This window comes from Halichoerus grypus, chromosome 8 (assembly GCF_964656455.1).
Source record: "Halichoerus grypus chromosome 8, mHalGry1.hap1.1, whole genome shotgun sequence".
NCBI lineage: Eukaryota > Metazoa > Chordata > Mammalia > Carnivora > Phocidae > Halichoerus > Halichoerus grypus.
In genome coordinates, this window is record NC_135719.1 from 121053821 (window position 1) to 121114768 (window position 60948).

Genomic DNA, 60948 nt, shown 5'->3' on the forward strand with positions numbered 1-60948 from the left:
TCGAGCCCTTATTATGCACGGACATTTTGTGTAGATGATCTCACTTAACTCTTGTTACAACCAGGAACCATAAAAATTGATTGTGAGGGGCGCCTGGGTGGCTTAGTCCATGAAGTGTCTGCCTTCGGCTCAGGTCATGATCCCAGAGTCCTGGGATTGAGTCCCACATCGGGCTCCCTGCTCAGTAGGGAGCCTGCTTCTCCTTCTGCCCCCACCCCCACTCATGCTCTCTCTCTCTCAAATAAATAAAATCTTTAAAAAAAATTGATTGTGATATTATTTAACACCAACGGCATAGGGCTGAGAAATCTTATTCTCTAGAATCATAAGCTATGAGAAACGTTGCTACTTGAAATTTTTTTCCATAAAAGGTCCTGAAGGTTCTGAGCAATGCAGGTCACTATAATGCATGGCAACTTTGATTCCCAGCCTAGGTGCAGAGCTTCTGATAGAGGGTTTCTGGATGTGACATTCCACAGTTAGCTTAATTTTATAGTGAGGAAACAAAGTCCTGAATACACTCCCCAGCCTGGATGGTCATCAGACTTAAAGTTCTAACAGAGCCTAAGCCAGTGTTTCTAAGGGGCTGTGGCCAAGGTCATACAACCCCTCTTATTTTGAATAACTATTACTTTCTTACCAGTAACACCCTCGTTCTTCCTGCCTCAGACAAAGATTTCTGAAAAACCCAACCACCAAACTGTCCTTACTTCATGATGACACTCAATCCAGAACTGCTCCTGCTTACCCCCTTGTTCGTTCCCTGAATCATTCAGCAAAAGTCCCAACCCTTATGAAAACCCCTGCCTACTGTCTTTGGTTGAGATGCCCATGGCTTGCCATGGTCCCACGTGCTTCCTTAGCATCCACTCTTTTCACGTATAGAGATGGTCCAGTGGACTTTATTTATTGGGTCCAGCTCTGTGAAGTAGGGGCATTATTATCCCCATAATTAAGGATGAAACCTGAGGTCAAGGAATGTGTCCAAATCACATGGCTTTTAAATGGCAGAACCTGGTTCTGAAGCCAGGCTACCTAAAAATGGCAGCCACCGTTACTGAGCCTTTCCACGGACAAAGCACGTGCTCGAGGCCGCTATGTCTGCGACACATGGGAGGGCCTAGAGCTATCCCTCTGTTGAGGTCAATACCTCAAGAGAAGTACATTCAGCAGCTCTATCAGTCATTGCTTCCGGAGTATGAGAGAGTTTGGCCAACAGACAGGTTTCCACAAAGGTGACTGGGGAAGGATTGGCCGGGACGAGTTAGAAGAGTGATCTGAAAACTGAAGTGTAAACGAGAGTCACCTGCAGCAGATGTTAAAACGCAGATTTCCAAACAGATTTCCAAATTTATTTGATTAAATAAACTTCTCAGACACATTAGCTACAAACATGTCAAAATTTCTTTTCAAACTTGCTGCAAGGGTGAAGGCTTTCCAAAAAAAACAAACAAAACAAAACAAAAAAAAAACAAATTCAAAGACTTCGTTCTCCGCAGGGACATTTTAAAAGGGAATCGTGAGAGTGTTTCAATCTCTGCTGTTCAATCCGATTGAGCACTCGCCATGGGTTGGTCTGGTAGAGGTGGGCTATAAGGGTAAAACACACACCAGATTTTGAAGACTTAACATGGTAAAAATGTAAAATATCACATTAATATTTTTTAAACTGATTGCATATTGAAATGATAATAGTTTGGATTTCTTGAGTTAAATAAAATATGTTATGAAAATTAATTTCACCTCTTTTATTTTACTTTTTTTTTTTTTAATTTTACTTTTTAAAAGACATGGCCACTAGCATTTATTTCTATCGGATGTGCGGGTTTAGATAGTCATTGTTGGACTGCGGACAAAAAGAGGGAGGAAGAGTGTCAGGTTAAAGACTATCAGAACCTCCTAGCACTGGTTAAAGCCCTGTAGGCTTCTCCCGCGCCTGTTGTAGGCTGGGTGAAGTTCCCAGAAAAGGTTCTTAAGCCAGTTAAAATCTGTCCGAAATTACTCCAGTATTTTCTCAGGAATGCAGTTTTTCTGGGAAGGAACAGAAAATTCATACCAGACTGCACCATTCCATACCAGCTTGGGTTGGGGACAGTTTCCTTCTCAGAGACCATGGGTCTGAGGAGGATCCAGAAATCACGTTGTCAACCAGAACCTTCGATGAGTCTGATTTCAGAGCTGCTGACCCTGAAGGTGTTTATATAGGCTTGGCAACCCCACAAGAAGGAAGGGGAAATGGCCTCTGAGAACAGCCGTCGGCTTCCCAGAATGTCACCTGATGGGGAAGCAGGGAACAGGATTGAGCGTGTGGCCAGGCCTCCAGTCTCTCCCTGAGGTGAGGTAACTCCCACTACACTTACCCTTTTGAATCTACCTCCTTGTGTTCACATGTTGAGTCCCGTGGCTCAAGGGACTTAGTCACCTTGCCTTTAAAAGAACTGAAAAATGATGGACTTTTCCCCACATTTTTAAGTTGGCAGCTAAAACTTTTCATCACCGATTGCCATAGTTATAAAGGATGTGATTTCTAGCACATTTTCAGTAGCGACCTTCCAAAACAAAGCTATTACCTCACTCTTAAGCAAACCCATTGAGATCTGCATACCATTGCAATTTGATACCTATTCTGGTCATTTTATTTTTTTTAATTTTTTTTAAGATTTTATTTATTTTTTGACAGAAAGAGGGACAGTGAGAGGGGGAACACAAGCAGGGGGAGTGGGAGAGGGAGAAGCAGGCTTCCCGCCGAGCAGGGAGCCCGATGTGGGGCTCGATCCCAGGGCCCTGGCATCATGACCTGAGCTGAAGGCAGACGCTTAACGACTGAGCCACCCAGGTGCCCCCCTATTCTGGTCATTTTAAAACATGGAAACCAGTTCTGCTCCTCCCCCTCCTCCTTCTTCTTTTTAAAGATTTATTTATTTATTTGAGAGAGAGAGAGAGAGAGAGTGTGTGTGCACATGCTGGTGTGCGGGGAAGGGCAGAGGAAAGAGTCTTACACTGACTCCAGGCTGAGCACTGAGCCAAATGCCGGGCTTGATCTTATGACCCTGAGATCACGACCTGAGCCTAAACCAAATGTACCACCCAGGCGCCCCCAGTTCTTCTTCGAAGACAGAAATTTGTATCATTCCTTTTCTTTTTAAGACCCTTTCCATTCCACCACCCCTGCAGATTTTTACCCTAATATGTTTTTATACCTGAAAGTATTTTTAAGCATTTTGTTATTTCTATGCATCAAAATTAGGTATATAAATGGAAATTTTCAGGGCACCTGGGTGGCTCAGTCGGTTAAGTGTCCGCCTTCGGCTCAGGTCATGATCTCAGGCTCCTGGGATCGAGTCCCACATCAGGGTCCCTGCTCAGTGGGGAGTCTGCTTCTCCCTCTCTCTGCTCATGCTCTCTCTCTCTCTCTGTCTCTCTCAAATAAATAAATAAAATCTTTAAATGGAAATTTTGAAATGTTCAATTGCCTGTGATCAAAACAACATAAACGTAGAGGCTGCTTTTAGGCAACAGGCTTGAGGGATAGAAACCGGAGCAAGGCCAAAGGGCCCATAGTGACCACGGAAGCTGATGTATACAGGTTCATTAAGCCATAGGCCCTAAAGGGCCAGTGGGCTCCTTCCAACCAAGCACAATTCCTGAGATTACAAAAAAAAAAAAAAAAAAGGAAACTTCTGTCCATCCCTGTACTCCCTCACTCTGTCCTGTAACTATAGCTCCTCACCACCACCTCGTGGCAGAGTCTCTCTTTTGCTGTCCTGTCTCTGGCTCCCTTGCAGTGTATTCAATAAACTTTTATTTCTTTTGTTCTGCGTTGGGGGAATTCTTTCACCTCCTACACCCCACAATAAATATATTACAATTTCTGATAGTTATTCCATTTTGAAAGTAATTTGACTGGAAAGACATCTCTGAATGGGGTGGATTAGGCTATTTTTTCCCCCATATAGCCTTGAATAAATAATATTCATTGCAAGAAGGAGGCATTTATATACATAAGTGCTGAGAAATATTGTTTATACAAATAAGTAGATGGGAATGGATGGAGTTTTGTTAATGTCACTCAATTTGTAAAATTCCTTGTGAGTTATAGGTCAAAAATGATTTTATGACTGATTAAAATTATACTTTTTTTAGATTTATTTATTTGAGAGAGAGAGAACATGAGTGGAGAGGGGCAGAGGGAGAGAGAGAGGATCCCAAGCAGACCCCTTGCTGAGCACAGAGCCCGATGTGGGGCTTGATCTCATGCCCTGAGATCATGACCTGAGCCAAAACCAAGAGTCAGACACTTAACGGATTGTGCTTCCCAGGCACCCCAAAGTTACACTTAATAAGGTGTTGGCTGGCAACTTGGTTATAACCTCTTCCAATTTAGTTAAAAGCAAAAGATTGGAAAGGAGGGTTGTTAGGGACTGAACGTCTGTATCCTCCCCCCTTCATATGTAGAGATCCTAATCCCCAGTGAGATGGTGTTTGGAGGTGGGCCTTTGGAGATGATCAGGTAATGGGATTAGTGCCCTTATAAAGGACACCCAGAGAGCACCCTCACTCTTTCATCCATGTGAGGATACAGCAAGAAGATGGCTGGCTCATCTATGAACCGGGAAGTGGGCTCTCATCTCATCCAGGAATCTCCTGGAGGCTTGATCTTAGATTTAGTCCCAGAACTGTCAGAAATAAATGTTTTTTATAAGCCACCCAGTTTACGGTATTCTGTTATAGCATCTCAGACTGGCTAAGACAAGTATCTAGCATTACAGGTGGGTTCCTTAACATGGAATTTAATGCCCAGATATCCCTTGGAAAGTCTTGGTGTGTCCCGGGGGTTCACATACACTGGGTGGCCCTGGGCAGGCAAGCTGGATGGAGCAGCTGCTGCAGCTTCAAACTCCAAGTAAAGATAACCTTGACCACCCACTGGGAGGTGAAAGCCGCTGCCTCTCAGGGTGCACTTCCTGACGCATCACCCTCAGGGCTGCCTGCCCCTGGCCTCGCCTTCCCTCTTGTGTGACAGATTGTTTTCTGAAACTCCTCTCTCTCTCTCTTTTTTAAGCAGGCTCCACACCCAGCATGAAGCCCAACATGGAGCTTGAACTCACGACCCTGAGATCAAGACCTGAGCTGAAATCAAGAGTCCGGACACTGAACCGACTGAGCCACCCAGGCACCCCTGAAACATCTCTGGTCCTTACGTTGTCCTTGCATGCTTACCCAGTATTTACTTTTCATCACGGCAGTGTCACTTACAACCTTTGAGATAACTGGCTTGGGTCCCCATGCTCGCTTTGCTGTGTGACCCCCGGAAGTGACTTCCTCTAGGTCTCCATCTCAGTCACCTCTAATGAAAACTCGGTTTGTTTTCAGGTTTAAGTGATTGAATGCACACACGGACTGGGCAGCCATGTCAGGAACAGTAAGCACTCAATACATGTAAGCTGTTAGTATTATTATTGGCATTGCCCTAAATTTGGCCTCTTTCAAACCTTCCTGGGATAGGCAATACTCGTAAAATGCTTTGAGACTCAAAAGAGAAATCACCGAGCAGAATCTCAAGCCCTGCTGTTAGCATCATATTACTGTGCTCCTCGTTAGCCCCATTTTCCTGGAGGAGGTTGGGTCGAGGAGGCAGTGTGCTGCGTGAGGGCTGTGGGGAGCACAGCACGGCCCCCGAGCCAGATCTCCATTCCGCTCTCAGCCTCTGTTTTCCAAGGCTCCACTCTGCCCACCTCTCCATTCCATACTGAAATTGGCCTTGGCCCAGTGGAAAGAGCAAATGGGCTTTGAGTTTAGACAAACTTGGGTTTGAATCCCGCACTGTCATAGTTATGGAACTTGGAAAATAGACCTCTAAAAAGAATGTATCTCCTCTTCCATAAAATGGGGTTAGCAATACCCATACTCGGTGTTGAGAAGTCAAATGAGCTAAGTCTACAAAACCCCTTGCACGGGACCTGGCACAGAGGAGGCCTCCGACTATTCTTGAATGTTACAGGGTACAGTGGGTAATGATTAGCGTAACTTCCGACATCAGACATAGTGAGAAAAATAAGCATGACTCAGGCAAATAAGGTGGTTTCACACATCTTTGCCAAAGCAGAGCCTAGCACAGGAAGACAGATAAGCCGGTTCAGCCTGCCCTAGTAGAAGGGGGTTGGGTGGTTGTAAGTTGGACCTAAGGCAGACTGGGCCATTTTGAAGCTGAGCAGCTCATTTGTTCAACATTTAGGCGGCCAGCCTAGTTGACGATGACCCTGTTACACTTCATCCTCGTCTATGAGGTGAGCTCTCTATGTTTGTACCATGTGACCTGATCTCCTCTGATGGGACAAGAAGAGACACCTTGCCTAAACCGGACTAATCAGATTTTCCTGTCCAGGGAACTTGGATTGGGACTAAGAGATTCCACTCTCATTCTGGGATCTGCTTTGGAGGGAGAAGATATGAAAACCGGGGGACATGGTGTGGCCAACTTCTGCCATATGGACCGAGAGGCAGGGCAAACCAGCCTGCAGGGAGCGAGCAAGTGAAATTAGAGAGAGAGAGGAGAGGGAGAGGAAGACTATATTTCTACATTCTTGACAGTTCCCACTTCCTGTTTCCAGACTCCTTCTCAGGCCTGGATCCATTCTTGCCCTTGGATTTCCTTAGACACTTCTGAGTGCTTGCTTAATGATAAATACATCTTGTGTTCCCTGCACTGGATGATGTTGTGTGTGAAGCTATTTTGCGCTGTAGTTACAGAAGCCAGCTTAAGCAAAAAGAAGAAATTAGTGGAAGGTCCCAGGGCTCTCATGAGGTTGAGGAGGTTTGAACAACTCAGTTTCAGGAGGAGGCAGCATTAGGGACATTCTGAGTACTTCGGCCACAGACTGGGAAGCAGACTTCCTTCTGGCATGCATGCCATTAAGATGCCTCCATGTTGGGTCTCTCAGTTCCAAACTCAAAATTCCTGAAGTAGAGAGAATCTCATTGACCCATGATGAGCAATTACTCATGGCTGTGGGGTAGCTCCAGGCAGCGGAGGGTCTAACCAGGAGGGCAGGACATACCGCTCCTCAAGAACAAGGAGTGGGCATCGGTCAGCCCCCCTGTAGTGTCGCGTATGGGCTGGTTTGTGTGGCTGCCTATCATGCACGGGGAATTGTCTTCTTGCTGAGAAGGAGACAAGGTTTATAAAATAAGGTCTCTGACATCAAGAAGTTTATAGTCTGCCCACAAATAATCCTACTCCGAGGCAGCCTGTGGCAACTGCTAGCGGAGATGTAAAGCATGAACGTTACAGGAATTTAAAGAAAGGCAAGTTGCCGGGCACCTGGGTGGCTCAGTCGTTAAGCATCTGCCTTCGGCTCAGGTCATGATCCCAGAGTCCTGGGATCGAGCCCCGCATCAGGCTCCCTGCTCAGTGGGAAGCCTGCTTCTCCCTCTCCCACTCCCCCTGCTTGTGTTCCTGCTCTCACTATCTCTCTGTCAAATAAATAAATAAAATCTTAAAAAAAAAAAAAGTTGCCTTGCAGGTGTGGGGACTACAGCCCAGATTCTAGGCAAGGTCAAGGTTGACAAATGACTTATTGAACAAAACACTAAAAATGCACTCAACATGCCTTATAATCATAACCAGAAGGAACATGTACTTAAAATCAAATGTTAAATGCAATAGAGTATGAATGTGTTTTTTGGTGCACTAATCCAGAGTGTGTGAGCCACGTTGTCATACAAATAGGCACCAAGTGAAGCGTAGATACACACTGATCGTGTCCTGCCCAAAAGTAAGGTAAGTTACTCATATTCCTGGAACCCTTGGTCCTGCCCAGATTGTAAGCCTCTGGTCAGCCAATCTCCCCTCAACTCTCATCCCCATAGTGTTCGTGCTTGGGATCTCCTGGACCCTTCCTTCACTGGTCACTGGAAGCCTCCTTCCAAGGCGAATACAGTTTTAAAATATTTATTTTTATTGGTATATAACTGACATTCAACATTATACTAGTTTCAGGTGTATTATGTAATGATTCAATATTTGTAGATATTGCTAAATGATCACAATTCGTCTGCTCACCACACATAGTTACAATTTCTTTCCTTGTGATGAAAACTTTTAAAATCTGCTCTCCTAGCAACTTTCAAATATGCAATACTGTGTTTTTAACTGTAGTCATCATGCGGTACATGACATCTGCAGAACTGACTTATTTTATGGCAAATACATTCTTTTTTTAAAAGATTTTATTTATTTGAGAGAGAGAGAGAGAGACAGTGGGGGGAGGAGCAGAGGGAGAAGAACAAGCAGACTCTCTGCTGCTGAGCAGGGAGCCCGATTAGGGGTTCCATCCCAGGACCCTGGGATCATGACCTGAGCCAAAGACAGACGCTCAACGACTGAGCCACCCAGGCGCCCCATGGCGAATACATTCTTAATCTGTCCTCAGAATACTCTCTCCCCATCTTGGCCTCTAACAAAAACCTGGGTGACTTCATCTATTTTCACTGTCCAGCTGCCACATCTCTGGGGATCCCTTTCAACTGGATCTTCAAAACTGTTCTGGAGGTGCCGGGCTGGCTCAGTCAGAAGGGCTTGCAACTCTTGATCTCAGGATCATGAGTTCGAGCTCCACGTTGAGTGTAGAGATAACTAAACAAAATAATAAAATAAACTTAAAAAAAAAAACCCCAAAACACCAAAACCTGCTCTGGCCTGCACTGTCTCCCATGCTTCAGACCCTATGCACCCACTGCCTGCTGGAATCTCCTCCCAGAGATTCCAGGACGTGGCTGTCCCACGTACTTCCTACTCAGAGAACCTGAGGGAATTCATGGGCATTACCCCCTCATCCTGTGTTCTCTGTGCACTCATACGACAGCTTGGAGGTGAAATTTGATTCTTGCTCCCCCTTACCCACCCTGCCACATCTATCACCAACGTGTTATAACTTACCTTCTCAGCATTTCTCTAATTTGTCCCCTGCCTTTACCATTGCCCTATCAATCCCATGATTCACTGAATTAAGGCACAACTGTCGTTGCTTTGCCATCTCTCTTCATGACCTATTGCTATGTGACAAATTACCCCACAACTTAACAGTTGGAAACAAGTATGTATTGTGTCCCACGGTTTCTGAGGGTTAGGAATCTGGGAGTGGCTTAGCTGGGTGGTTCTGGCTCAGCATCGCTTAGGGGGCTACATCCTGCTGTTGGCGAGGGCTGTGGTTATCTCAAGACTCAATGGGGCTGGAGAATCTGCTTCAAGCCTACTCACGTGATTGTTGGCTGGTCTCCCTTCCTTGCCGGCTGTTGGCTGGAGGCTTCAGTCAGCCTCTCCTTAGGTTACCTGGGTGTCACCGCACTGCAGCTGGCTCCTCTCTGAGGTAATGGTGTGTTTGTGTGTGTGACAGAGAGAGAGGAAGAGAGAGAGAGGGAGAGAGATATTACTCAATATGGAATCCACAGTCTTTTTAAACCTAATTTCCAATGTTTTCACTTCTGCTGTATTCTACTGGTCGCATAGACCAAACCTCGTGTACATGTAGGAGAGTGTGAAAACCAAAATGTGAGGATCCTTGGGGGTCATCTTGGGAGTTGGCTACCACAACATCAATTTATCCCTTTCTTTGATAAAAACATCCCTTGATTGTCCTTTGGGAAACCACCCGTACCCCACTATTAAGTTACGGTATAAATGGGGCTGCCCCTTCTCCATTTCTGGTATGTGTCCCCATTTGCAGAATGGGTCTTGATTAGCTAAGGCCCATATCAATATATTTTGCTATGGATTGAATGTTTGTGTCCCTCTAAGAGTCATATGTTGAAACCCTAATTTCCAATGTGATGGTATTTGGAGGTGGTACCTTTGGAAGGTAATTAGGGTTAGATTAGGTCATGAGGATGGGGCCCTCATGATGAGATTAACATCTTTATAGAAAGAGGAGAAGAAACGTGATTTCTCTCTTTTCATGTTTGCCCCAAGGAAGGCCATATGAGGGCACAGCCAGGAAGAGGGCCCTTTCAAGAATCTGACCATACTGGCACCTTGGTCCTGGACTTCCAGCTTCCAGAACTGTGGGAAGCAAATGTTTATTGTTTAAGCGCCCCAGTCTATGGTATTCTGTTATAGCAGTCTGAATAGACTAAGACACAGTTTTTCTGGCCATAGCGATAGTTCTTGAATGAGCAGATAACCCAGTTGAAAGCCAATGAGACATTAGGAAATGTTTGCTAGAGCTTCTGGGAAGGATCAAAGAAGCTTCAATGGAAGCTCCTGGAAGTGATGTTCTCTCTTCCTCTTGATTTGGTGGCATGAGGTTCTGAGGCTAGGGCTGCTAACATCTTGCTAACACAAGCTGAGCCAGTCTGGGAATGAAGCTGACTCTCTGGGGAAGTAGAGCCAAATATGGATGCTGGAGATGCTCCTTGAGCTCTAGATCAAGCCAAGCTTACAGCTGGGCCTGTCTGTAAATTTCTCACTTATATTAACCAATAAGTAAACTCATTTTCCTAAGATGGTTATACTAGAAATTCTGTTCCTTGCCATATAGAGTCCCAACTGATTTTGGCCTCTTACAAACTTACCCCTCTAAAACATAAATCTGATCATGTTATCTCCTGGCATAAAATCTTACAACATCTACTCAGTGTTCACTGGATAGTCTGAGCTCATTAACATGGTGGTTGAGGCTTACCATAGTCCTCTCTATCTCCACATCCAGCCTCTTCTTTCCATGCTTCTGTTTTGAGCAACACTCAACTATTTATACCATATGCCCTACTGTTCTGAAGAGAGTCCCTGGCTGGGAGCATATGAACCTTAATCATGAATTAGGGTGGTAGAAAACATAAGCGAGAACTAGAGTCAGCCTAATCAAATTAGTCTGGAAGTCCCAGACCTAGATCCACAAGCTACACTTGTTCTGTGATAACCCTGGAGATCCTGGGCTTCTGGTTTTCCATCAGGCTCCCCATTTCTTCAGCTCTGAATTCCTCACAGTGTCTTACTGTGCCTTCAGCCAGATCTCTACAGAGCTCAATAGGACAACATAATTGCACCCTCAGGATATCTTATTCCACTTCTCCTTAACCCAAGCGATGACCATTTGAATTAAGTACTTGATATCCAAGCTCTTAAAATGGGACACTGTTTATAGGAATAAACACACAGCAGAACTTCTCATTCCCTTCCACCGCTCTTTATCCAAAGCATCCAGTTTTCTTCTGAGCTAAACTTGGCCACTAGTGGGTACTCTGATTTATCAGACAGATGTCAAGTGTTCTGCACTGGATTGGTCCTGTGTGTCTTGACCCTAATTATTGTATTAGAGAAGGAATAATTTCCAGTATTGGAGATGATCTTTTTTTTTTCTTTCAAGATTTTATTTAAATTCAAGTTAGTTAACAGTATTGGAGCTGATCTTGCGGTGGGGGGCTCTCTTCGGGGGATCTCACATGTGTGTCCCACCACAATGACTCTGTTATAAGTTGGTATAAGGAGTTAATACCTTTGAGGCTTCCCCCTCGATGTTAAAGAGCTCAGTAATTGGAAAGATGGAAAGAGCTCAGTAATTGTTTGTTCCCAGTTCCTGACAGCTTGGAGGATGGAGTAGGTATAGAAGTCAGCAAGCACTGGTAGGCTCTTGTCCAGTTCTCTTTCATAAACCCCTTGAATAGTTTGGTCTTTGGAATGCTGCAGTCTGTTATCTTTTACCTACAGAGGACTTGGGGGCATGAGAAAGAAGCTTTCATGTTCTTCATGGAAGAAGAACATGGGTTCTCCCTGTTACAGCAGCCTAACCTCCACAACGATTTCTGTCTTTTCTTTTTTTTAAAAAAAGATTTTATTTATTTATTTAACAGAGAGAGAGAGAGAGAGAGAGAGAGAGAGAGCACAAGCAGGGGGAGCAGGAGAGGGAGAAGCAGGCTCCCCGCTAAGAAAGGAGCCTGATGCAGGACTCGATCCCATGACCCTGGGATCATGACCTGAGCCAAAGGCAGACACTTAACCATCTGAGCCACCCAGGTGCCCGATTTCTGTCTTTTCTGAATGGAGAGCCAGGGCAGCCTGTCTCAGTACAGCTGCAATGTGCTGAGCGGACCAGGCACTGGGTCAAATACATTCCACGCACTGCCTCACTTACTCCTTATAACAACCCTATGAAGTAAGTACTATTATTGACTGATTTCTGACATGGGGAAGTGAGGCTTAGAAAGATCCGCGACACGCTGAAGATCATAGCGTCACTCCCTAACGAAGATCGTCCGAGTGCCTGTGATGTGCCAGGCCCTACTTCAGCCTCTGGAGCTGGATGGATGTTGGGGCTGAAATTCCAGCACACACGACTCCAGGTCCTTCAGCCTTAGCTGATGGGCTCAGCTGCTTCCCCTGTATGTTCAACCCACTGTCCTTTGTGATACCAACTGGATGCTTCTGTCCTTGTCCTAATGCTTATGCTGAAACCATTTACACATTCTAGCTCACACATTTCTAACACAGAGACAAGGATGCAGCTAAAGTTACTTACCTGTGATGTGAAATGTTGTCTCCTGATTTAATAAATGCTATAAGGTTTTGGATTTCCCTTTTGGATAAACTTTGGAATGAAAATCCTTTGGAACCACTGAGGTGGAAGAGACATGCTGGGCTTCACTGCTTCCAGCTGTGTGACTTTGAGTTTTGGTGTCAACTTTTTTTTTTTTAAGGAGGGTATGAATTGATTTTAGAGAGTTGTATGAGGGCTGACTTGGCTACTAAATCCAAAGCCCTGAACGCTATGCCTGGCACACAGTGAGGGGAAGATGAATGCAGCTTTTATTGAGGAGGATGAGAACTGCTTGGAGGCCACTGGATTTTGCAATCAGGTGGATGATGAACAGTGAGAGCAGTTTCAATGGAGAGGTGGGGGCGGAGAGGAGGAAGTCTGCTGCAGATGAACGAGAGCTTGAGAAAGTGGCATCTCAATGTGTAAAGACTACCTGCTCTGTTAAGAAATATGTTGGCTTAAAACTGTGGAAGGAGCCGTGATGTCCTTCGACAGATGAATGGATAAAGAAGATGTGGCTGATATATACCATATTACTCAGCCATCAGAAAGGATGAATACTTACTGTTCACATTGACGTGGATGGAACTGGAGGGGACTATGCTAAGTGAAATAAGTCAATTGGAGAAAGACAATTATCATATGATTTCACTCATATGTGGAATATAAGAAATAGTGCAGAAGACCGTAAGGGAAGGGAGGGAAAACTGGATGGGAAGAAATCAGAGAGGGAGACAAACCATGAGAGACTCTTAACTACAGGAAACAAACTGAGAGTTGCTGAAGGGGAGATGGGTGAGGGGATAGGGAAACTGGGGGATGGGCATTAAGGAGGGCACATGATGTGATGAGCACTGGGTGTTACACGCAACTGATGAATTGTTGAACACTACATCTGAAACTAATGGTGTACTGTGTGTTGGCTAACTGAATTTTAAAAAAAGAACTATGTTGGCTTAGGAAAGGCAAGATGGGGCAGTTTGACAAGTGACAGAGGCTAAGAGAAGAATTTCTTTAAAAAAAGTTTTAGGGCACCTGGGTGGTTCAGTTGGTTAAGCATCTGCCTTTGACTCAGGTCATGATCCTAAGGTCCTTGGATGGAGTCCCGCATCAGGCTCCCTGCTTGGCGGGGAGTCTGCTTCTCTCTTTCCATCTGCCCCTCCCCCCTGCTTGCTCTCTCTCTCTCTCTCTCTCTCAAATAAATAAATAAAATCTTTTAAAAAAAGTTTTAAAGGGGGAAGCAAAGCAGGTTGGACAGTTAAGGATCAAAGAGGTAGTGGAGAGGATGGAACTTTAGAAAAAAAGGAGAGAGAGAAAAATAATCAATGGAGCAAGGTCTGGAATCTGGTGCACAAAGAACCAAAGGCTTGAACAGAAATTGCACCCCTTGTTTCTCTGGGACAGATGAGAAGAAGATGGGTGAAGATAGAGGTAATCTGAAGATGGAGGGGTGAGAGATGGAAGCAGTGGCAGCCTGATAACTTCGATTCTTTTTTCTTTATTCCCAGACAATAGAAGATAATGTCTATTTTCTGTATGACGTAGGAAGCACTGTGGTAGTTAGCCTTCAATGACCCCTGTCATCCCCTCCTCCTGGTTCTCATGGCCTGTGTAGCTCCCTCCCACACTGTCCACACCGTACCCGGGTTGGCCTCTGTGACCAATAGCATACAACAGAAGCTCTGTGCTCTGGGTTGAATTGTGTCTTCTGCAGAAAGGTGTGTTGAAGTTCTAACCCCCAGTGCCTCAGGATGTGACCTTAGTTGGAAATAGGGTCTTTATAGACGTAATTAAGGTAAAATGAGATTGTTAGGGCAGGCTGTAATCCAATACGATTGGTGTCCTTATCAAAAAGGGGAAACTCAGGCAGAAACTCAAACAAACACGTGCAGAGGGACAATGATGAAGACACACAGGAGGAGACAGCCATGTGACTGGAGTGGTGCATCTGCAAGCCAAAAACACCAAGGATGGCTGACAAACACCAGACACTAGGAAGAGGCAAAAAGGATCCTCCCCTAGAGCTGTTGGAGGAAGCACAGCTCTGCTGATACCTTGATTTGGGACTTCTAGCCTCCGGAACTGTGACACAATACATTTCTATTGTTGTAACCCACCCAGTTTTTGGTATTTTGTGATGGCAGCCCTAGCAAACTAATACACTATGGTATGTCATTTCCAAGAGCAGTTTATAAAAAGACTGTAACTTCTTCTTTGGTGCACTCTCTCAGATCACTCCCTCTTGGGATAGTCAGCTGCCATGTCATGAGGATATTCAGGCAGCTTATGGAGAGACCCACACGGGAAAGAACCAAAGTCTCCAGTCAACAGCCAGCAAGGGCCTGAGGTGTGTCAAGAGTTGTGGGAGTGAACTTGGAAGTAGATCCCCCCAGTTGAGGCCTCAGATGAGACCACAGCTCCAGCTGACAGCTTGACTGCAGTTTCATGAGACTCTAAGCTGAACCACCCAGGCAAGCCATTCCTGAATTCCCAAATCACAGAAACTATGAGATAATAAATGCTGTTCTTTCAAGTTGTTAACTTTAGGGGTATTTTGTCACACAGTAACAGATAACTAATACACCTGCTAACAATGAAGGAGACATTGTTCCTTAACAAGAGGAGAGAGAGCAGGGAATGGCTGCTGAGATCATGAGAAAGGGAGCAGCAAACCAACAATACAGTTCTGATTAGTGGATGCAAATTATAGTTCAGAACCACTTGATGAGGGTGCCAGTTAGATATTCAGATTCCTGAGCATCACATTTCTGAATCAGGCTTTTCTCTGGGAAAATGGCACTGGGGATCTACTCTTGGAAAAGTGCCCAAATGATTCTTTTTAAAGAACCATTGAGTTAGGAGTCCCTAGGTGGCTCAGTCAGTTAAACACCGGCCTTCAGTTCAGGTCATGATCCCAGGGTCCTGGGATTGAGCCCTGCATCAGGCTCCCTGCTCAGTGGGGAGTCTGCTTCTTCCTCTCCCTGCCCCCCACCTCATGCTCTCACTCTCTCTCTCCCAAATGAATAAATAAAATCTAAAAAAAAAACAAAAAAAACCCAAACCATTGAGTTAGAGGATAATTGAGAGCAGAGGTAAAAGTGGGACAGAACTAGAATTTAAACTGGGTGTTAATTCATAGCACAACTGGCATCAATAAGCACTATGCTATGGACATATAAAGAATTTCTAAGTTTTGTCAATAATTCAGTAAATTCTGAGTTAGTGGGAATTACTTTGTATCCCTAAGAAAATATTCTCAGGAGCCCTTATGCTAATCTTCCCTTCTCTTTGTTTCTAAAGATACTGCCCTATTTCTCCTTCAGCTCAATCCCTGTGCAGAGAAGCTCTGCCATTTCCGATTTCTACCTCACTCCAACCTTCTCTAGCCTTGGTGGTCAGGACTTTTCAAAGTCAGGAGAAGTGCTTCTGGGATTTCTGGGGCCACCCTAATATACAGAAAGGCATCCCATGAAGGTCATGCTTTTGTGAAAAGGGCCTTGACAGGAAAATCAGGAAGTGGGATGTTCTGGGCAGAATAGATGGTTAAATTCTGTAAGCCTCAGCTTCTTCATTTAAAAAATGCTATACACCTACATGGAAGGGTTGTGTAAGGATTGACTGAGCTGATGTGTACAGTGTCCTTAGACAATGCCTGGCACACAATAGTGGCTCAGGAAACAGGAGCTGTCAATATTAAGAAGTATGGTAAGGGGGATGTGTTTAGGTGCTCTGAACTTAAGTTTATCTGCTTCCCCATGACTGTCCCAATCAGGGCTCCAGCCATAACCTGAGTGAGATATGGGTATTTGGAGGAGGGAAGATGGAGCTAGATGATAGATGGATTTTATGGGGAACAAAAAAGTGAGTTCCTAGATCTAGGTCAGCATTCCTCTCAGACTCCTGGTTGAGTATTAGAATGACCTGCAGTCCTTACTAACAAACTAGGGTTCCAGCCCAGACAATTAAATCAGAATTTCAGCCAGTAGGGACCCAAGCAGCAGAACATTACAAACACTTCCCAGATGATTTTAGTTTATGGCTGGTGTTGAGAAACACTGATGTAGGCACTAAAATTAAAGTAGTGGGTTCACAGGTCTTTTAATTATTATGCACTAAATTAAACAACGATAAAAAAATCACAATGTAGCAATAGAAAGAAGTCAAATAGGGCTGTAGGGGTAAATCTGTCAAAAAATGGAACATTTTAAAAAACCATAAATTTCCAAGAGAAATTAAGGATACCCTTTCAAAAAATCTTTAGAATTATTAGCTAGAAGCAAGGAAGTAGCACTTTTTCTTTGTGTTGGAAGATTTGGATAGGAATTTTTAAGCATCTGGTGGTATTTAGGGCATTTTCAGAAAAACAGAGTTACTGATTGGGTTCTTTCCCTGGTCATGTGCTTGCATCATGTTAAGTGGAAAAACAGACACAAATTTGAATATACACTTTTGATCATAAATATATTAAAGAGACATGGAAAATGCCCATGATTATGTTTTATGAATAAAAACCTCTCATGAAACCAAATTCTATATATGAGGATGATTCATATTTTCAAAATGCAATTGTGCTTTTTAGAAGCACACTACAGAGAAATTATTTAAAAAGCCAAATAGGTATCCTTTCAGGGTTGGGAATAAGAATATACTTTAAACATCTTTTTAAAAAAATCTATGTTTTTTGAAAATGGTGATGTATTATTTTTGAATTGGAAAATAAAACATGTATTAAACACTCAGGAAAGAAAACAGAAGAAGGAAAAACAGCGAACCATGACCCGAGGTTCATTTGGTGAGCTGGGATCACGAGTGTTCTCTTCTTTCAGTTATTTTCCCTGTTGTACATTTTTGTGACAGTGAGCATATAGATATTTTTATAATTGGGACACGATGAACTCTTTAAAAATAAAGCTCAAACCCTCTATCCTTGTTTACAGTTTTATCTGCCAAAGGGAGTTGGGTGGAGCTTTCACAAAACAGTTTAAAATTTAGGAATCAGTTAGCTCAGGCGTTGGCAAATGTTTTCTGTAAAGAGCCAGATAGTCAATATTTTAGGTATTGTGGTCCATACGGTCTCTATCGCAACTACGCAGCCCTGCTTCTGTGGCAGGACAACAGATACAGGCAGTAAGTAAAAGAACAGGAGTGGCTGTGCTCAAAAAAAAATTTATGGATGGATACTGACCTTTGAATTTCATCTAATTTTCATGTGTCACGAAATCTTCTTTTGATCACCTTCCCCCAGCCCCAACCATTAAAAATGTAAAACCATCCTCAGGCCATACAAAAACAAGTGGCAGGCTGGATTAGGCCCACAGGCCATAATTTGCTGATCCCTGTGTTCAGTGAAATCAGGAACGTGACGAATGAAACCTCCCACGGTTATGCTGAAAGACCCCAACAGAGATGGCCAATAAACTGTGTTAACTTTTTAATTTCATTTTATTGTTTATTTTATTTTATTTTAAGGAAAAAGCCATTGGTTTTTTTTTTTAAGATTTTATTTATTTGTCAGAGAGAGAGAGAGAGAGAGAGAGACAGCACAAGCAGGGGGAGCGGCAGGCGGAGGGAGAAGTAGGCTCCTCACTGAGCAAGGAGCCTGAGCAGGGAGTCTGCTTGGGATTCTCCCCCACTGCCTCTGCCCACCCCCCTGGATACTCTCTCTCTCTCTCTCAAATAAATAAATAAATCTTTAAAGAAAAAAAAAAAAGAAAATGATGACCCCTGTACCCCCTGTGCCCAACCAATGAGAAAACACACTTTTCTCCAAAGACCTTTGGACTTTCCTTCAAAACAATCCCTCCAACTTCCTCCTTCTCCATAACATGTTCTTCTTGTTGGACTTGCCTATGGTTTTTCTGCAGCTTATATATCTTGAGTTACAATTCTCTACTATTCCTGAATAAACTCATTTTGCTGGTGAAATAATGGTTTTATTTTTAAGATTAATAGGCTTTATAAAAAAAAAAAATTACTCCTGAAGAAAATCACAATGCTGTGTGCTGAAGACTGCCACTTTTTTCATGATGTACACAGCACCTTCAGTCTTGTCTTTCACTCCCAGAAAACCTTCTTTAGATTACTTTCTGTTATTGCCGCAAAAATAACATTTAGTGAGTGAAATCGCAAGTGATTGCTTCTATCATAGTCAATAGAAAGTGTAGAAAATAATTGGAAGACCGTTTTTTAAAAAATTATGCAGAAAGCAAACAAATGTAGCTAAATTAAGTACTGGTTTGGGACAGTTTGTACATTATGAGATGCCAGTGTTTATTAGGCTAGTGGCTAAAGGTGTTTTCCTTTAACAAACGCTTATTTTCTTTTAAATCCACCTTCATTCCCCACACCATAGATGACTAAATTCACAATTTTGCTATATACCTACTGAGGCTCTTCTTAAAATAAACAAATATATAGGGGCGCCTGGGTGGCTCAGTCCATTGAGCATCTGCCTTTGGCTCAGGTCATGATCCCAGAGTCCTGGGATGGAGCCCCGTGACAGGCTCCCTGCTCAGCGAGGGTGAGGTGGTGGTGGTGGTGGTGTCTGCTTCTCCCTCCTCCATGCTGTCTCTCAAAATCTTTTTTAAAAAATTAAAAAATAAACAAATGTATGAATGGACGAGCTCATTCCATACAAATTATCCAAATTCTAACCTAGAGTTTCTAAGGGCTGGAAGGTCAGAGTAAGGGTCTGTAGCTCTGCTGCTTCTTGAACTACCTTATCTCTGTGTAACTCTAGTTGCAAACAGCAACCCTTGATGCTGGGCACCTCTGAAAATTGGGGTGCCTTGGGTTCCACCTAAAAGCGTTAAAGAAAAGTAACATTTTCACAATCATTCTCTTTATGCCTGGATTGCTAAGCCTGACACCCTTGCTGGGAAAATGTGGAGCTAAGGAGGTGGAAGGCTGTTTCACCTTCATTTTGAAACACAGACTTTGTTTTTGATGAATGCTCTACTTTTACGTGTTACATTACAGAAACCTGAACAGGGAGGGTTAACCAAATACTATTTGGCCTTTCAAAGTAGCTTGAAACCTCTTCCAACCAGATCAGCCCTAGTGCAGAAATCTGCATTCTGGCTTCAATTCACGATGGCCTGCTAGCTGCAGTCCCAGTTTGAGTATTTCATCATGCAAGAACCTTCCATGTAAAAAATACTGCAGTTCCTTATCCTTCTTAGTATAAACCGCACGTCCATGGTATGATAGTATGGTTAAAATATTCACTTGTGCATTAAGGAGCGTCCTCCAAAACCATAAACAGCAAGACGCAAGGGGTCATAGATGGCCAAATATTTTTGCAAAGCCTGAGTTTCTTTTACCCAGTACTTTTCAGGGTATCTAAAAAAATACTTAAGATAAAAAAGAAGTGTCATTTGCTCTAGCGTATCTTCACGGGAGAAACAATGACGAACAGCACTTCGCGGCCTAGTTGGAGCACATACTCTCAACCGCGGCCCTTCCAGCGTCGGGCCCCTGACGGCCACAACCACGCCAATTCCCGCCCCTCGGCTCCGCCCATCGCGGGTGTAGGTCGCTTGGGCGGTTACGGTAAAGAGGTCCCAGCCCCGCGTAAACTTCCGGCTCTGCGGAAATTTCCGTCCCTGGATCCAGCAGGGAGGTCCCAGGGGCGGTACCGGAAGTGACGCAAGGGCGCGCCCTCCATTTTGTGAAACGCAGGAGCAGCTAAGTGCGTCAGTTGTGGAGAGGCGTAGACGAGTTTAGTCCTGGTCTGCGGGGAGGTAGACGGCTCCGTCGCAGACTACGGACCTCTCTGGTCTCCGCTGCCAAAGATCCTGTCCGGTAGGTGAGTGGCTCACTTTGAGGGAAAGGCTTCTCGGATCGAGGCTTCTTCATGGCCGCTCAGATCGTGAGTGGCCAGGGCTGCTCTCTTTGCGGAGGACGGCGTCCAATGAGCGCAGTATATTCGAGGTGGGCGCTGGGGCACGTCTCCTTTTGGGTATTGTTTGAGGGGAACTGATGGTGGAAGGGCGGTCGTGGTTATGGTCGTTTTTACACGGGCTCGTGTGCCCCTCCCTGCCTCCTTACCTCTTCACTACCCGGACCCCCCCGAGTATTGGGCCGAGACCTTTGCTCGGGGTGTGGTTAGGGCTTTCTGCGGGCGGGTACAATGACTCCGGAACTGTGGAGTCCCGGGGAGGGGGAGGGAGAAGGGCGTTTGGCACGCGCGGCTCACCCCACTGCTGTCTCCGCCGCCGCCATTTTGTGGCTGCCAGCGTCCGCCCGCCGCCGTCTGGGCAGGCGCGGCGGTGGCGTCGCGAGATCCCGGCTTCCACCCGCTGTGACGCTCCTGGGAGGCGGCGACGTGCGCGCGGCCCGTCGCCATTGGGCTGGCCTTGCGGAGGGCGGGGTCGGCTCCGCCCGCACTTCTCGGCCTTTCCTAACTGCGGCAGATGGGAGGGGGCCAGAAGAGCCGGGGAGAGAGTGCGGCTGCGCAGTTCCAGAGGCGGCAGTGGGCGTTGCGGTTGCTGCGGTCTGGGCCCAGGGAAGGATCGTGTTGGGAGCCGAGTTTTAATTTTGTCTGCAAGGGACCTGGCCTAATAAGAGGCAACTCTTGGCAATCTTGTTTATAACATCACCGGGTAAACATTTTATTTTATGCCGTTTATGTTTTTGATCCCTTGACCAGGCATTCTTCTGACATTCACTGGTATTGTCTTAATTGAATTATTTTGTGACAGGAAATACTAGCCGGACACCATGAGTGGTTGTCGAGTATTCATCGGGAGGCTAAATCCAGCGGCCAGGGAAAAAGACGTGGAGAGATTCTTCAAGGGGTATGGACGAATAAGAGATATTGATCTGAAAAGAGGTTTTGGTTTTGTGGTAAGTACTTACAACTGGTTGTTTAGAGCTACTGTTAAGTCGGTAAAGATTTTGATAAGCAGTGGTTTTGATTTTACTGAGTTGAGGGTATTTTTAAGGGATAAAAGAACCTCACGGTTAGTTGGAGGGAAACCACTCCTGCTCACTTTTCCATTGAGCTTATGTGTATGGCACTGTCATTAAGATACTCATGCTGTCACACGGTTTTAGTGATTTTTAGTATGGCGTAGAATACACTTTAAAGACATGATAAGCACTGGCTTTTTTTTTTTTTTTTTCATGTTTACATTTTAGGAATTTGAGGATCCCAGGGATGCAGATGATGCTGTATATGAACTCGATGGAAAAGAACTGTGCAGTGAAAGGTGAGAACGTTAGTTTTGTAACTAGTTAGCACTGTAAGATAGACTAGGTCAGCTGGGATATTTCAGAGTAAATGTTGGGTAGCTTGTGTGGATAACAAAGCCTTTTTTTCCCCTTCCTGTAGGGTTACTATTGAACATGCTAGGGCTCGGTCTCGAGGTGGACGAGGTAGAGGACGCTATTCTGACCGTTTTAGTAGTCGCAGACCTCGAAATGATAGACGGTATGTGATGGATCGTGAATGGCTGCTTTGAACAATCATTACTGCAGGAGGAGCTTTTAATGCTTAAGAACCATTAGCAATAAGTGATTTTGGTACTTAACATATAATCATTTCTATTATTTCTATGTTAGTCCATTGTTGCTGATGAGTGTGTGTAATAAGTCTTATAAAATAATTCAGAAACTCGATGGGAGTCATTTGAATGACTTGTTCTGATTGTTTGAATTTGCCCACAGTCGAACACAGTAGGTACACACTGCTGCATTTCTTCCATTGTGAGTACTCATTTTCTTCCTCAGAAATGCTCCACCTGTAAGAACAGAAAATCGGCTTATAGTTGAGAATTTATCTTCAAGAGTCAGCTGGCAGGTTTGTTGAAATACAGTTTTGAGCTATTTTAATGTGGCTTTTTAAAAATTAATGGGTTAGTTAATGTTTTATTATGTTTTATTAAAAGTAATTTTATCTTTAATTAAATTAATGGAATTAATTGTAATTTTAAAATTTTAATTAAACGTAATTGGGGGATGTTTGAAATTTTAATATTAGTGATCAAATGTTTAATGTTTTGAGGATATTTTTCTTGTTTTTTAAAATCAATTTTAACCAAATATTAAACCCTTTATTTGCCAGCCTATCTGTGTCGTTGGCCTTATGACGAGGAGTGCCTGTGGGTTATCCTAATCGTTGTCTTGGTCACTCTTGGTTGGGCCTGGTTGACTTTGCCAGTCAGCTCCTACAGTGATCAATTGGCCACCTCTAGATCTGTGTTTGCCGGTCTAGACGTAATCGGTGCACTTACTTGAAGTGCCAGGTTGCAGCGATCCCAGAGCGTTGATAACGTGATCTGATCCCTAAGTTGAGAGCTGTCTTCCTGTAACGCTTCCGAATAAGAGGTCCTGGTCGAAAAGAGTTGAAAGATACGAAATTAGGTGGTCGTTGGAATCCTGATCGCAGTAAAGTGGTCCTTGGTAACTGCACAAGAGTAGAACATGTCTGCATCCGCCAGTAGTCTGCTAATAGGGAGGGCTGTGCGATTAAAGGCTTCCATCGATTGGGTAGTGTCCTTCAAGTGGGTGGCGAAGAGCCAGTCGGGCATATGTCATGAAGGTTTCTCCGACCGATTAATGGTTTGCTGCTTGACTAGCCTAGGGAAATAATAATAAAGGTAAAGTAAACTTTTTTAATGACATATGGGGCACAAAATAACTGGTGTCTTGTAAATGTTCTGTTTTTTTTTTTTAATATAAAATTCCTACTTTAGTCTTTACTTTAAAAATATGTACTGTTTCTTTTTGTTTTGTTTTTTTTGTTTTGTTTTGTTTTTTTCCTTTTGTATTGAGCTCAGTATAAACTAATACTACTTTAATGTTAAAATGTGAATTTCCTCTAGCATTTTGCTTAAAAGCAATAATGCTTTTTGCTTATTTCGTGCCCTGGCATAGATAATTTTTGAATTCTGATAGAATACAAGTGTGGTAAATGCCATGTTTGTACTTTATCTAACATCTTCTCTTCCAGTAGTCTTGTTTTTTATACCATGTGGTTGTTTGTGTGTCAAGTTGCCTTTTCTTTGCTTGACACAATTGTCTTGTGTTAAGGATCTCAAAGATTTCATGAGACAAGCTGGGGAAGTAACCTTTGCGGATGCACATCGACCTAAATTAAATGAAGGGTGAGTGTGTATTGAAGGTCATAACAGCCTTTTAAAACCTACTGAAAGTTTTACTGTGAATGTTTCCTGAAAACTTAGAATTTGGATATGTTGGAGTGCAGTGGTTCTCCATTGAGGATGAATTTGTTCTGTAGGGGGGCATTGGACCACATTTTTGGTGGTTGTGATGGGTCGAGGGTGCTCCCAGCATCTTGTGGGTGGGTAGAGGCCAGGGATACTGCTAAACATGGCCACCAAGCATAGGAAAAGCCCTCCACTACAAAGAACTGTGTAGCTTAAAATGTCAGTGGTTTGGAGGTCGAGAAACCTTGTAATGCTGTTCTCAAGCTCTAAGATTCTTAATATAGCAGTAGCAAAAGTATCTAGGAAAGGTAATCTAGATACTCTGGATTGCTATACGTAGTTTGAGACCAGACTACCGGATGTATATAACTTTACAAATGGCTTTTTTTCATCGTAGGGTGGTTGAGTTTGCCTCTTATGGTGATTTAAAGAATGCTATTGAAAAACTTTCCGGAAAGGAAATAAATGGGAGAAAAATCAAATTAATCGAAGGCAGCAAAAGGCACAGGTATCTCTCTTAACATTTAAGACAAAGTTTTAGTTGGTGGGTTTGTAGGGCCTGCCACTTACGTTGTATTTTTTTGTTTTTTGTTTTCCTTTCTAGTAGGTCACGAAGCAGGTCTCGTTCCAGGACCAGGAGTTCCTCTAGGTCTCGTAGCCGGTCTCGTTCCCGGAGTCGCAAGTCTTACAGCAGGTCCAGGAGCAGGAGCCGGAGCCGGAGCAAATCCCGTTCTGTTAGTAGGTCTCCTGTGCCTGAGAAGAGCCAGAAACGTGGTTCTTCAAGTAGATCTAAGTCTCCAGCATCTGTGGATCGCCAGAGGTCCAGGTCCCGATCCCGGTCAAGGTCCAGATCAGTTGACAGTGGCAATTAAACTGTAAATAACTTGCCCTGGGGGCCTTTTTTAAAAAAACAAATTCCCAAACCATACTTGCTAAAAATTCTGGTAAGTATGTGCTTTTCTGTGGGGGGTGGGGTTTGGAGGGGGGGTTTGGGTTGGGCTGGATATCTTTGTAGATGTGGACCACCAAGGGGTTGTTGAAAACTAATTGTATTAAATGTCTTTTGATAAGCCTTCCGCTCACATTTTTGTGACTGTCTGAAGTGTATAGTTTGTGTATATTGAGAGAGCTCTTTTATAACTAAAGCAAATTTAATTTTTTTGTACTAGAAAAGATTTGAACATTTTAGTTCTTGGTTATTCAAATATGTTAATTCAGAATTAGTTTAATGCCTCAATTAAACTAATTAATAGCTTTGGACATTTAAAAGAGCTCTAAATTTGCTTGTACATAAAGGCTTGCGTTTTCCTTGTTAGGGTCAAGGGTGTCCTCCCACCCACCCTTTAACAGCTGCCTGACAAAGACACGGTAAAGCAGCTGTTGTTATTGATAATAAAAGATTATAAAACTGCTTTTGTCTGTTTGTCTGAAGGATGTATGCTATTACTTTTTCTTCCCCATCTGTGTTCACGTTTAAAATGCTGTGTAGAGAATCCTGGAGTTTGGTGGTGGATTTTTAAAGGTTTTTTTTGTTTTGTTTTGTGTTTTAATTTAAATCTTATCCTTGCCATTTCTGGGCTAGTCAAAACAAGGGCAGAGAAGTTGCATACTGTCCAAAACAATGACGGTTAAGTTCCCTGTGTGATCCTCTCCCATGCTCTTTCCCTTTAATCATTTTAAAGAAATTGGTATCAATCACGCTATTACAGGTTTCCATAGCCAAGAGAAGAAGTAATTGGGGAAGCAAATTGTAAAAATGTTTTATGCTTATTTTAAAGGTAATATAATTTTGACAGATTACCATATAAAGTTTAAGTCCATGCACAAGAATGTTTTAAGGGGTTTCACATGTTTTTTCTTTCAATGACGAGCTGTGGATATGGCAGTATGTTAAAAGGAAAATCGTTTAATAGAGAAGAAAACTGCTTAAGGTTCTACATCCATCTTTGTTTTGAGCCCTATACCTGTAGATAATGAGCTTTATTGTCTCCTAGTAATCTCAGAGACTTAGATTTTCTTAGTCCTCTATAGGAGTAATCAGTTGGATAAATGTTTGGTTATGGTGAATGGCATGTGGTAGCCAGGTAACATTACAAATATCTTCCCTTTATGTCCACTGAATCCTAACAGCTACTTCGTACATAATAACCACTTTGCAGGAGGGAATTCAGGGCCAGAGAAGAGTCAAGTAAATGGTGGACTGGTACTGGAATTGAGGAAGTCTAGTTCCCCAGAACCTGAAAAGAGTATTTTCTTTTCGTGGATACTCATCTGCCCTAGCCTTGCAGGGGATTTTGAGGAAAGAAGTACCAGAAGGATTGCTTTTGGCTTCCCAAAGTATGGGGATTGGGTAGTAGGAATCTATTTGGGGGTAGGTGTGAAAAGTTGTTTGTATACATTTGTCATACCCAAAACTATAGAAACTCATGCCACAAAATGGGGAAGCTGATCCTTCTACCATGAATGAGGCGGATTCTAGGGAGGGTTTGAGTGTTGTGCTTATTAATTTACTCGGGTGGAGGCTTAATTAATGTAAAGCAGCGGAACCTAGGTTTTTATTAGGTTGGAAGGCTGGAAATGAGTCAATTGCTACCAAATGGAAAGAGGCAATTTTTTTCCCTTAGGCTTTTATATGTAACTGGGTAGTATGATGGATGTACTTTTTGATGTTTTATCAGTTGACTTTATTCTATTTTTAGTTTTTCACCTTTCTTTACCCCTGAAGTGTCAGTGGCTTACCCATTTACTATTACAAATATTTGTTACAGAGTGAAACATTAAAATAAGGCCCTTTGAGCAAATGGCAGAGATGACTGGGAGTTGGCTTGAACCAACAAATTAACCTTAATTCCCAGATCCAGGATCTGAGAAATAGGAGTCTGAGTATAATCCTAAGCAAAGTTTTAGGGCCAGCTTTTGTGTGACATAGTGTAACTTGTTTTCCTTATATATTTCTTTTACCTAGTTCTCTGTTGAAGGATAATTTGGGAGTATACTAGATCTCAGATCTACCCCTACCTTCCTGAGAAAACTAATTCTGTTGGTTCTGCTTAACCAAGTTTCCTGGCCGGTGATGACTGCTAGTTGGTAGAACAATTTGAACAGATTCGTAAATAAGGGTATAATATGTAAAAATAGTTGGGTAGACCTTTTCACAGATCTTTTTTTAAGAGTGTTAGTGACCCAGATTGGTAATTTTTTTTTTTTAAAGTAGGCTCCACACCCACCCTGGAGCCCAGTGCGGGGCTTAAACTGAACCCACAGATCAAAGACCTGAGCTGAGATCAAAAGTTGGATGGACGCTTAACCGACTGAGCCACCCAGGCGCCCCCTTCTCCCCCCAATTGGTGATTTTTGCTCTGGTATCAGGAGTATTGGTGGTCCTGAACATTGGGCAACTGATGCCCTAAAATTGTCCTTAGGGTTTCGGTTGAACTTAATCATACTAAACGGTACAAAAATCACAAGTAAGTAAGTAGCCACAGTCTGTTATTTGCAAGTATTGTTTATTCTACCTAATGCTTATTTGCTTGCATATGAGCAATATATATGTTTCATTGGAGAAAATTCAAAATTTTAGAATTAGACTTTAGAGAAATCACTCATTTTGCAGTAGCTTGTAGTACTCTGACTTTTGAAGGGGATCATACGAAAACCACTGACAGTTAATTGATGGGATAGATTAATGAATAATTCTGTGGATGTTCGGGTTTCCTTGTTTCCTGGCTTTTCCCTTCTCCCTCTGCGGTCTCCAGAAATGTCCATTTCACAAATTACGGCTGAGTTTTTGAGTTAGTCTTGTTTAATTGCTTTTGCATTTTCTGTCTGCTTTTGTACATTCAGTGTCATGTTGGCGTTCTCAGGAGCTTTAACCCCAGAAACGTCAGAAGGGAATTTTAAGGTTAGTAAAGGACTTTGGAAGTTTAAAATCTGGCAGCGCTCTGAGCATTTATTTCCTCTTCTCTGTCACAAAGGCTGGAATAGGATTTGGATAGTTGATTTTAGGGTAAAAGCCCCTATTTATTGGCTAGTTCAGAAGCTGAGTGCCTCTTATATTCCTGTGGAACACTGTTCTGGAAATTCAGGGACAAAAAGCAGTTTTGGTTTCTGTTTTTCATAGGGCTGTCCTTGAACAAGTCTTTATTTTTTAAACAAATATCAACCTCTGAGCTGGGGATAGGTGAGGCTCTTCAGGTAGACTGTCCTCCCTTCAGGCAAGGTTTGTCAGTTCTGATAGTTCCTGCTGGCATTGCTAGAGAAAGTCGACACACGGCGCTGGTGTCATCTTCTGCTCTCCTCCAGTTGATTGCACTGAATTGCCCTCTGACCAGAATCCACGCCACTGGGGGAAGGTGAGGCTGTGCAAGGGGAGCACTTCTCCCCTTTGTGGGTGCCATTTCCTAGAGTTCCTGGAATGGTTTCTTCAGTTTCAGCAGCTGTGTAGGTCATTTTTGTTTTATCTGGAAAGTTGAAAAGAGTCAAGGGTGGAGGAGAGCAACTGTAGTTAATACAAAGCTTGTTCCGTCAAAGACAGCACATCCTAGGTGTTAAGTTGTATTCTGTGGGGTTTTGTGGGTTTTTTCCCCATCTCTTTACCACCTAGCTTCCCGTGACTTAAACTCTGGGGGAAAGATTGGTTTTCCCTTCAACATCCCTACTGGTAATCCTACAAATAAGTCTAGGATTTATTGACTCTTCGTCACTTCCTCTCCAGCTTCTTGGTACAGGCAATGGCGTGGGAGAGGTACGTGTTCCACAGGGTTGACTTGGAAAGGGCAGGGACGAAAGAGCTTTTAGGGGGTCTTCTAAGTGGAGTTCCCATGCCCCCCTCTTGTATTTGGACACCGATTTTCCTGCCTGTATGGAGGTGAGTGGTGATCATAGGACTCAGGGTTCACCTATCTAAGATAGATTGTCCCCATTTTTGTAGAAGGGTACAGGGTTCAGAAACACAAGAACGAGTCTTCACTCTGAGCACAGCTGCTTCAGCCCTTACAGTGCATTAGCTCCAAAGAAGGTCTTCTGAGGTGCATTGTAGCCCTGCAAACTTGGGAATCTGGTTGGTTGGTTTAGAAGCTTCCACCTCACACTACTTTTGCAAAACAGTGGAGACTAAAGACTTAATGGGCAACAAATTTGAGTTGCTCTCAGGTAAGCATCAGACTAGATTATTTTCCACAACTCTACTGTGTTTTTGTTTTTTAAAGATTTTGTCAGCACGCACAAGCAGGGGGAGCAGCAGACCGAGGAAGAAGCAGGTTCCCCGCTGAGCAAGGAGCCCGATGTGGGACTTGATCCCAGGACCCTGGGATCATGACCTGAGCCGAAGGCAGATGCTTAACCAACTGAGCCACCCAGGCATCCCTTAAGATTCATTTTAGAGCATGTGCTTGCAAGCGGGGAGAGAATCTCAAGCGGATTCAACTGAGCACGGAGCCTGAGGCGGGCATGACCCTGAGATCATGACTTGAGCCAAAGTCAAGAGTTGGGTGCGATACTTAACCAACTGAGCCACCCAGGCCCCCTTCCACTGTAGTTTTAAACCAATGCTTATAAAGTTAGGAAGTACAGTCAGCTACTTATGGTTTCTTTTTGGCTGCTTGATGAGATTCTGTCTTAATTGTAAATCCACATTAGCTACCAAGAGAGAGAATGAAGTCCCCCCCGGGGAAGGTTGTCTTCCTAGGGTTTGAGTCCATTCCCAGGGTTTAGAAAACATCTTGAAGGAGCCCCTCACGTTCATGGGAAACAAGATCGAGTTGAAGGATATGAGTGATTATACTGTTTAGAATTCTACTGAAGTACCTTACTGAGTAAGGTTTCCTGATTTGGAAAAGTGACATTTGCAGTTGAAGTCCACCAAGAGGAAGGGTCATAGTAGGTTTCCTTGAGGTTTATTATGAAGAGAATAAAAAAAAAATGCTCTGAACATCTTAGAAAAGAGGTGCTGTGCTATTTAGAAAGTAATTCAATAGTGATCAGACTAAACAAACTAGATAATTGTAATCCTGTAATAAACTTGTTTACTGTGTAACCGGAATTGGGAGTCTTTTGGCTCCTGGCTTATTAGGCTACATTGCTTTAATGTTTTTTCATTAAGGAGTGCCAGTGGTGTTTGGGTCTAACCTGGTTCTAAGAAGAACCTAGTCCTAAAGAAAACTGAATTTTCCAGATTTTGAATAGGAGCACTCACACAACTACTATCTCACAGCTATTAAATATCTAAGACATAGAGTCTTCCACGGTCTCCCCAGTTAGTCAAAATTGCCTTATTCCAATGAGGGCAAAGTCTCTCCACAGTCGATTCTTCCAGCTAGAAGACCGGCTGGAGTGCAATTCATGGAAATAGCCCTGGCTCTTTGAAGTCCTTTCCTACTTCTGGTGCTACCTGGTTTCTAGTGACTTCGTAAGAGTTGAAGCCCCATCTAAAAGGTACCTGCCAGAGATCTGTTTGCTGGCAAGGATCAGGTCCAATATGGGAGAATGCAAAGGAGAATGATTCAATACTCACCCTTGGAAGGCTTGATTTTCTCATAGCACCGAAAAATGAAGATGAGAAGAACCCCTTCTCCAAGCTGGAAAATCATGTAAAGGAGAGGGAAGAAGAAAAGCGGTCCAATCTCTTCAGGGGGGAATGTCACATTGAGAATGGTGGAACAAAGCTGAACATTTTGGCATCCAGTTTCCATGCTGACAGTGCGGCTGCACCTGTGTAGGTTAAAAAAACAAACCTAGCCATTATTTCCTTAGAAGGGACGTGAAGGTGTGAATTCACTTGTCCATCTCCCTCCCTCCCCAAATTACCTAAAACCCATTGAATGAAGGTGGGAGTGCATGGTGACTGGTAGGTTCATGGCAGGGAGTTTTTATGATTAGAGTTTGAGTAGCTTAGAGAGTTACCATTTGTCTGCTTCTGCAGGCAAATTAAAATTTGGAGAGATGTCTGGCTGATGAGGGATGAAAGTGTGAGTCAGTATCATTCATTGGCTTGTTCTATAGAGTTTACATATGGGACAGTTGCAGTATGAACATAAGTAGAAGATGGTCTGAAATGCCTGGGGACCTTGTCCCGTTTCCTAGTTTCTGGTTTGAAGATCTTTGATTCCAAAACCATAATGATTACAAACTTGAGGGGGCGCCTGGGTGGCTCAGTTTGTTGAGCGTCCGGCTCTTGGTTATGGCTCAGGTCATGATCTCAGGGTTGTGAGATCGAGCCCCACATGGGGGCCTTCGTTCAGTGGGGAGTCTGCTTGAGATCCTCTCCCTACTCCCACCCCCTCCCCCCCGCACACACACACTCGCTCACTCAAATCTTTAAAAAAAAAAAGATTCAGCCCCATTATCTATCTTTGGAATATACTCTTGGTTTTGCTCTCGTTTTGTGGACTGAGGAATGGGATATTTACGTTTACTGAATACACATTTATTGAGTTGTGATAGTAGTGTTTTAAAATAGTTACTAAAAATTTCTGAAAGCTGTCTCAGCACATTTATTATGGGGGAACTAATTACTCTGATGGCCCTTGATTATGTGGGCATTTATCACTGAAAATTGACATCTAGTGGTCATTGAAAGGTCATTGAAAGCCTTTTAACTCTAATCACATGCTATATCCTATAATAATTTGTTCTTTATTAGTGTGGTTCTTAAAATGGATAATTCTTTAAGTTGTATTTTTAAAGCAATTCAGTTTGGGGGCGCATGTGGGAGGGCACTAGGGTGCTACTAATGTTTAGACTTCTGCATAAGTATTTGTTTATGGCTGAAAAGAGGCAAAGTTTCTGAAATGTACTGCATTATGTAGACAGTGTGTCTGATAATCCTACACCAGATTGTCAGGCTGACTGTCTCTGAAAATAGCCCCTGAGTTTGTGAATTGGATTAAAGTACAGCAGAGGTCCATAGCCACTTCAACTCTTAGTGCCACTTAGCAGAGCTGTCACCCAGTGGTGTCCTTGTCAAGACTAAAGCCTCGGCAGGCAAGGTGGAAGAGTGGAAAAGGAAGATGATCATCACCATGATGACATGGAGCTACTCCAGAGTCGTTTAGCTACCAGATTTCAGGAGGAGATGGAATCTGGGCTCAGGAGGGAGCACTTCGTCATGAGCTGTTGCTCTTTGGGTTATTAGATGTTTTTGTTCCTAAACCATTTAGTAACTTACTCCAATGCTTCTCACTGTCCAAAGTTCCTTGTTCAGTTGATGCATTTGTACATACTGCCAGGAAAATGCCTCCCCCGGGTTTTGGATCTTACCCTTTTCCTGAGAGAGCAGGACAAGAATGAGGCCGGTGGGACGTTGAGATCTAAAATAATACCTACTGAGGGGCGCCTGGGTGGCTCAGTTGGTTAGGCAACTGCCTTCGGCTCAGGTCATGATCCTGGAGTCCCGGGATCGAGTCCCGCATCGGGCTCCCTGCTCAGCGGGGGGTCTGCTTCTCCCTCTGACCCTCTTCCCTCTCGTGCTCTCTCTCATTCTCTCTCTCAAATAAATAAATAAAATCTTAAAAAAAAATAATAAAAAATAAAATAATACCTACTGAGAGAGAGAGGCAGAGGGAGAAGCAGGCTTGGCAGGGAGCCTGCTTCTCCCTCTGCCTCTGTCTCTTAGGAATAAATAAAATCTTTAAAAAATAATACCTACCGTCCATTGAGGCGGAAAAGCGTAGAGAGGATGTAGCCCAGCAGGAAGCCGATGAAAGGCATCAGGGAGGAGGTGGCCAGCAAGTGTGGTGTCATGACAAACATGATACTCTTGCCCACATTGATGACAGAAAGTGCTATGATGGCCACACTTAACAAAAGCATGATGATCTTCCCTCCCTGTAAATGAGGATAGGAAGAAAAGGCAATTAGAAGGGTGGTAGGGGATAGGGAGGAGCAGAGAGTCTGAGGAAGCATGGGTGGGTATCAAAGGTGGGAAACATTTTAATGAAAAAATGGTATTTGAAGAGGGAGTGCAAAAAAACCTTTATCTTCCATCTTTTTGGAATTCTTAGGGGTAGCTAGGAAGCTTCTTGGACAACAGAGACTTAATATTTTTGTTACTGTTGACTGTTAAAAGAACAAGAGAGCCAGATATTTACCAGCAAAATGAATTCTGGAAATCGAAGTGCAGTTTGGGACAAGCAAGCTATGGTGAACCGGAGCCAAGTGCTGAGAACAGGCCACTAGGCTTTTAGAGAGGACAAGCTGGGAGGGGCTGTTTCGCTGAGTCCTCATTGGCAGGGCTATTGCTAGAAATTCTTCCTCCTGCTGGGGTATGTAAAGTAAGCTTTCTGTTGGGTAATGCAAGGTATGCTTCTTTTGGCCATTGGCAGTGCAGAAGAGCTCTCCCTTCAGGGCTTCTGGACTCCATTTTAAATGAGGTTTTCTTTATTTTCACATTTCTCCCTTTCGATCAAGTTATTTCTTCAAAAGCATTGCTGATCAAGAGTCAGGTTTTGTATATTTAGTAGTTGCATCTGCTAAAGTGGCTTTGTCCCTCGGTGCCAGGAAAGACTTCCCTGGTTGTTGTGTCCCACGTTGGAAAGGGCTACATTGGACTAAGAACGAAGGGTGTGAGGGAGAACTCTAAGGCATTTCCCATCTGAGGTCTCTGTCTTGCCAAGATTGTAAGCGTTGGAGATCATCTTGAAGTCTTTGAGTTAACATCTCCCTATTGGTGTCACTTCTGTAGAGATTTGACAGGCAGTAAGTACAAAGTTTAAAAATGATTATATAGCAGAATAATGAGTTTGTACGTTTGATAGTCCTAAAATAGGATCCCAGAACTAAAGACATCCAGCTAAAGAGGTCATAGGATTGGGATGCCTGGGTGGCTCAGTCGGTTGGGTGTCTGCCTTCAGCTCAGGTCATAATCCCAGGGACCTGGGATTGAGTCCTGCGTCAGGCTCCTTGCTCAGCGGGGAGCCTACTTCTCCCTCTGCCCGCCACTCCCCCTGCTCGAGTGCTCTTTCTCTCTGAAAAATAAATAAAATCTTAAAAAAAAAAAAAGAGGTCAAAGGATTGATGGTTATGGTTGGAGAAATTTTGAAACAAGGTATGAGAACACGTGGCCATAAGAGCCTAACCTGATAGGTCTCCCAGTTATAATTTGGGATAAAAGAGAAATTGGTTACAGGGAAGGGATCTCTGACCTCATGAACAGATCGCAATTTCTGGTGACAGATCCAACAGGAAGTTTCCCCCCTTTTACAATAGATTGGGCCAAGAAAGGGAGGAAATGAGGTTAAGAAGCAACATTGAAAAAAAAGAATATAGGCCTAATCTCATCATCTTGGGAAAGCTGTCTTCTTCAAGTGTCATGTGCTTCAATTCCTGGAAATCATTATTTTTAGGTCACGAATTGGTATGCAGGTCCAGTCAGGGTTGGTGCTTTCTTTAGATGATCCAAAAGTCTGTTCCTTAGTTTGGTGGCACAAGAGTTTGTGAACAGTACCTGATAGGGGCATTTTCAACAGGGTTGAAGAGAATCTTGAGCTGTCTTTTCCAGTAGATGAAATCTTTGGATGGCAAGGTGTGATAGTTAAAATCTTCCTCTCCTGGGAGCCCACTGTGGGAAGATTACTAAAGCATGGCAAACAACAGACTATAGATTTAGAAGGATTAATGGCAGTGCCTTTGGCCATGGTATTTGAAGGGTCCCTACAAATTTTGCCAGTTGAATCTTAATGATGCTGTTTGTTGAGTCTTAATGATGCTGTTCGTGTGTTCAACTAGCCCTGAAGATGGAGGGTGGTAAGCACAGTGAAAGTGTTGTAAAAGTAGCTGAACGGCACAGACTTGTCAAAGCCCTTGACTGGTGGAGTGAATTTCCTGGTCACTATGAAGTTCGAGGGAGGTTGATGATCTTTAGTAGGATTTTAGCCATAGAAGTAGCAGTAGCCTATCTACAAGGGAAGGCTTCAGTCCAGTGAAGAAACATACAAACCATTACCAAGACATATTTATATCTGTGAGATGGAGGAAGCTGTATAAAATCCATTTATCAAACCTCAAATAGTCCATTCGGCAGTTTGAAGTGTTGGGGAGCAGTGTGGACAGGTTTTCTTGAATTCTATTTTGGGCAGGTGGGTCAAGCAAAATAGGCACTCTTTGGGACCTTGTTACTATTTCCCCGCTAGTATTGGTTCATGAAGACTTTCCAGTAGTCAGTAATGGGAACTTTGAGTCTCTAGCAGTACTAGATTATTATTTGGCCAAGCCAGAGTTTGTTGTTGTTGTTTTTTAATTGAGCTATCAGTTAATAGATTTCTAATACTGTTTTTCCTTTTCTGGGGCCAGTTGTTGAGCATCTCTAGTCAGTTTTTCTAGATTATCATTTGGGGGAAATCCTTTTGGACCATGACAGAGGTTTGGTTGTTGGTTCCTTTGAGAGCAGCATTCTTTGTGGAAATATCAGTGAGGTGGTTTCCTTTAGGTTCCAGGGAATCAGGTTTAGAATTCCCAGGACCTTGATGATGGCCAAGTGGCTGGCAAGAGTATGGCATCTAATAATTCCTGGACATAAAGGCCATTTTTAGTTTTATTCTTGTTAGAAATGAGGAAGCCTTGCTGGTTCCATAGCATTCCAAAGTCACGAGCTACTCAAAAGGCATACCTACTCTCAGGCCAGTGGGAGTCCCTTCAGGGCTTCCCAACTGTATTTTGAATGAGATTTCCTTTATTTTCACGTTACTAAGCCAGCATGGCTTCTGGTTGACATCTTTGGATCATGGATTTTTCAGTAAATGCTGTGACTTGGAAGGAATGAGACTATTCCGTCCTCCCACAAGTTTTTAGTTACAAATTAGAAGTTTTCTTACAAAGGCATTATCTCTGGAGCCTGTATACACATATCTACCATATTACCATCACTCGCTCCAAATATTTTGGAACTCAGAAGTTATTCTTGGAACCTGTCATACTTGTCTCAAATACCTCCATTATGGGTACGGACTGCATCCATTTTAGGATGAATTTGATTTCTGGAAGTTGCCAAGAGTCATTTGAAGTGAAGCTGGTAAAGGTGGGTGATCAAGCCAGGTAATGTGATTTTAGACCCCAAGTGATTTATAACCATAAAGGGGCAAGCCTACTTTCTTAAGTGACCTGCAGATTGGATATGAAGGAAGTTACCAAAAAAAGTTTCAGAAATGTTCTGGGTAGTAAGGCAACATCAGAAACAATGCAGGTTCACCCTGCCCCAGGTGAGTGGCTATGAAAGCAGTATTTATTGGGAACAATGGTATGTTTTCATTTATTTTAGAATTTGCTTTATTTTAAAATTTGTTGCATCTTACATACCATTTTATTTTTAAAAAGATTTTATTCATTTATTTGAGAGAGAGAGAGAGAGAAAGACCAGAGCATGAGCTGGGGGAGGAGGTGGGGAGCAGAGGGAGAGGGAGAAGCAAACTTCCCGCTGAGTAAGGAGCCCGATGTGGGGCTCCATCCCAGGACACTGGGATCATGACCTGAGCCACCCAGGTGCCCCCATCTTACGTACCATTTTAAATTTTCAATAGGTGAATTTATGATGAAATTAACAATAAGACTTTTTAACATGTAACATAAGAATAAAAGCTTTCAAAGTGCACTCACATGTCTATGCATTTTAGAGAATGACACACCAAAGTGATAAAGTATATGCATAAATTTAAGGTTCTTTATCCCTCTAATCTTTTGAGTAAAGGAATATATAGCAAACTTCTGTTGAATTTACCATGTTATTTTCTAATTATTAGGTGTATTGCTTCCAGTTTCCAGTTCATTCATGTGACATGTTTCCTAGTAACATTTTAAAATTGTGATAAAGGGCACCTGGGTGTCTCAGTCGGTTAAGCCTCTACCTTCGACACAGGTCTTGTGGTCTCAAGGTCCCTTCTCAAAGGGAAGTCTGATTCTCCCTCTCCCTCTGGCCCCCCCCCCCCGTTTGTGCTCTCGCATACTCTCTCCCTCTCTCTCAAATAAGTAAAATCTTAAAAAATAAAAATTGTGGTAAAATGTATATAATACAAGTTGCCATTTTAACCATTTTTAAGTGTACAATTCAGTGGCATTAATTACATTCACGAAGTTGTCTTGGTAACATTTTAACATATTGCTCAAATTTCAGCTGCACTGTTTTGCATTTCTATGTTTGAATCCATGTTGCAGCTGATGTGATCATTTAAAGATTTTTATTTGAGAGAGCATGAACGAGGGGGAGGGGTAGAGGGAGAAGGAGAAGCAGACTCCCTGCTGAGCAGGGAGCCCGATGCAGGGCTGGGTCCCAGGACCCTGAGATCATGACCTGAGCTGAAGTCAGATGCTTAACCGACTGAGCCACCCAGGTGCCCCCTGATGTGACCATTTAAATGTCACCTGTACCAACTAATGGTTCTACCCCAGGATAGGAAGGACTTTCACAGACCTCATTGATAACCACGTTTCAAGTTGTATTGGAAGACTTAACTGATGAATTGTCCAGTTTGCATTTGGATTGATTTCTCCTTTTGGATTTTTCCTCTACTCAATGACCAAATAGATTTTGTCCCCATCAAGAGTGTAATGGGTAATGTAGGGGTCATTGGGCTACAGAAATTGTCCATGAGCCCAGAAATCCTCTTCTCTGTGGGCAGCTGCTCTATTCCCTCACTCTTGTTCTTCCACTCTGGGGTTGTAGAGTGGTTTTGAGCACAGATGTTGGTGTGACCCCGGTGTGAAGGCTGGCTCTGCCAGTCTGTAGGAGCGTAAGCTTCGCTCAGTTGCTCGACCTTTCTGAGTGAGGTGGACAGCTCAGCACCTGGCATATAAGAACTGACTCACTAAATTGTACCTCTTATTTTTCACGGCTAAAGGAGAGGAATTGAACATCCCAAAGCTTCCTGTCACTCTCAGTCCCGCCATTTGTCCCCAGCCTCCTGCTGAGACACGAGGCCATAGGTAGTTGCTTCTCCACAGGTCACCATGTTTTTTGCACCAGCCGACTGCACTGCTCTGTGAAAGCTGCCTGAAGCTGTGAGGGGAGTACATTCACAGGCAGCCAATCCATCCGCGTGCCGGTGGCCCGGGACATGATCTAGCTCACTCTGCCCACAAAGGTGGCCCACACAGGTTGCTGAATGGCCAAACTAAGAAGATCATCTCATTTAGGGAGTTTGCAGAACTAGAGAGAAGGCAGCAGAAGCAGAGGCAAGTGTTAAAAGACACAGCAGCCTGACAGCGGCCGAAGCCGCCAAGTTGGCAGACACGCGAGACGGAGGTAGCAGCAGGGAGGGGAAAAGCATAGGGGGCGGGGCTGAGTCACCGGAACAGCACGACCCTTATTTAAGGGTGGTGGATGGCTTGTGGTGAAAGTGGACCATGTCATGCTGAGGTTCATCAGCCTGACCGCATAGAATTGAATAAACCCTGGCATGGGTTAAGTTAAAGTATTAGTTGAATTGCCATCCCAAATAGAGCATCCTTGAAACTGTATCTTGGCCTATCTAAATGTGACCTCCCACAAAGTAATGCAAGGGATGGAGCAGTTTGAGCAGATGCCTTCTGCCAAGAGCCAGTTATCAGAAGTTGGGTAATTGTGATTTGAAAGTCTCTAGAAGGGTTAAGTGTGGAAAAAGGCGGGGACGAGTGTTTGCTCCTTTTTCAACTTATCATTCACTATATCTTATGCAAGAGGGAGATCTCACTGGACTCCATTTCTGCTGTTGAATTGAGTGGCAGGCGTGTAACGCAACAGGAATAGGAGCCTGACTGATAGTCCTGGCTCTGCCATGTAAGTTCCCTGGGCCTCAGTCATTCCATCTATAAAACTGGAATAAGGCAGGAGACTGAACTTTATCTTGAAAGCCCTTCCAGCTCTAATCTGAGATTGTTTCTGCATCCTCAGATGAATACTTTTAATTAAAGTTACTCTGAGTTAAAAAGGAGACATACATTCTTATATTAGTTGTGACTGGCAGTATAGTCCTTGGCTTTGTCACCTATAAAATGGGGAAGAGCAGAGTTGCATTAAATGATACCACGGGTCATTTCACATTTTTAATTTTCTTTTTTTTTGCATTCCTATACCTCCACAGATTATCTTGAATAAAATTACATGATAGACACAAAGGTTTCTGGGGTTTTTTCCCCTGCTAATGTGGGGAGTGTCCCAGGTGGAGGGAAGGACATGTGCAAAGAGAAAAGAGCTGGGACTGGAGAGGCTGGGGATAGCAAATCAAGAAGGGCCTGGAAAGCCACATTGGGGAGTTTTAAAGTTTATCCTGGAGAGCGTACAGAACTGATGAGGTGTTTTAAGCACAGTAAGAGAGACACAGTAAGAGTTTGTACTTTCCATCTCCATCCGCAGGTTCAAACTGGATCAGGGAGCCAGGTTAGAAGGCTGTTTCAGTTGTCTTTTGAGAGAGGATAGTGGCCTGAGTGGACGATAGTGTTCTCAGAGATGGGGAGGAGTGGATGGATCCAAGTGACACAAGGCAGAATAGATAATCTCCTATTTAGGTGGATATCAGAGGGGATGGAGAGGGGACACTGAGAACGATTTAACGGTTTTGTGGCTCAGGCAGCTAGGCACATGGAACGCCATTCCTTGAGATAATCACATGGGGAGGAGCAGGCTTGGAGAGGAGATGGTTTTAATTTAAGACATACTGAGTTTTAAATGCCTGACGCATATTCAGGTAGAAAGATTGGGCAATTAATAGATGGATTCTGGAGTCAGAGGAGAGTTGAGGGCTGAAGATGGCATTCTGGAAGTCATCAGCTTGTGGATGGTCATTGCGATGGACTAGATCTCATGGTGGGGAGATCCTGGGCTTAGGGAAATCTGGCAAGAAAGGCAGAAAGCCTGGGCTGGAGGCAGAGAAGTAACTTTCACCAGATGAACTCACTAGAGAGTCAAAAAGAAGTGCCAGAGAGGTAATAGGAGAGCAGGAGTGCCCGGATCACCACAGCTGAGGGAGAAGGCTTCTGAGAGGGAGGCGATGGTCAACCATACCAATAGTTACTAAAAAGTTAAGGACGAACTGAGAAATGTCTGTTGGATTTGGCAAAGAAAGTAGACCAGGTGGTCATCATCATGCTGAGCGGATGGGAGACCAAGGATGAGAGAAGAGAGGGATTCAAGTAGCTGAGACTAATTGTTGAGGGCCTGTCACTTGTGAGAGCGGCCCTGGTGGGTGTGGTGGGAGTGGAAGGTGGTGGGGGGAGGGGGAGGGGATGCAGGTGCAGGGAGGGATGTTTCCTGAAGCATGGGTAGGGGAGGAAGGGCAGGTGTTGGAGCCCAGTAAAGGTTGTTTTTGTTTTTGTTTTTATAGCTAGGAAAGAGGTGAACCTTTATCAATACTGATTGTGAAGAACCAACCAATACAGAGACTTAAGAAATGAGAGCAGAGGTGGGGGAGGCTGGGGGACTTGGGGATCATCATCAATAAAAGCAGATCTCTGAGAAGCAAGAGTGGAGAGAATGGATGCTGCCCTTCAGAGCTGAGGTGGGGTGATGGAACATGGACAGGAGGAGGAATGACTTGACCAGGTCTTCCAACAGGGTAGAAGGGGAGCTGTAGCCACGGTATCAGGCCTGGGCCAGGACAAGGGCAAACCTACCCTGGATGACGGTAGTGTGAAAATTGAAAAGTCCTGAAAACTTGACTTACATTTTCTTTGTCTCAGGCCCAAAGCTGCTGCCAAGCCTTGAGCTTCCAAGCAGCAGGCCTTGTAGGCTGGCCTGAGGCAGAATCCTTCCTGAGGACGAGCTTGGAGCCCCGGCCCTGGGGGATGAGCAGTGAGCTGGAGGGGGAGACTGACAGGGACTGAGCTCCAGGGTTACAAAGTTGGTAGACGGTCCATCACAGCACTCCCAAGAGTCTATGATTCTTCTGAGGGCAGGGAAGTGGCATGATGTCCTGTGTGTGACCACAGTGCTCCTCCAAGCCCCCTCTACTCCTCTCTCCCTTCCGTCCCACACCTGAAATGCTGAGAGTGTGTACACTGCCTCTTCCCCTGTTTTCCTCTGGCTTCTCATCAAGTCCTCCAAGTTGGCCCTCGTTCCCCCTGAGTTCCTTTATTCGGGCCTCTCCCCCAGGCTGACCCAAATCCTACCCTTTCTTCATGGTCTACCCTCACCCGATCTTCTTGCATTCAGCCAATACTTAATTGTACACTGTATTTGATCTTATTTGTCATGTGTTATCACTTCACTTTCTGCTAATATCAGACTCATTGATGACAATGAAACCTCAGAGTATAGCATAAAACTTAGCATCTAGTAGGTACATAATACAAGTTTTTTATTATGAAAATAATGATCATATAATTGTGTGTGGTATTTTCCTTCTTCCTCCTAACTTTTCAAAGGTACTCTCATGTACATTACAATCCCATGAAGTAGGTGTACCAATAGTAGACCCTTTTCTTTTTCCAATAAGGAAGGAAACAGACACAGGAAAGCCCAATGACTCTCCTCAGGCAGTACACTGAGATGATAGTGGTGGTCTTGCTCCCTGCCCAGGTCCCCAGGTTCTTACCGTGTGGACATAGCGTACATATTGTGGCCGTTTGGCATTGAGGAAGATCCCAATGGTGCAGGGAATGAGAACCAGGACTAGTGATATCACAATGCCTTTGTAGGGTATCTTGCTCTTCAGATCCCCATCATAGATCCCCCTGGAGTAGACATACAGGAGGAAGGGCATCATGCCCAGGGCAAAGAAGGTGGAGCAGGTGGTCATCACGATGCTGGGGGGGAGAAGCAGGAAGAGAACAGAGAGCGCCCGTTAACATAGACTGTTCTGTTCATTACCTCCTATGTGTCAGGCACTGTGCTAAGCATTTTACACACATTAATTTCTTTTTTCCAGTAGGCTTAGGAAATACAGGCTACAGGTTGATATTCTCAAGTTCTTTACTTTCTGGTTTGTCTTTACATTATTTACGATAAATAGAGTGTGAGTCCCAGAGCCTGGATAATATATCTGCTCAGCTCTAATCTGTATCCTAATTGTACTATTACCATTTCCATCTTCCCTCCAATACATGTTAGTCCTGTATAGGGAGAGGCCTTCCAGAAAGGCTGACTGAAAGAATGAAGCAGCTAGGGAACATTGTTGTATTTGTGGATATTCATGTGACAATATATGGCTCTGGCTTCCATTCTTGTGGGAAGGTTGGGCATGAGGGGTTGGCAAGACCCCGGGAAAGCCCCACTAAGTGTATGTCTCTCCTCCCCACAGCCCTATTATCTATCTGTACTTCTTCATTGTTTCCATAGAGGTGAAATATAGCTTCAGTGAACATCAAGCATGGCCTAGGTCAAAGGGTCCAGAGTATAGCCATCAAGGACAGCAAAAGGTAGAGGTATCACTAGGAATAAGCAGATGTCAGAGGTGAGGAGAGACCCTCAAAGAATATTGTGACCTAAATAATGGGAAAATCCTTCTTCCATGAATATCTAAAACACCTAAACACATATTTGAGCTTGTAGGAAAGTTAGGGAGGTTTCCAAGTGCCAGCAACAGAATGCAAAGGAGTTGGTGGGTGAGCTCATGCTGAAGCCACACTGTGTGGAGTGGGTAGGAGGTGGAGTTTAGTCTTGGTTATCTGGAGGCTTAGGCTTTCATGATAAAGGGAGGGACTAGAACTGAAGTCTATATTTGTGAAAAGAGGAGAGTTGAAACCAAGAAATCAATAATAACTATTGGAAAAATAAAGTATCTAATAATTTCATGTGTCAAATATAAAATCATAATGGAAAAAAATATTTGGGACAGAATAATAATGCAACACATATTTTAAAACACATGGGAGACGACCTTGGATTCACAATAGTTTCTTAGAAAATGACATCTAATACACAAATATAGACTCAAAATGGATGAAAAACCTAAATGTGAGACAGGAATCCATCAAAATCCTCAAGGAGAACATAAGCAGCAATCTCTTCAACCTCAGCCGCAGCAACTTCTTGCTAGACACATCTCCAAAGGCAAGGGAAACAAAGGCAACAATGAACTATTGGGACCTCATCAGGATAAAAAGCTGCACAGCAAATGACAGATAACAAAACCAAAAGACAGCCGACAGAATGGGAGAAGATATTTGCAAATGACATATCAGATAAAGGGGTAGGATCCAAAATCTATAAAGAACTTGTCAAACTCAACACCCAAAGAACAAATAATCCAATCAAGAAATGGGCAGAAGACATGAACAGACATTTTTCCAAAGAAAACATCCAAATGGCCAACAGACACATAAAAAAGTGCTCAACATCACTCGGCATCAGGGAAATACAAATCAAAACCACAAAGAGATACCACCTCACACCAGTCAGAATGGTTAAAATTAACAAGTCAGGAAATGACAGATGTTGGCGGGGATGCGGAGAAAGGGGAACCCTCCTACACTGTTGGTGGGAATGCAAGCTGGTGCAGCCACTCTGGAAAACAGTATGGAGGGTCCTCAAAAAGTTGAAAATAGAGCTACCCTACGACCCAGCAATTGTACTACTGGGTATTTACCCCAAAGACACAAATGTAGTGATCTGAAGGGGCATGTGCACCCCAATGTTTATAGCAGCAATGTCCACAATAGCCAAACTATGGAAAGAACCCAGATGTCCATTGACAGATGAATGGATAAAGAAGATGTGGTATACATATACAATGGAATATTAGCAGCCATCAAAAAAAATAAAGAAATCTTGCCATTTGCAACAACATGGGTGGAACTAGAGGGTATTATGCTAAGCGAAATAAGTCAATCAGAGAAAGACAATTATCATATGATCTCACTGATATGTGGAATTTAAGAAATAAGGCAGAGGATCATAGGGTAAGAGAGGAAAAAATGAAACAAAATGAAACCAGAGACGGAGACAAACGCTAAGAGACCTTTATCTTAGGAAACAAACTGAGGGTTGCTGAGGGAAGGGGGCGGGGGGATGGGGCGGCTGGGTGATGGACATTGGGGAGGGTATGTGTTATGGTGAGCACTGGGTGTTGTGTAAGACTGATGAATCACAGACCTGTACCCCTGGGGGGGGGGGCGGAAATAAGTGTCATGAAACAATAGTTAGCCTTACTAGAGATGATGCACTCTGATATTTTTCTCCTCTTCTAGTTTTAAATCATTTTAAAATAAAATAAAATGGTGGTAGAGACCCTCCCCCGAAAAGAAAGAAAATGACATCTAGAGCACAAAAAAAAGAAAAAAATAAATTTGATTTCATCAGAATTAAAAACATTTGTGCTTCAAAGGACACTATCCAAAAAGATATACCAATGGCCGACAAACATATGAAAAGATGCTCCACATCATTAGTCATTAGAGAAATATAAATCAAAACTATAATGAGATCACCATACTCACTAGTATGGCTACGATAAAAGTGATGGATAATAAGTCTTGGAGAAGATGCGGAGAAATAGGAATCTTCCTGTGTTGTTGCTGGGTTGGGCAGTAACCATATGACGCAGCAATTCTACTAGATACATAGTCAAGAGAATTGAGAACATATGTTGACACAAAAACTTGTATACTTATGTTCAGAGCAGCATTATTCATAATAAGCAAGACGTGTAAAACAATAAAAATATCTACTGATGAATGGATAAGTAAAATATGGTGTATCCATACAACTGAATATTATTCAGCCACAAAAAGCAATGTATTAAGTACGGGCACATGTTACCACATGGGCGAACCTTTTTTTTTTTTAAGATTTTATTTATTGGGGCACCTGGGTGGCTCAATCGTTAAGTGTCTGCCTTCGGCTCAGGTCGTGGTCCCAGGGTCCTGGGATTGAGCCCCGTATCGGCTCCCTGCTCAGCTGGATGTCTGCTTCTCCCTCTCCCACTCCCCCTGCTTGTGTTCCCTCTCTTGCTGTGTCTCTCTCCGTCAAATAAAAAAAAAAAAAGATTTTATTTATTTGACAGAGAGTGAGCGCACAAGCAGGGGGAGCGGCAGGCAGAGAGAGAAGCAAGCTCTCTGCTGAGCAGGGAGCCTGATGCAGGGCTCAGTCCCAGGACCCTGGGATCATGACCTCAGCTAAAGGCAGATGCTTAACTGACTGAACCATCCAGGCGCCCCTCACATGGGCGAACCTTGAAAACAATATGCTATGTGAAAGAAGGAGAAACATAAAAGGCCACATATTGTATGATCCCACTTCTATAAAGTCTATGGAGACATGAAATAGATCAGTGGTTGCCAGGGGCTCGAGTGAGAGAGAAATGTATAGTGATTGCTAACTGGTTTCTTTTTGGGATGATTAAAATGTTCTGGAATTAGATACTGGTGATAATTGTACAACCTTGTAAATATACTGAAAACTACTGAATTATACACTTTAAAAGGGTGAACTTTATGGTAAGTGAATTATATCTTGATAAAAAAAATAATTAAATCTGGGGAGCAACTAAAATCGTTCTTAGAGGAAAATTTTTATAGCCTCAAATGTTTATATAGAAAAGCAGAAGACTAAAAATGAACTAAGTATCTTACTCAGAAAATTAGAGAGAAACAGTAAAATCAATGAAAATAGAGGGAAGAAAATATTAAAGTTGAGAGAATAAATTTTAAAATTTATATAAATTGAGAGGATCAATTAAACCAAGAGCAGCTTTTTTTTCCAAGTCCAAGAAAAGACACCTCTGGCATGACTAATCAAGGAAAAAGAAGGCAAAGATTGATTATATTGGGAATGAAAAAGGGTACATAATTACAGACACATTAAAGATTTTAGGGAGTTATAGAAGAAACAAAGGCCAGTTTTGTACTTTTCATTTTTCAGCTTGGATTGAATGGACAATTTCCTGGGAAATATAATCTATACAAACCAACTCAAAATGAAGCTGAAAACCTGAATCAACTTAGAATCATTGAGGACATGAAGTAAGTAGTGAAAACCTATCCTCCAAACCCCACACGATGTGTATAGTTTTATAGCAGACTTCGATTAGACATTCAAAGTATAGACTCAATATTATACGGAGAATACAAAAAGGGAAACATGCCCCAATTATTGTATGTAAATAGTATAACTTTATTAAGGTTAAATTTTTTTTATTTAAATTCAATTAATTAACATATAATGTATTATTAGTTTCAGAGGTAGAAGCAGACTGCCCCCTGAGTAGGAAGCCTGATGTGAGATTCCATCCCAGGACCCTGGGACCATGACCTGAGCCAAAGGCAGACGCTTAACTGATTTAGCCACCCAAGCACCCCGAATAGTATAATGTTAAAATCAAAGCTGCAAAAGGACATTATGAGGAAGGAAAGTTAGGGGCCATTCTCACCCATGAACAAAGAAGAAAAAATCTTAAATAAAATATTAGCAAACAAATCTAGCAATGCCTTTACAAAATAATACAAAGAATAAGATGGGTTTATCCCAGCAATGTAAGAATGGGTTAACATTAGACAATCTACTGACATATATCGCTGTATTATCACATTAAAGAAAAATGGTATGATCGTTTCATAGCTAAGAAAATTGTCATTCAACAAAATTCAGTGTTCATGCATTTAAAAAATTAGCACAGTAGCAGCAGAACAGAATTCCGTAACCTGAAAAGGGTATCTATCAAAAATCTACAGCAAACAGTACATTTTATGGTAAAAAATTAGAAAGTTTCCTCTAAGAAGAAATATAAAGGAAGGATACCTGTTACCCACCTCTATTGTAAATCACACTACACATATATATATGTCTTTGCTAGCACAGCAAAACAAGAAATAAAAACTATATAGGGCTGGGGGGAAAAAAAAGAAATTAAATTTTCACGACATGCCAATGATTGGACTGTCCACAGAGGAAATCCAAGTGAAATTCTACTACAACTAGAAAGTAAGAGAATCCATGAGTTTTTTAATACATCAACAATATGAAAAAATCAGTTGTGTCCTAGGAAAAATAACTACGACATGGTTTTTCTTCCCCCCCACCCCACCACACGCCAGGACATGGATTTTTAAAAAGAGATACCATTTAGCAGATGTAACTACACTTACTGTGGTGAGCATTTTATCATGTAAATAATTGTCAAATCACTATGCTATACACCTAAAGTTAATATTGTCTCTCAACTATATTGCAATTTAAAAAAAAGAAATGCCATAATATTCACAAAATCTATGAAGTGTTTAGAAACAAATCTAACAGAGACATGCAGGATCTTTATAGAAGAAATTATAAAACTCCATAGAAAGGTATAAAATAAGGTCCTGCCCCCAAAAAGAAAAGCTATATCATTTTCATGGATGGGAAGACACAATATTATAAAGATGGCCTCTAAATTTTTAATCTATTAATCAAAATTCCAGCAATATTTTTTGTAGACTTGAGACCTAATCCCCAAAATCAAATGAAGAGTTAAGGGTGAAGTGTAGCTAACAATTTTCTTTGTCTTTTTTTTTTTTTTTTAAGATTTTATTTATTTATTTGTCAGAGAGAGAGTGCACAAGCAGGGGGACTGGCAGGCAGAGGGAGAAGCAGGCTCCCTGCTGAGCAAGGAGCCCAATGCGGGACTCCATCCCAGGACCCTGGGATCATGACCTGAGCCAAAGGCAGACACTTAACCAACTGAGCCACCCAAGCATCCCATTCTTCTTTTTTAAACGGTTTTTAGTCTATTTATTTGAGAGGCAGAGAGAGAGAGAGAGAGAGCATGGGGAGGAGCAGAGGCAGAGGGACAAGCAGAACTCCAACCCAGGACCCTGAGATCATGACCTGAACGAAACCAAGAGTTGGACGCTTAACCAACTGGGCCACCTAGGCGCCCCATAGCTAACATAATTTTCAAGAAGAACCAGGTGTGGGGACTCACCTTTCAGATATCAAGACTGATAAAGTCCCTGTAATTAAGAACTGGTACTGGTGGTACTGGTGCAAGGTAGCCACACAGACCAATAGAAGAGAGGGCTCAGACAAAACCCATGCATGTTGGTGAATTTTATCTATGTGAGAGATGGAATTACAAATCACCAGAGAAAAATTCACTCAGTGGTACTGGGAATTCTCTCTTCATCTGGAAAAGATAAAATTAGGTCACACTATACGTAAAAGTAAGTTCTAGGTTGAAAATCTCCATGTGAAAAGCATAACTTTAAAACTTTTCAAAGAAAATGTAGGGGAATATCATCATGACCTTGAGCATAGTCAATGATTTCTTAAAGGAACCCTCCCCAAACACAAACTGTCAAGGAAAAATATTGGTAAATTTGACTAAATTAAAATAAGCACTCTGTATTATAAGACATCATCATCAAGGTATAAAGACCAGCCCCAAACTGTGAGTAGACCATTGCAACCCACAAAAAAACAAATAACTAGAAATCAATGAGAAAAAACACAACAGTCCCATAGAAAAATCGGCAAAGGACATATTTCTAGAAGAAGACCAATGGTGAAACAGTCATTGGCCAAATGGCCAATAAACATACGAAAAGGTGCTAAACCTCCCTTGAAATCACATTTACAACTGCTGTGACTCATTTCACTCTCACCAGATGGCGCACGTTACAAAGTCTGACAATTCCGAGGACAGATGAAGACAAGGAAAAAGAAGGATCTTCATACGCTGCTGGGGAAAGTGTGAAGTGCAAGGACTACTCTGGAGACTTATTTGTAGGTGTGTGGACCCCACCACCTAGCAGTCCTGCTTTGATTATATGCACTCTCACATGGGAGCATGGGGCACAGTTACAAGAATGTTCAAAGCAGCAGAACATGAAATCCACATAAATAAACGTCTGCCAAGAGAACAGATACATTGGTGCAAACTGCACTGGGGCTCAAATGCACTGAAGTAGCGATTCTACTCATATGCCTGTATCTCCAAAAAGCAAGTTGTCAAGTGATCTGGCCAGTATGGCACTGTTTATATAAAATTTAAGAACATGCAACTACAACAATGTGTCTTGCTTATGGATATATACAAATAGGTAGTAATAGTGTAAAAGGGTCTGTGCTCCCTTGGGGTGGGTAGCGGGGCACCAGATTGGGGAGGGACACACGGGGGCTACGGTGCTAGCTATTGATCTCTTCTGGGGAGAAAAGCCACACACAACTTGTGTGCTTGTTTTGATGCCCTTGAACAGAGGAGTCATGCTTACTTTGGCTTGGCATGTCAGAAGTTCTGGAATTTGCTCTGGGACATGGTGTGCCTTGTGACTCAGGGGGATGGAAACCATGCTCCAAGACCTCCAGGTACCTCCGGGATCACTGTCGTGATCCTCCCTTTACCGTGAGAATCAGGGAGGGGAGGTGACTTGCCCAGACTCTAGCTCTGAGATCCGAGCTTGTTCTGGCAGAACAGCGTGGCCCTGACAGCCTCTGGTGAAGTGTGAAATTCCTGGTTAGGCTTCCCACGTGGGGGGCGGGGGGAGGCCTGCGGGCTGGTTGAACGTGAGGGGCAGCAAAGGCGGTCGGAAGAGCTCATGGCCCTCTGGCACTCTCCTCTGTCTCTGAAGAGCCAAGCTCACTTCAACTTTGAGGGCATTTTCCCTGGCCTGTGGGCCCCCTGTACCTCGGGAGCTGGTGTGTGGTGGCAGCCGCGAGGAAGGAGCTGCCGTGGCTGCCCTCCCCGCGGCCCAGCCTCCCGGAAGGTGGCCTCCGGCCTGTGAGGGCGGCCGCCGCAGACTCACCCCAGCTGTGAGGAGCAACACCCGCAGGAGAGCCTGGGACTGGCTCCAGACGCCACTTTCCCGCAAGTTCTGGGAAACCTCTGGCAAGTCTCTGGACTTCAGCTCCTGGTCTATAAAGCGGAATCGGGGTCGTCAGATTCGCCCCAACTCTACAGGGGAGATCGTCTAGTGTTGTGCTTAGAGAGAGGTCCTGACTGGTAGCTTCTGACCCGGCACATACTCCGTTTGGCTTGCACAGGGCTTTAAAAAAAAATGTTAATGAGTGGCCAATAGTGAAAACTTTGGAGTTTTCCTGTAAAAAGGGAGCTTCTCCCTTCTCTTGTAAAGCAGGAAGCGGGCGGCGGCGGCTCCGCGCTCCCACAGAGCACCCACGCGGAGACCCGTGGCATCCGGCCTGCGCGGGGGGGGGGGGGGGGGGGGGCGTGCCCCACGGCTGGCGGGCCACCTGCAGCCCCTTTGTTCCCTTATCTTCATGCCTGGCCCTGAAGGCATCTGAGTGAAAGGACAGGATTTGGAGCCTCCCAGACCTTGGACAAATGTATTAGCTTCTCTGTGGCTCAGTTTCCTCATCTTTAAAATGGGACTCCGCACAGCACCTCCTCCCAGGAGGCCGTATGAGGATTTCACGGGAGGTGCTTGCTGCAGTGCCTGGCTGTTTTGTATTATCAGTAGCATTTCATCATAATTAACGTAAGGATTTGTCCCAGATGAACTCCAGTTGTAAGTTAAAGTCTGGCAGCCCATGAAGGGAGATGGTGAAGTACATGCTCTGCTGCTGGGGTCTGAGGCGTGGTTTCATGTGCGTGGGGGCTTGTCTGTGGGAAGGGGCTTTATGGCAGAAGGCGGGCATCCCAGCATTTCTCTGTGGGGTCTTCGTAGAAGTGAGGGTCCGCAGAGGCCCAGGCAAGGAGGCCGAGCAGGAGGGCAGGAGGGCTCGTGTTCCTGCGGGGCTGGAGGCTGGGCTGGTGGTGTGCTCGGACCTGGCAGAGGCAGGCATGCTGCAGCACCTCACTGGCACCCACGGGCTGCTGAGGCTGGGACATCTGGTCACTCACACCTACAAACACCCCTTCTACACTGGGATGAAGCTGCGGTCCGGGTTTCTCAGGACACAGGGGCTGCGGTGAGCCTTGTCCACAGGGCAGATTGAAGACGGAGGGCTTGCTTTGCAGCAGGAGGGATTTGGATCAGATAGAGGGAAGAATTTCCTTACAGGTAGTTGAACATTGAACATGTTCCCATGGGAGACTGTACAAGCCAAACCCCCTTTTGTGCCTGTCTTCCCATCAACTGCCTCAGTGAGGGCTGAGTCACAGGGGTAGAGAGTCTGAGCTCAGAAGGTGGGTCCCAGTGAAGACCCACTCACTCTTGGTTTTTCACTTAAAGATCGGTGGCCTTACTCTGCATCTCCTGACTTGGCTGGTGTGCTTAGCACGTTTGGCAGGGAGCTAGCCCGCACAAGCAGCCGCGCTGTCCGAACCCACTGCCCTGCCTGGCACGGGATGGGGTCTCCACTGGGGACTGAACCTCGGAGGGGGCAGGCTGGAGACGGAGGCTCACAGAGAGGCAAGGGCTTTTGCTGCTGATTCTCCCTCAGCCAGCGTGGGCTGCTGCTGAGGCTGGAGCAGGTCTGAAATGGCCTCACTCTGGCGTTCTAGATCAGAGTCCCACCTGTTTGGAAGGACAGGTGTTCAGCCGGCCCCTAGAGAAGCGAGCCCAGATTTCTGCTGCGATGCTTTGGGTGAGGGGTTCTACCCCTACCAGTTTGGCTGAGGTGCATGCAGCCCAGCATGGCCCGTGCCAGCACTGGGGACCTCTAGAATCTGCCTGGTTATGTCTTTGCATGGATGTGTTCCTGTGTCTGACGGGCCCATGGGGGAAGTTAAGAGAAGCCATCCCATATGCCTGGAGAGCTGGAAGGATCTTTGAAAAGTCTTGCCTGTTCTACAGGGCTGGGAAGGGTCTTTGGTTCTAAGCCACCCTGATCTCCCTGGAGAAGTTTGGAACCCCTGTGCACTCCCTTTCAGATCTCTGGCCTCAAAGCAGGCAACTTGCCTACCACGGTAAGGGGGCAGAGCTCCCCAGAGGCCTCTCGGGTTTAAATAGTACTCCTTCAGGTCAGTTCTTGTGGCCCATCTGAGACACCTCTGGAAGAAAGGGGGTTTTCAGGAGGCCTCTGGACTAGCTGGGCCCCTTTGACTTGGTGCTTAAACCAAGATGTACCCCAACTCCTGTCTCCAGCCCAGCATAAGCTCTGGCCTCAATGCCCACCACCCCCAGCCCTAGTATCCACCTGACCCCCACTCACTCCCTGACTTTGACCCTGCTCTTCCCCGAGACCATGACATCTCTGGTGCAGCTTCCATCCCCAGGCGGCTCCCTCCTTACCTCCAGTCCTACCTGAGGTTCATGTCCCCCTTCATGGCCAGACTGAAGACGTTGGACAGGGTCCCGCCCGGGGAGCAGCCACAGACAAGGATGGCCAGTGCCTCAATGTTGTTTAGCTGGAAGACCTTGCCCAGCGTGAAGGCAGTGAGGGGCATGATGCCATACTGCGCTATCAGGGCGATGGCCAGCCCCTTGGGCTTCCAGAAGTGAGCCTTGATCTTGCCGAATTCCATGGTGCAGCCCAGCGAGAGCATGATAATGAGCAGCAAGAAGACCAGGATGACGCTCAGTGCCTTGTCGGTGGGGCGCTTGCCGAAGTTGGGTGGGAGGGTGAAGTTGAGCGGGGCAGTCACATTGTGGGCCTCCATCTTCCTGCGTGGCTGCTGAAGGCCGGGGGACCCCGCACACCCCTTGTTCTCCACTGACTCCCTTCCCTGCCCAGTCTTTGCTAGGTGCCTTCTTCAGTCCCCTCCCAGGGCAGCAAGCTTCGGGACAAAATGTGGCTCTGGGCAAATAGAAGGATTATGCAACTGCTGGTGCTGTCTCTCTGGCTGCGGCCCCAAAGGGGAGAGAACCCAGAGCCTTATCTGCCTGGCCTTCCCTGCCCTCCACCTCCCGCGCCTCTGCAGCCTTCCCAGCCGTCACTCACACTTCCCTCGCAACACTTTGCTACCGCTGGGACAGGAGAGCCATTTCTCTCCTTCGCCGCCCACTGAGCGCACTCCACAGGCCTTCTGTCCCGGGGGACCTGTCCAGGGCCTGCACCGATCCGGGTCTGGTCCTTCCTGTTCTCTGTTCAGTCCCTGATGCCTCAGTTCTCATTCAGGGGAAGATGCCCTTCCCGTGCCCAGCGGGTCACCCCCATCTGCCCCCAAACCCGGGGAGTGAAACAGTTGAGCGTCACAGTTCCTTGCTGGACAGAGGTAGCCGATCTCAAGGGGCTGTGGGACAGGTGTGCTGCTGGCTTCCGGGAGGCGATGGGTCCGTGGCTCTTCTGGAAGATGACAGGGGCCCGTGTCCTTCTCGCCTATTCTGGGGAAACCCTTATCTTATTCCCGAACCCGGACAGAAAAGGTCCCAGGGGGAAGAATATGCTCTGCAGAGCGTAAAGCCTGCTGGGATGGTGAGGGGCTTTCAAGAAGCTTGGGGGGCTTTTTCCTTAAAAGGCAGCTCTCGGGGAACCCTTGCCGCAGGGATGTTTGTGCCCTGATTTCCCAGCCACCAGCAGCCTGAGTCATCCCATTGCTTGGGAAACTTGCTGAGAAGGAAGCAGGAATGCACAGGCTTTTCTCTCTGATTTCCTGACTGCTCTCCTTGCACTCTGCCCTTGCGTCTCAGGCTGGGAGCCAGGCTCTGGGCGGGCAGCAGAAGTAGAAAGAGGCGCGCACGTAGGGCAGGGCCTGCCGTGTGTGAGTGAGTGTGAGTGTGAGTGTGTGTGTGTGTGTGGCAGGCTAGCTGAAAACAAAGCACAAGCTGACACCGTGCAACCTCCCCCCACTCCTGGGTGGGACACATGTGACATCTTCCAGGGATCTCCCAACTATCTTAATGTTAATACCTTGCTAGAGGGGAAAACAACCTTAACTTGACAGTGGCCAGGCTTCTTTATCTTGTAGGTCCTCTTTAGCATACGAAAGTTCTTTTGAAACCTCCCTTTTCCTTACGTCCCCCAACTCCCGAGGATATATATAACCAGCCACTCCTCGGGACCCGGCGCAGCCTCTCTTCCTGCCATGGGTCCTGTCCCCGTGCTTTAATAAAAGCACCATTTCGCACCAAAGACGTCTCAAGAATTCCCTCTTGGTCGTGGGCTCTGGACCTCACCCCACCGAACCTCACCTATATTTCAGAACCACATCACCTCCATCCCAGGGGCAGGCGTAGGACAAAGGAGCAGTCTTCAGAAGAACAGTCACCTCTTAGCTGGGTTGGAACCCATGAGGCCTGAGTGGGGTCTCATAGTTTCATATTTGCTGAAACAGGATGTTAGGCTTTCTGGACGGTGGGGAGGGCTCCAGAGAGGAGGACCAGGACCGGGGTGTGAACCACTGTGGGTTGGGGTGGGAACAGATTTTGGTTTGGAATGAGGAACCACCTGAAAATGAGCACTCTCCACCAATGGCCCTTGGGGCCCCTGGAATCCTGCATAGATAAAGGCTGGGTGACCGGGTCCACGGATCCACCCCTTCTCCACCACACGCATGAAAAGGTTGCTCCCTGGAGTTGAGAAGAGCACACTGCATAGGGCCGAATGCTGTGACCCTGGGACAGAAACTTGGAGCTGAAAGAGGACGTCAACCACCTTCACTTTGACCTCAAACTTTCTGGTTAAGATCTTCCTTCCGGCTTACTTCAGGCAAAAGACCCTGCAGGGAAGGCATCCCCTGACGGGAACGAAACTGCCCCCTGGAGCAGTAAGGGCTGCCCTGGGCCGGCAAGTCCCCACCCGCGACAGTGATGACCTGTCCACTGCCCACCTGCACGCACCCACCGACTTTTGCCCCACGTTTTCCTCATATAAACCTGGAAGTATCTGCAGCACTTTGGAGACCGTCTTTGAGACGCTAGTCCACTGTCCTCTCGGTGTTGGCCTCGCTGACAAACTTTCTCGTTTCATCACCACTCGTCTCTCTGCCTTCGGATTTTGTCAAGGGCAGGTGGCCGAACCTGGTCTGTTTGGGACCCCTCTCGCACCCCTGCGCCCTGGCTAGGATGTGGAGAACAAAGGCAAAATAAATATAGATAAAATTAAATTTCCTTACAACCTGCAGCCTGTTGACAAATACTTGCGACAGACGGAGTAGGACATTCTTCCAGGAACTCCCAACTGTCTTAATGTTAGTGCCTTGCTGGAGGGAAAAACAACCTTAGCTTGACAATAGCCAGGCCTCCAGGATCCTGTAAGTCGTCTTTAGCATATGAAAGTCCTTTTGGAAACTTCCCTGGTCTTTAACCTCCCCCAACTCCAAAGTATATAATCAACTGTCCTGTCCCTGTGTTTTAATAAAACCACCTTTTTGCACCAAAAACGTCTCACGAACTCTTGGCTCATGAACCCTACTTCAAAGCACATCAGCAACAAAGCTCCTTTCCTTCTTGATGTAGGAAAGATACTAGGGTTTGAAGCTGACAGCCAAGAAAGAATTCTTGAGACGTCTTTGGTGCAAAACGGTGGTTTTATTAAAGCACGGGGACAGGACCCATGGGCAGAGAAAGCTGCACTGGGGTCGCGAGGAGTGGCTGATTATATCCCAACTTCCAAGTTGGGAGGGGGTTAGGGATAGTGTTAAGTCTCTAAGGAATTCTGGGAGCAAGGTTTCCAGGACCTTGAGGGGGGCTAGCTATTGTTGCGAAAAGGTCATTCATTACTGTCTAATAAAACCTGAGTCATGAGACCCTTCCGATGTATATCGGTGGGTCATATGCTTGGGGGAGGATTGCTAACACGTATCTTGGGGGGTAGAGATAAAGGAAATTTCCAAAGGCATTTTTATATGTTAAAGTAAGCTTAGGATCCTGGGGGTCGGGCTAAGAATGCCTTTTGCCCTTAGCAAAGGACTAACATCAAGGCCTCTGAGTTCCTAGAGGAATGTCACTCGGCCTGTCTCAAGGACTTGTCAGTGGGCTGTAGGTAGTGAGGACATTTAATAATTTTTCTTCTGCCTTTGCTTCCCATATCACCTGGATTGAGTGGACCCAGAAGTTCCGGTACAGGCCAAAGGAAGGCTGCTTCCTCTCACTGGAGCTGGTCAGAAGGGGCGCCCGACAGAGTACTAAGGGCAGATGACCGCACTCTAATACCCGTTCCTGCCCCCAGGGACTGTATAGTCCGGAGGAGACCATATGTGACCAGATGGTAACAATGCAAAGCAGAATGCAAAAAATGTCCTAGGCCCAGAATGTCACTTGGGCCAGGCCAGGTCAGGAAACTGGGGCTTCCTACCTAATCTAACTGCAGTTTCAACCTCCCCTACAAATGTCTTAACTGATCAGTCAGGAATTTTCTGACAAGCATCAATGAGGTCATCTGTCACAAGGGCCTTCTCCACCCCGCCCCCTCCCCAGGAAGATGAAGTAATCTGCATAATAAGATCCCCTGCCCATCCCCTTAAGGAAAGGTCATCTTGCCCAAAACAATCTTTTGCTAATAACTCTCTTGCCTCGCTCTCCTTCCTATAAAAACCTTACATTTTGTACAACTTTTTGGAGACCTCCCCCCCACTTGCTACACGGGGTGCTGTCTGATTCATGAATCACTTAATAAAGCCAATCAGATCTTCAAATTCACTTGGTTGAAATTTTTTTTTTTTAACATGTGCAGCCAAACAAGACATTACTTTTTACACATCTGTCTGATGCTCAAGGGGGTGAGGAGTCATCAGTCAGTACCTGTTAGAAGATCAGTTAAAACCTCCCCAGGGTCTGGGAATGTGTCTATTGATTGGGCACAGAGAAAGAGCAGAGCTCCCACGGACGCTGTAAACTGGATACTAACTCAGCAACTCCTCACTTCTCAGAAAACAGAAGTTCTACCTCCCACTGTGGACTTTTCCCTTTGGGAAAACACACTTTCTTACCCTGGCCACGCCTCCCTCCCCACTCTTCACCGCTCCCCACCCCAATCCATTCTGTTTGCTCCCAGCTATGTGCCTTTGCACCAAAAAGAAAAAATCTCTTCTAGGAGGCTGACAACCTCCATCCTTTTCTCCATGTCTTCTCTGTACCTCTTCTGATGCCATAAAATTTGGGGGACGGAAGGATCTTTTATGTTATATTAAGATAATGTACAGTCACTGTGCACGTGCTCTGCAACAGATACTGTGATTGAATTTCTTTTTTTATTAAAGATTTTATTTATTTGAGAGAGAGAGAGAGAGAGAGAGAGAGCGCGCGCACGCGTGCGTGGGGGAGGGGCAGAGGGAGAGGAAGAAGCAGACTCCCTGCTGATCAGAGAGCCTGGGCGGGGCTTGATCCCAGGACCCTGGACCTGAGCCGAAGGCAGACGCTTAATGACTGAGCCACCCAGGCGCCCCAAAATCCTTCCACCTCTGCCTTTTGAGATCTCGAAGGTTTGAATGGAAAAGCTCTTTGATGACATAGTTTTTCCAAACTGGACTGGTCCAGTTCTTTCACAAGCTCGTTATAGCCAGCAACACAACACTGGAACGATTTACTAGGGGTAGTGGAAGCCAGGTGAATTTACTTAAGGGGCTCTATAGCTTCAGCTCCAGCAAAACAGAGCTATTTCCCCATATTCTGATGTGGCATAAAAAGCCCTGCATCAGCCATTGCCCTTGCACCCCCAAATCCTACTTGTAGAAAATTCTGCAGAAATACTTGTTTGAGTGCACAAAGGATCTAGGTAAAGGGATCCTCACTGCAGCATTGCTTGGAATAGCGAACTATTGGGAGCAACCTGAGTGTCTTAGCAGATGAGAGGTGATGGTGCATTTAAAAGAATGTAGCCATTGAAAATCTAGTAGTGACTCATGATAGGAAAGTGTTTGTGGAATATGGTGCCTAAATGGGGTGTCTCTCTATCGGATGGGGGGCCCCCAAATGTGGGGCGATGATCAGGTGGAAGCCCGTGGGTGATAGAATTCACCTGAGGTAGGACAAAGGCGAAAGAAGTTTACTGAATCCCCCGCGAGGAAGTGCGCGCAGGACGGAGAGGAGAGACTGCCTCCGGGCAGCGGGTGGGGGCTGTTCAAAGGCAGAATATAAGGTGGTATGGGGCGCTCTGGGATCTCCCCTTCTTTGGTGCCTGTGCCTACTTGTAAGTAACCCATTGGTCAGTTAGGGCCTGTGGCTATTTGAGGTGGGTCACCAGCTGGGCCTGTGTGTATTCGGTGGGGGTGGGGGTGGGGGTGGGGTCGCTGTGGTCCTTTCTCTATTCCATCGTCCAAGCCTGTTTGCCTAAAAGCAGCCTCTACACAGAAACCCCCATTTCCCTCTCTTCTATTGGAAATCATTTAAAAGCAACAAGAAAAATGGAGGGAAAAATCCCATAGACAATATGTATAAATATATTTTGAAGTTTTCATTTATTCATTTATTTAAGTAATCTCTACACCCCAACATGGGGCTTGAATTTACAACCCTGAGATTGAGAGTCGCATGCTATTCTGACTGAGCCAGCCAGGCGCTTCCCCCACAAACAATAGGTTTTTTTTAAAGATTTTATTTATTTATTTGAGAGAGAGAGAGAGAGCATGAGCGGGTTGGGTAGGGGGCAAGGAGCGGCAGAGGGAGAGGGAGAAGCAGACTCCCCTCTCAGCAGGGAGCCCAATGCAGGGCTGATCCCTGGACCCTAAGATCATGACCCGAGTCAAAGTCAGATGCTTAACTGACTGAGCCACCCAGGCAGCCCCCAGACAATAGTTTTTAATGAAGGTAGGGGATAAATATAATTTGCAGACTCCAAACTACGGGAAAAGACTGCCCAAGTGCCTGATGGCAGGCAGAAGTCACAAAGGAGAATGTGAAGGGAAAAGGGATGAAGAGGGACAGACAGGGAGGCTCAAAAGAGATAGATGTGAGAAAGTTCCAGAAAAATATATGCCTCCTGAAGGTGAAGAAGGCAATTTCAAGTGACATGGCTTCTTTGTAACAGCAGTTCTGGGGACTGGGTGAGCAAGGCTGACAGCAGAAGACATTTTAGACCCCAATTAGGTTCCTGCAACCAGTAGAAGTGGGTGTTTCCGTTACCCATCGCTGCGTAACAAACCCCCTCCAAACTTGATGCCTGAAAACACCAACTTACCGTCTTTCACAATTCTGAGAGGTGGCAGTCTCACCTGCTAGCATTTGCTTGGGGTTCCTTATTACAGTTGCTGTCAGAGGGTGGCTAAGCCTCCTTCACTCACATGTCCACTGCTTCGATTTGTCACGCTCCTCTTTCTCCATGAAGTCTCTCCATGTGGCCAGGATGGGTCTCCTCAGAGCTTAGTGGTCTCGGGATAGTCCGACTTCTTACGTGGTTGTGACTTCCAGCAGAGCAATTGCTCCAAGGGGCCTGAGCCAAAGCAACAAGGTATCTTGTGACCCAGGTTGGGGAAGCCCCACACTGTCACCTTCACCACATCCTATCTGTGGTAGAGTAGCAAAGAATTTGTGGCCATCTTGAGTCCTTCGTGTAAGGCTATACAAGGCAACAGATGGATGAACAGTAATTGTAGGAAGGAGCCCGTGTCTCTAGTTGATGGTGGTGGGGAAAACTAGCTAGCCTGGAAGGCTCCCCTGGCCAGCCCTGCAGGAGCCTCAAGCAAATTATGAGACCATTCACCTGTGAGTTATACCCAGCAGCAAATTAAATCCACCATAAAATGAAAGAGGAAGAGAGTAGGAAAAATTTCCAACAATTGAAGAATACTCATCAGGAGATCTATTGCCATAGAGCAGATGAGAACAGTCCAGACATTATGCTGCTGAATTCTAAAAAGGGAATCTAGTCATTGCTTCTATGAAGGAAAACCACAAAATAGAAACACAAGAACACAAATAATTTTTTTTGAGTCACCATTCTGGAATCCTTAATGTAATAATTGATTCAGGTTCTCAATAGATGCTAAAGCCTTTGGGTAAGAGGTAATTGGGCAACAAGATATTCATATGGTGATAAAGTAGCACCATACAGATTAATTAGTAATTATAGGGAAGGTATGTACCTTTACCTTGGTAAAACTTGGCAATTACCCACCTTAACCACGTGATCAAACTGTGAATTACTAATAATGAGACAGCCTGACATCATATGCCTTCTGATGGAATGCAATATGAAATGCACAATATAATCACAGCCAAATATGTCTAATATGAATCTAATGAAATTTTTAGACCTAGCTGATAGCTTATTGAAAATATAAGTGTTACAAAACAAATGAAATATAAATAACTAAAGACGAATCTAGAATATGGGACACTAGAATATGGGTGTATTTTTAAAAAAGTAAATATAACAAAAGTTGGGGGGCTTCTACATTAAAAGAAAATGAAGAGACATAACCAAATGCAATGTATGATTGGATACTGCTTAAAAAATATCTAATATTTTGAGGGTGATTGAGGAAATTTTACTATGGATTATATATTAGATGATATTATGGAATTATTGTTTTTTTGGGTTTTTTTAAAGATTTTATTCATTTATTTGTCAGAGAGAGAGAGAGAGAAAGAGCACAAGCAGAGGGAGAAGCAGGCTCCCCGCTGAGCAAGGAGCCTGACTCAGGACTCGATCCCAGGACCCCAGGACCATGACCTGAGCCAAAGGCAGATGCTTAACCGACTGAGCCACCCAGGTGCCCCTTATTGTTAAATTAGTATTGTAGTTATGTATGCAGGCTGACGTTTTTGTGGATAGAGTGTCATGATGTCTGCAGCTTATTTTGAAATGGTTAGGAAAAATGTGTTTGTGTATTGTGTGTGTGTAAAGAGAGGGCAAAAGCTCAAAAAGATATGGTGCAATGCTCACAGCTGTGAATCTATGGGAAGGATCTATGGATGCTCATTGTATTATTTTTCCAACACATCTGTCAGTTTGCAATTTTCCAAAATAAAAAGTTGAAGAGAGAAAGAACACAGGGAAGAGATGTTGAGATAATAGGAGGAGAGGAAGCATGGGCAGGTAGAACTCAGAGAAAATAAAGTATCAGAGAAATAAAGATGAAATGGAAGGAGGTACAGGGGCACCTGGGTGGCTCAGTTGGTTAAGCATCTGCCCTCAGCTCAGATCATGATCGGGGTCCTGGGATCGAACCACGCATTGAGCTCCCTGCTCAGCTGGGAGCCTGCTCCTCACTCTCCTGCTGCCCCTCCCACCCGCTCGTCTCTCTGTCTCTCTCTCTCTCGCTCGCTCAAATAAATAAATAAAATATTTAAAAATTTTTGTTTAGAGATGGAAGGAGGTACAAATAATGGGCAATTAAAAAAAACCATAGTAAGGGATGTGGAGGAGAGACATCAGAAAGGCAATAAAATTGAGTGGAAATAGAGAATTTAAAAAAAGAGTAGAGAGAAATGATAGATCTAGAATACAGGCAAACAAGAGTCAGTAGACACATCATTGGAGCCTCTGAAGAAGAACACCAAAACAATGGAACAGATTGAATAGAAATCTGATTTTCTGAAGTGAAGGAGACTATAGTTTACACCATCTGTAAGGGGAGATCAGCCCAGGAGAGTCACCCTAGAGATATAACCTAGTAAAGGTGTTAGACCTTTAAGGATGACCGATTAACCGACTGAAC

General features: G+C 44.5%; 2 protein-coding genes and 1 long non-coding RNA gene across 6 annotated transcripts; 2 read left to right on the forward strand and 1 right to left on the reverse strand.

Annotated features, from left to right (window-relative positions):
- The first annotated feature begins 5711 nt into the window (after positions 1–5711).
- Positions 5712–6706, forward strand: LOC118545157 (uncharacterized). Its single transcript, XR_004921971.2, has 2 exons — positions 5712–6287; positions 6386–6706. It is a non-coding gene; the product is annotated as an uncharacterized LOC118545157 (long non-coding RNA).
- A 13472-nt stretch (positions 6707–20178) lies between these two features.
- SRSF5 (serine and arginine rich splicing factor 5) lies at positions 20179–25112 on the forward strand. Of its 4 annotated transcripts, none has more exons than XM_036107252.2 (8): positions 20179–20333; positions 21233–21377; positions 21672–21742; positions 21865–21963; positions 22263–22332; positions 23565–23638; positions 24099–24209; positions 24306–25112. In XM_036107252.2, the coding sequence occupies exons 2-8, from the start codon at positions 21252–21254 to the stop codon at positions 24571–24573; spliced, it is 819 nt and encodes a 272-aa protein (XP_035963145.1). In that variant the 5' UTR covers positions 20179–20333; positions 21233–21251; the 3' UTR covers positions 24574–25112. The 4 variants fall into 4 exon arrangements, with proteins under 4 accessions (XP_035963145.1, XP_035963143.1, XP_035963142.1 ...); XM_036107250.2 differs by having other exon boundaries at positions 20180–20337; XM_036107249.2 differs by having other exon boundaries at positions 20191–20462.
- A 2837-nt stretch (positions 25113–27949) lies between these two features.
- Positions 27950–52182, reverse strand: SLC10A1 (solute carrier family 10 member 1). Its single transcript, XM_036107281.2, has 5 exons — positions 51716–52182; positions 41194–41404; positions 32346–32524; positions 30213–30409; positions 27950–28161 (listed from the first exon to the last, which is right to left on the reverse strand). Exons 1-5 carry the CDS (start codon positions 52069–52071, stop codon positions 27983–27985), a joined length of 1122 nt encoding a protein of 373 aa, XP_035963174.1. The 5' UTR covers positions 52072–52182; the 3' UTR covers positions 27950–27982.
- Between the last annotated feature and the right edge of the window lie 8766 nt (positions 52183–60948).

What these genes read in the sequence shown, in the direction of transcription:
- SRSF5 (XM_036107252.2), top strand. Translation starts at nt 21,252, where the DNA reads ATGAGTGGTTGTCGAGTATTCATCGGGAGGCTAAATCCAGCGGCCAGG. An exon ending in AAAGAGGTTTTGGTTTTGTG is followed by an intron (nt 21,378 to 21,671) that starts GTAAGTACTTAC and finishes TTTACATTTTAG; the next exon opens with GAATTTGAGGATCCCAGGGA. An exon ending in AGACCTCGAAATGATAGACG is followed by an intron (nt 21,964 to 22,262) that starts GTATGTGATGGA and finishes TTTCTTCCTCAG; the next exon opens with AAATGCTCCACCTGTAAGAA.
- SLC10A1 (XM_036107281.2), bottom strand. Translation starts at nt 52,071, where the DNA reads ATGGAGGCCCACAATGTGACTGCCCCGCTCAACTTCACCCTCCCACCC. An exon ending in ATGTACGCTATGTCCACACG is followed by an intron (nt 32,525 to 41,193) that starts GTAAGAACCTGG and finishes CCTCATTTACAG; the next exon opens with GGAGGGAAGATCATCATGCT. An exon ending in CTTTTCCGCCTCAATGGACG is followed by an intron (nt 30,410 to 32,345) that starts GTAGGTATTATT and finishes TAACCTACACAG; the next exon opens with GTGCAGCCGCACTGTCAGCA.